Raw genomic sequence first — 66,407 nt, forward strand, 5'->3', positions numbered from 1 at the left:
CTATACTCACCGCTAGAGATCTATAATGCTCGGTGAACGTATTTCCTTTAGCCGCGCTCACTCGCTTTTCTCGCCCCTGGCGAGGGTCCCTAATACAGAAATATCACTGTGGGCCCCAAGCGCCATCAGCTCCTCGATACCCTGGCTCAACCACAAAAATCTGCTGAGTTTATTATCGCTGGGAGCGCAAAGTCGATACAATCAACCTGCCTTTCCAGTATAATTCCTCCTAGCTGCTTCACCAATTCGCACTAACGGTGCGATCGGATCGCACTGCCTACCAATACTAATTATTAGCAAACCTTGCGATCTATTGGTAGCGCTTTGCGAAAACCCAGTTTTCGCATTCGGTATACCTGCCCTGTATACCGTCCTTCAGTTGGGCAATCCGCCTCGTCAGACAGCAACTGAGCACCTCAACAATAAAACAGTGTATCTACGTTACAACATCACACACTATACACCTTTTCTGCGCAGAAAATCAAAAGTTCCCAACAATAGTAACATTGTCTCAGAGGCTTTCACAAGTAATTATACTATGCATGTATAATAACTATCAAAACGATTGTTTAACCACGTGGCAAGTTTACCGGAAGTTCGCGTACGCACAGCAGGAAGTACACATACGCTAAACAATGCAATACAGTTAAAACGCACAATGACAGAAAAAAGAAACAGTTTTCTCTTTTGTCCCTAGGTTCTAGTTAGCGTGCCCTAGATAATGCAAAACGGACATTCGGTTTCGCAACACAGAGTAAAATTCAGGTTTTGAACACCATGCGTTCTTACCCGTTTATGACGCGTCTCCACCCTTTGTTGAGGAACCGAAATCCGTTGGTCTTGCGTATCATCGGCAACGAAACCTCCAAAGCTCACGAGCCCCCAAATTGTTATGTGCGTATTGTCGCTAACCAATAACGATTGTCGAACCTCGATTTGTGTTTCCAAAGCACAAAGATTTATTCGCAATAAGTGGAAAAATATGCTCAAGCGAAGTAATAGTAAATACAGCCGTTACTTATCGCAGGCGCTCTGGATCCAGTGCAGTCATTCAATCCTGAAGTCTGGGGACAAGATGTCTGCACTCTGGATCACAAGGTGCTGCTTATATACACAATCAAATAAAGTAATACAATGAAGATGGTATGGCTTGCATCTATTGGTCCGGGTCTCAGGAATGTCCAAGGGGTCGTCAATCATTGGCTGGTTCATCCTAAGGAATCCAAAGGAGGGGGTCATCTCTGCATGGGGTACGCTCTGCTCTTCCCGCCAGGATTCCTTAGTCTTAAGGAGTTCATAATTCCCTATCATTCATAACTTGCGTATGCACTCTGCGATTCCCTCGCAGAGTGAACCAAACAGTAGGATATGTAACAAGGTTCATTATGATACCACTGATGATGTTATTCCTTTAATCCGTTCCGTGTATTTCACTAATATGCATGTAACTCTGATATAACATATAAATACTACTATATTTCGACATAACTGACTATGTGTTGCAACTACCATTAATGTGTACTATTTTATAAGTATGCGTGTTTGTGCGAATGTATGGTAAAAGATCAATTACTGTTGCTGCCACGTGTAGTGGATGCGTACGCCCTTTCACGCCGTAGCGTGCCCTTGTACGTCGATGCGTACCGTACGTATCTTTTCAAACAAAGACAACCAAGTTTGCTAGACTTTAATTGAAATGACTTTATCCAATTTACTGACTTCGACAATATATGAAGGTGGATAGGTAGATGGTGTTGCAATGACATTAAAAGTTGCTGGGATACAATGGTCGCATCCCCTTTCTATGTCTCCCTGAAACCTCATTGACATCATCCCTGTGACTTGTTCCTGAAAGACATAGAGAGGTTAGGTGCCCGACAGGAGCTATTGCTAAGATATACAGGAGGTGTATGGAAATGATTGTTAAATCATATATGAAGGTGGATAGGTAGATGGTGTTGCAATGACATTAAAAGTTCCTGTTGATACAACTATTTACAAGATGTTATATCAATTTTACATCTCACATGTCCTATATAAAAGGAGATCTAATGCTTGTTTCTGCCCGGTTTTGAACCGAGGACCTTTCGCGTGTTAGGCGAATGTGATAACCACTACACTACAGAAACACCAGCTGTGAGCTTTGGTGACCTCTGCCACTGTAATAGAGAGGGATCCTTACTGACATTTAATGAACTGTATCTGGACTCAAATTGATAAAAGGATTTGATTATTTACACTGACTGTCTGAGGGTGTTATCCTACACACATCGAGGTATCCAGGGTCCCCATTTCCTAGTACTTCATTAGGGGTCCATCTTGGATGGTTGGTCACTTAGTAAAATCAGAATCCAGAGATAGTCCTTTCCCACCTTGTGTCTCATTATACCACATAGGTGTAGTATGATTGAATTCTGGTATAATTTCCTAAATTATGGGGTGCCGTTCATTCTGTGTGACATTCAGACATTTTTGTATGTGTCTCACAGTGATTAAAGTGGTTTCCTCACGCTGGGGAGAAGGACAGGGAATATTGTTGTGTTTCATTTTCATAATTTTTTGATCTTTTCATTTGTTTTTTGTTTCATTTAAGTTTTACTCTTTTATTATTCTGTTGTAGACCTAGTATAGTTACAAGATCAAATTTACTATTGATGTATTGGTGTTAAGGAAGATCTGATCTCAACCCGATCACCCATAGTTGAAACTACAGTCAACTAGCTATCTCCCATCACTATATGCGGAAGTGCACAGACACTTACACATTTTGAACACAGCACTCCCATTGAGTGACTAGGAGGGAAATAGCCATATGAATCAGTTCTTGCCCACTCATTGGAGCCTTTGGCTGTCAGTGCAACCTCTAAGTCGTCTCATAGCAATATGGCTGGTTTGACAACATAGAAAGACAGTGGTGAGGAAGTGTTGATTATGAGACTGACGTGCTACCTACTGTGCTAACGAGGCCGCTTCACTGTATGCACATAACGTTGAACAATGTTCTTCAATTCTATCTTCACTATTAACTAATTTATAAGAAGATGTTTTCTAATTCATAGTTATGTTTTGCTGCTGCTCTATGGTTAACTAATAAAATTAACCCCTTCCCGCTACAGGATGTAACGGTAATGTCTTGTTCAATTTTAGGCAAGGAGTTACGGCAAGTCACAGATCCCTGTGTCATGACCAAGAACAATGATGAGTGGTTCCTGGCAGATAAATGGCTTCCGCACACCATTTAATAAAGAAGCTGGGATGCAATGGTCGCATCCCCTTTCTATGTCTCCCTGAAACCTCATTGACATCATCCCTGTGACTTGTTCCTGAAAGAAATAGAGAGGTTAGGTGCCCGACAGGAGCTATTGCTAAGATATACTGGAGGCGTATGGAAATGATTGTTAAATCATATATGAAGGTGGATAGGTAGATGGTGTTGTAATGACATTAAAAGTTCCTGTTGATACAACTATTTACAAGATGTTATATCAATTTTACATCTCACATGTCCTATATAAAAGGAGATCCAATGCTTGTTTCTGCCCGGTTTTGAACCAGGGACCTTTCGTGTGTTAAGCAAATGTGATAAACACTACACTACAGAAACACCAGCTGTGAGCTTTGTTGACCTTTGCCACTGTAATAGAGAGGGATCCTTACTGACATTTAATGATCTGTATCTGGACTCAAATTGATAAAAGGATTTGATTATTTACACTGACTGTCTGAGGGTGTTATCCTACACACATCGAGGTTTCCAGGGTCCCCATTTCCTAGTACTTCATTAGGGGTCCATCTTGGATGGTTGGTCACTTAGTAAAATCAGAATCCAGAGATAGTCCTTTCCCACCTTGTGTCTCATTATACCACATAGGTGTAGTATGATTGAATTCTGGTATAATTTCCTAAATTATGGGGTGCCGTTCATTCTATGTGACATTCAGACATTTTTGTATGTGTCTCACAGTGATTAAAGTGGTTTCCTCACGCTGGGGAGAAGGACAGGGAATATTGTCGTATTTCGTTTTCATAATTTTTTGATCTTTTCATTTGTTTTTTGTTTCATTTAAGTTTTACTCTTTTATTATTCCGTTGTAGACCTAGTATAGTTACAAGATCAAATTTACTATTGATGTATTGGTGTTAAGGAAGATCTGATCTCAACCTGAACACCCATAGTTGACACTACAGTCAACTAGCTATCTCCCATCACTATATGCGGAAGTGCACAGACACTTACACATTTTGAACACAGCACTCCCATTGAGTGACTAGGAGGGAAATAGCCATATGAATCAGTTCTTGCCCACTCATTGAAGCCTTTGGCTGTCAGTGCAACCTCTAAGTCGTCTCATAGCAATATGGCTGGTTTTACAACATAGAAAGACAGTGGTGAGGAAGTGTTGATTATGAGACTGACGCGCTACCTACTGTGCTAACGAGGCCGCTTCACTGTATGCACATAACGTTGAACAATGTTCTTCAATTCTATCTTCACTATTAACTAATTTTTAGGAAGATGTTTTGTAATTCATATTTATGTTTTGCTGCTGCTCTATAGTTAACTAATAAAATTAACCCCTTCCCGCTACAGGATGTAACGGTAATGTCTTGTTCAATTTTAGGCAGGGAGTTACGGCAAGTCACAGATCCCTGTGTCATGACCAAGAACAATGATGAGTGGTTCCTGGCAGATAAATGGCTTCCGCACACCATTCAATAAAGAAGCTGGGATGCAATGGTCGCATCCCCTTTCTATGTCTCCCTGAAACCTCATTGACATCATCCCTGTGACTTGTTCCTGAAAGACATAGAGAGGTTAGGTGCCCGACAGGAGCTATTGCTAAGATATACAGGAGGCGTATGGAAATGATTGTTAAATCATATATGAAGGTGGATAGGTAGATGGTGTTGTAATGACATTAAAAGTTCCTGTTGATACAACTATTTACAAGATGTTATATCAATTTTACATCTCACATGTCCTATATAAAAGGAGATCTAATGCTTGTTTCTGCCTGGTTTTAAACCAGGGACCTTTCGCGTGTTAGGCGAATGTGATAACCACTACACTACAGAAACACCAGCTGTGAGCTTTGTTGACCTCTGCCACTGTAATAGAGAGGGATCCTTACTGACATTTAATGATCTGTATCTGGACTCAAATTGATAAAAGGATTTGATTATTTACACTGACTGTCTGAGGGTGTTATCCTACACACATCAAGGTATCCAGGGTCCCCACTTCCTAGTACTTCATTAGGGGTCCATCTTGCATGATTAGTCACTTAGTAAAATCAGAATCCAGAGATAGTCCTTTCCCACCTTGTGTCTCATTATACCACATAGGTGTAGTATGATTGAATTCTGGTATAATTTCCTAAATTATGGGGTGCTGTTCATTCTGTGTGACATTCAGACATTTTTGTATGTCTCTCACAGTGATTAAAGTGGTTTCCTCACGCTGGGGAGAAGGACAGGGAATATTGTCGTATTTCGTTTTCATAATTTTTTGATCTTTTCATTTGTTTTTTGTTTCATTTAAATTTTACTCTTCTATTATTCTGTTGTAGACCTAGTATAGTTACAAGATCAAATTTACTATTGATGTATTGGTGTTAAGGAAGATCTGATCTCAACCTGAACACCCATAGTTGACACTACAGTCAACTAGCTATCTCCCATCACTATATGCGGAAGTGCACAGACACTTACACATTTTGAACACAGCACTCCCATTGAGTGACTAGGAGGGAAATAGCCATATGAATCAGTTCTTGCCCACTCATTGGAGCCTTTGGCTGTCAGTGCAACCTCTACGTCGTCTCATAGCAATATGGCTGGTTTGACAACATAGAAAGACAGTGGTGAGGAAGTGTTGATTATGAGACTGACGCGCTACCTACTGTGCTAACGAGGCCACTTCACTGTATGCACATAACGTTGAACAATGTTCTTCAATTCTATCTTCACTATTAACTTATTTATAAGAAGATGTTTTCTAATTCATAGTTATGTTTTGCTGCTGCTCTATGGTTAACTAATAAAATTAACCCCTTCCCGCTACAGGATGTAAGGGTAATGTCTTGTTCAATTTTAGGCAGGGAGTTACGGCAAGTCACAGATGAATGTGTCATGACCAAGAACAATGATGAGTGGTTCCTGGCAGATAAAAGGCTTCCGCACACCATTCAATAAAGAAGCTGGGATGCAATGGTCGCATCCCCTTTCTATGTCTCCCTGAAACCTCATTGACATCATCCCTGTGACTTGTTCCTGAAAGACATAGAGAGGTTAGGTGCCCGACAGGAGCTATTGCTAAGATATACAGGAGGCGTATGGAAATGATTGTTAAATCATATATGAAGGTGGATAGGTAGATGGTGTTGCAATGACATTAAAAGTTCCCGTTGATACAACTGTTTACAAGATGTTATATCAATTGTACATCTCACATGTCCTATATAAAAGGAGATCTAATTCTTGTTTCTGTCCGGTTTTGAACCAGGAACCTTTCACGTGTTAGGTGAATGTGATAACCACTACACTACAGAAACACCAGCTGTGAGCTTTGGTGACCTCTGCCACTGTAATAGAGAGGGATCCTTACTGACATTTAATGATCTGTATCTGGACTCAAATTGATAAAAGGATTTGATTATTTACACTGACTGTCTGAGGGTGTTATCCTACACACATCGAGGTTTCCAGGATACCCATTTCCTAGTACTTCACTAGGGGTCCATCTTGGATGGTTGGTCACTTAGTAAAATCAGAATCCAGAGATAGTCCTTTCCCAACTTGTGTCTCATTATACCACATAGGTGTAGTATGATTGAATTCTGGTATAATTTCCTAAATTATGGGGTGCCGTTCATTCTGTGTGACATTCAGACATTTTTGTTTGTGTCTCACAGTGATTAAAGTGGTTTCCTCACGCTGGGGAGAAGGACAGGGAATATTGTCGTATTTCGTTTTCATAATTTTTTGATCTTTTCATTTGTTTTTTGTTTCATTTAAGTTTTACTCTGTTATTATTCCGTTGTAGACCTAGTATAGTTACAAGATCAAATTTACTATTGATGTATTGGTGTTAAGGAAGATCTGATCTCAACCTGATCACCCATAGTTGACACTACAGTCAACTAGCTATCTCCCATCACTATATGCGGAAGTGCACAGACACTTACACATTTTGAACACAGCACTCCCATTGAGTGACTAGGAGGGAAATAGCCATATGAATCAGTTCTTGCCCACTCATTGAAGCCTTTGGCTGTCAGTGCAACCTCTAAGTCGTCTCATAGCAATATGGCTGGTTTCACAACATAGAAAGACAGTGGTGAGGAAGTGTTGATTATGAGACTGACGCGCTACCTACTGTGCTAACGAGGCCGCTTCACTGTATGCACATAACGTTGAACAATGTTCTTCAATTCTATCTTCACTATTAACTAATTTTTAAGAAGATGTTTTGTAATTCATAGTTATGTTTTGCTGCTGCTCTATAGTTAACTAATAAAATTAACCCCTTCCCGCTACAGGATGTAACGGTAATGTCTTGTTCAATTTTAGGCAGGGAGTTACGGCAAGTCACAGATCCCTCTGTCATGACCAAGAACAATGATGAGTGGTTCCTGGCAGATAAATGGCTTCCGCTCACCATTCAATAAAGAAGCTGGGATGCAATGGTCGCATCCCCTTTCTATGTCTCCCTGAAACCTCATTGACATCATCCCTGTGACTTGTTCCTGAAAGACATAGAGAGGTTAGGTGCCCGACAGGAGCTATTGCTAAGATATACAGGAGGCGTATGGAAATGATTGTTAAATCATATATGAAGGTGGATAGGTAGATGGTGTTGTAATGACATTAAAAGTTCCTGTTGATACAACTATTTACAAGATGTTATATCAATTTTACATCTCACATGTCCTATATAAAAGGAGATCTAATACTTGTTTCTGCCTGGTTTTAAACCAGGGACCTTTCGCGTGTTAGGCAAACGTGATAACCACTACACTACAGAATCACCAGCTGTGAGCTTTGGTGACCTATGCCACTGTAATAGAGAGGGATCCTTACTGACATTTAATAATCTGTATCTGGACTCAAATTGATAAAAGGATTTGATTATTTACACTGACTGTCTGAGGGTGTTATCCTACACACATCAAGGTATCCAGGGTCCCCATTTCCTAGTACTTCATTAGGGGTCCATCTTGGATGGTTGGTAACTTAGTAAAATCAAAATCCAGAGATAGTCCTTTCCCACCTTGTGTCTCATTATACCACATAGGTGTAGTATGATTGAATTCTGGTATAATTTCCTAAATTATGGGGTGCTGTTCATTCTGTGTGACATTCAGACATTTTTTTATGTGTCTCACAGTGATTAAAGTGGTTTCCTCACGCTGGGGAGAAGGACAGGGAATATTGTCGTATTTCGTTTTCATAATTTTTTGATCTTTTCATTTGTTTTTTGTTTCATTTAAGTTTTACTCTTTTATTATTCTGTTGTAGACCTAGTATAGTTACAAGATCAAATTTACTATTGATGTATTGGTGTTAAGGAAGATCTGATCTCAACCTGAACACCCATAGTTGACAATACAGTCAACTAGCTATCTCCCATCACTATATGCGGAAGTGCACAGACACTTACACATTTTGAACACAGCACTCCCATTGAGTGACTAGGAGGGAAATAGCCATATGAATCAGTTCTTGCCCACTCATTGGAGCCTTTGGCTGTCACTGCAACCTCTAAGTCGTCTCATAGCAATATGGCTGGTTTGACAACATAGAAAGACAGTGGTGAGGAAGTGTTGATTATGAGACTGACGCGCTTCCTTCTGTGCTAACGAGGCTGCTTCACTGTATGCACATAACGTTGAACAATGTTCTTTAATTCTATCTTCACTATTAACTAATTTATAAGAAGATGTTTTGTAATTCATAGTTATGTTTTGCTGCTGCTCTATGGTTAACTAATAAAATTAACCCCTTCCCGCTACAGGATGTAACGGTAATGTCTTGTTCAATTTTAGGCAGGGAGTTACGGCAAGTCACAGATGAATGTGTCATGACCAAGAACAATGATGAGTGGTTCCTGGCAGATAAAAGGCTTCCGCACACCATTCAATAAAGAAGCTGGGATGCAATGGTCGCATCCCCTTTCTATGTCTCCCTGAAACCTCATTGACATCATCCCTGTGACTTGTTCCTGAAAGACATAGAGAGGTTAGGTGCCCGACAGGAGCTATTGCTAAGATATACAGGAGGCCTATGGAAATGATTGTTAAATCATATATGAAGGTGGATAGGTAGATGGTGTTGCAATGACATTAAAAGTTCCTGTTGATACAACTATTTACAAGATGTTATATCAATTTTACATCTCACATGTCCTATATAAAAGGAGATCTAACGCTTGTTTCTGCCCGGTTTCGAACCGGGGACCTTTCGCGTGTTAGGCGAATGTGATAACCACTACACTACAGAAACACCAGCTGTGAGTTTTGTTGACCTCTGCCACTGTAATAGAGAGGGATCCTTACTGACATTTAATGATCTGTATCTGGACTCAAATTGATAAAAGGATTTGATTATTTACACTGACTGTCTGAGGGTGTTATCCTACACACATCGAGGTATCCAGGGTCCCCATTTCCTAGTACTTCATTAGGGGTCCATCTTGGATGGTTGGTCACTTAGTAAAATCAGAATCCAGAGATAGTCCTTTCCCTCCTTATGTCTCATTATACCACATAGGTGTAGTATGATTGAATTCTGGTATAATTTCCTAAATTATGGGGTGCCGTTCATTCTGTGTGACATTCAGACATTTATGTATGTCTCTCACAGTGATTAAAGTGGTTTCCTCACGCTGGGGAGAAGGACAGGGAATATTGTCGTATTTCGTTTTCATAATTTTTTGATCTTTTCATTTGTTTTTTGTTTCATTTAAATTTTACTCTTCTATTATTCTGTTGTAGACCTAGTATAGTTACAAGATCAAATTTACTACTGATGTATTGGTGTTAAGGAAGATCTGATCTCAACCTGAACACCCATAGTTGACATTACAGTCAACTAGCTATCTCCCATCACTATATGCAGAAGTGCACAGACACTTACACATTTTGAACACAGCACTCCCATTGAGTGACTAGGAGGGAAATAGCCATATGAATCAGTTCTTGCCCACTCATTGAAGCCTTTGGCTGTCAGTGCAACCTCTAAGTCGTCTCATAGCAATATGGCTGGTTTCACAACATAGAAAGACAGTGGTGAGGAAGTGTTGATTATGAGACTGACGCGCTACCTACTGTGCTAACGAGGCCGCTTCACTGTATGCACATAACGTTGAACAATGTTCTTCAATTCTATCTTCACTATTAACTAATTTTTAAGAAGATGTTTTCTAATTCATAGTTATGTTTTGCTGCTGCTCTATAGTTAACTAATAAAATTAACCCCTTCCCGCTACAGGATGTAACGGTAATGTCTTGTTCAATTTTAGGCAGGGAGTTACGGCAAGTCACAGATCCCTCTGTCATGACCAAGAACAATGATGAGTGGTTCCTGGCAGATAAATGGCTTCCGCTCACCATTCAATAAAGAAGCTGGGATGCAATGGTCGCATCCCCTTTCTATGTCTCCCTGAAACCTCATTGACATCATCCCTGTGACTTGTTCCTGAAAGACATAGAGAGGTTAGGTGCCCGACAGGAGCTATTGCTAAGATATACAGGAGGCGTATGGAAATGATTGTTAAATCATATATGAAGGTGGATAGGTAGATGGTGTTGTAATGACATTAAAAGTTCCTGTTGATACAACTATTTACAAGATGTTATATCAATTTTACATCTCACATGTCCTATATAAAAGGAGATCTAATGCTTGTTTCTGCCTGGTTTTAAACCAGGGACCTTTCGCGTGTTAGGCAAACGTGATAACCACTACACTACAGAATCACCAGCTGTGAGCTTTGGTGACCTATGCCACTGTAATAGAGAGGGATCCTTACTGACATTTAATAATCTGTATCTGGACTCAAATTGATAAAAGGATTTGATTATTTACACTGACTGTCTGAGGGTGTTATCCTACACACATCAAGGTATCCAGGGTCCCCATTTCCTAGTACTTCATTAGGGGTCCATCTTGGATGGTTGGTAACTTAGTAAAATCAGAATCCAGAGATAGTCCTTTCCCACCTTGTGTCTCATTATACCACATAGGTGTAGTATGATTGAATTCTGGTATAATTTCCTAAATTATGGGGTGCTGTTCATTCTGTGTGACATTCAGACATTTTTTTATGTGTCTCACAGTGATTAAAGTGGTTTCCTCACGCTGGGGAGAAGGACAGGGAATATTGTCGTATTTCGTTTTCATAATTTTTTGATCTTTTCATTTGTTTTTTGTTTCATTTAAGTTTTACTCTTTTATTATTCTGTTGTAGACCTAGTATAGTTACAATATCAAATTTACTATTGATGTATTGGTGTTAAGGAAGATCTGATCTCAACCTGAACACCCATAGTTGACAATACAGTCAACTAGCTATCTCCCATCACTATATGCGGAAGTGCACAGACACTTACACATTTTGAACACAGCACTCCCATTGAGTGACTAGGAGGGAAATAGCCATATGAATCAGTTCTTGCCCACTCATTGGAGCCTTTGGCTGTCACTGCAACCTCTAAGTCGTCTCATAGCAATATGGCTGGTTTGACAACATAGAAAGACAGTGGTGAGGAAGTGTTGATTATGAGACTGACGCGCTACCTTCTGTGCTAACGAGGCCGCTTCACTGTATGCACATAACGTTGAACAATGTTCTTTAATTCTATCTTCACTATTAACTAATTTATAAGAAGATGTTTTGTAATTCATAGTTATGTTTTGCTGCTGCTCTATGGTTAACTAATAAAATTAACCCCTTCCCGCTACAGGATGTAACGGTAATGTCTTGTTCAATTTTAGGCAGGGAGTTACGGCAAGTCACAGATGAATGTGTCATGACCAAGAACAATGATGAGTGGTTCCTGGCAGATAAATGGCTTCCGCACACCATTCAATAAAGAAGCTGGAATGCAATGGTCGCATCCCCTTTCTATGTCTCCCTGAAACCTCATTGACATCATCCCTGTGACTTGTTCCTGAAAGACATAGAGAGGTTAGGTGCCCGACATGAGCTATTGCTAAGATATACAGGAGGCGTATGGAAATGATTGTTAAATCATATATGAAGGTGGATAGGTAGATGGTGTTGTAATGACATTAAAAGTTCCCGTTGATACAACTATTTACAAGATGTTATATCAATTTTACATCTCACATATAAAAGGAGATTTAACGCTTGTTTCTGCCCGGTTTCGAACCGGGGGCCTTTCGCGTGTGAGGCGAATGTGATAACCACTACACTACAGAAACACCAACTGTGAGCTTTGTTGACCTCTGCCACTGTAATAGAGAGGGATCCTTACTGACATTTAATGATCTGTATCTGGACTCAAATTGATAAAAGGATTTGATTATTTACACTGACTGTCTGAGGGTGTTATCCTACACACATCGAGGTATCCAGGGTCCCCATTTCCTAGTACTTCATTAGGGGTCCATCTTGGATGGTTGGTAACTTAGTAAAATCAGAATCCAGAGATAGTCCTTTCCCACCTTGTGTCTCATTATACCACATAGGTGTAGTATGATTAAATTCTGGTATAATTTCCTAAATTATGGGGTGCCGTTCATTCTGTGTGACATTCAGACATTTTTGTATGTGTCTCACAGTGATTAAAGTGGTTTTCTCACGCTGGGGAGAAGGACAGGGAATATTGTCGTATTTCGTTTTCATAATTTTTTGATCTTTTTATTTATTTTTTGTTTCATTTAAGTTTACTCTTTTATTATTCCGTTGTAGACCTAGTATAGTTACAAGATCAAATTTACTATTGATGTATTGGTGTTAAGGAAGATCTGATCTCAACCTGAACACCCATAGTTGACACTACAGTCAACTAGCTATCTCCCATCACTATATGCGGAAGTGCACAGACACTTACACATTTTGAACACAGCACTCCCATTGAGTGACTAGGAGGGAAATAGCCATATGAATCAGTTCTTGCCCACTCATTAAAGCCTTTGGCTGTCAGTTCAACCTCTAAGTCGTCTCATAGCAATATGGCTAGTTTAACAACATAGAAAGACAGTGGTGAGGAAGTGTTGATTATGAGACTGACACGCTACCTACTGTGCTAACGAGGCCGCTTCACTGTATGCACATAGCGTTGAACACGGTTCTTCAATTCTATCTTCACTATTAACTAATTTTTAAGAAGATGTTTTGTAATTCATATTTATGTTTTGCTGCTGCTCTATAGTTAACTAATAAAATTAACCCCTTCCCGCTACAGGATGTAACGGTAATGTCTTGTTCAATTTTAGGCAGGGAGTTACGGCAAGTCACAGATCCCTGTGTCATGACCAAGAACAATGATGAGTGGTTCCTGGCAGATAAATGGCTTCCGCACCCCATTCAATAAAGAAGCTGGGATGCAATGGTCGCATCCCCTTTCTATGTCTCCCTGAAACCTCATTGACATCATCCCTGTGACTTGTTCCTGAAAGACATAGAGAGGTTATGTGCCCGACAGGAGCTATTGCTAAGATATACAGGAGGCGTATGGAAATTATTGTTAAATCATATATGAAGGTGGATAGGTAGATGGTGTTGTAATGACATTAAAAGTTCCTGTTGATACAACTATTTACAAGATGTTATATCAATTTTACATCTCACATGTCCTATATAAAAGGAGATCTAATTCTTGTTTCTGTCCGGTTTTGAACCAGGAACCTTTCACGTGTTAGGTGAATGTGATAACCACTACACTACAGAAACACCAGCTGTGAGCTTTGGTGACCTCTGCCACTGTAATAGAGAGGGATCCTTACTGACATTTAATGATCTGTATCTGGACTCAAATTGATAAAAGGATTTGATTATTTACACTGACTGTCTGAGGGTGTTATCCTACACACATCGAGGTTTCCAGGATACCCATTTCCTAGTACTTCACTAGGGGTCCATCTTGGATGGTTGGTCACTTAGTAAAATCAGAATCCAGAGATAGTCCTTTCCCACCTTGTGTCTCATTATACTACATAGGTGTAGTATGATTGAATTCTGGTAAAATTTCCTAAATTATGGGTTGCCGTTCATTCTGTGTGACATTCAGACATTTTTGTATGTGTCTCACAGTGATTAAAGTGGTTTCCTCACGCTGGGGAGAAGGACAAGGAATATTGTTGTATTTCGTTTTCATAATTTTTTTAATCTTTTCATTTGTTTTTTGTTTCATTTAAGTTTTACTCTTTTATTATTCCGTTGTAGACCTAGTATAGTTACAAGATCAAATTTACTATTGATGTATTGGTGTTAAGGAAGATCTGATCTCAACCTGATCACCCATAGTTGAAACTACAGTCAACTAGCTATCTCCCATCACTATATGCGGAAGTGCACAGACACTTACACATTTTGAACACAGCACTCCCATTGAGTGACTAGGAGGGAAATAGCCATATGAATCAGTTCTTGCCCACTCATTGGAGCCTTTGACTGTCAGTGCAACCTCTAAGTCGTCTTATAGCAATATGGCTGGTTTGACAACATAGAAAGACAGTGGTGAGGAAGTGTTGATTATGAGACTGACGCGCTACCTACTGTGCTAACGAGGCCGCTTCACTGTATGCACATAACGTTGAACAATGTTCTTCAATTCTATCTTCACTATTAACTAATTTTTAAGAAGATGTTTTGTAATTCATAGTTATGTTTTGCTGCTGCTCTATAGTTAACTAATAAAATTAACCCCTTCCCGCTACAGGATGTAACGGTAATGTCTTGTTCAATTTTAGGCAGGGAGTTACGGCAAGTCACAGATCCCTGTGTCATGACCAAGAACAATGATGAGTGGTTCCTGGCAGATAAATGGCTTCCGCACACCATTCAATAAAGAAGCTGGGATGCAATGGTCGCATTCCCTTTCTATGTCTCCCTGAAACCTCATTGACATCATCCCTGTGACTTGTTCCTGAAAGACATAGAGAGGTTAGGTGCCCGACAGGAGCTATTGCTAAGATATACAGGAGGCGTATGGAAATGATTGTTAAATCATATATGAAGGTGGATAGGTAGATGGTGTTGTAATGACATTAAAAGTTCCCGTTGATACAACTATTTACAAGATGTTATATCAATTTTACATCTCACATATAAAAGGAGATTTAACGCTTGTTTCTGCCCGGTTTCGAACCGGGGGCCTTTCGCGTGTGAGGCGAATGTGATAACCACTACACTACAGAAACACCAACTGTGAGCTTTGTTGACCTCTGCCACTGTAATAGAGAGGGATCCTTACTGACATTTAATGATCTGTATCTGGACTCAAATTGATAAAAGGATTTGATTATTTACACTGACTGTCTGAGGGTGTTATCCTACACACATCGAGGTATCCAGGGTCCCCATTTCCTAGTACTTCATTAGGGGTCCATCTTGGATGGTTGGTAACTTAGTAAAATCAGAATCCAGAGATAGTCCTTTCCCACCTTGTGTCTCATTATACCACATAGGTGTAGTATGATTAAATTCTGGTATAATTTCCTAAATTATGGGGTGCCGTTCATTCTGTGTGACATTCAGACATTTTTGTATGTGTCTCACAGTGATTAAAGTGGTTTTCTCACGCTGGGGAGAAGGACAGGGAATATTGTCGTATTTCGTTTTCATAATTTTTTGATCTTTTTATTTATTTTTTGTTTCATTTAAGTTTACTCTTTTATTATTCCGTTGTAGACCTAGTATAGTTACAAGATCAAATTTACTATTGATGTATTGGTGTTAAGGAAGATCTGATCTCAACCTGAACACCCATAGTTGACACTACAGTCAACTAGCTATCTCCCATCACTATATGCGGAAGTGCACAGACACTTACACATTTTGAACACAGCACTCCCATTGAGTGACTAGGAGGGAAATAACCATATGAATCAGTTCTTGCCCACTCATTAAAGCCTTTGGCTGTCAGTTCAACCTCTAAGTCGTCTCATAGCAATATGGCTAGTTTAACAACATAGAAAGACAGTGGTGAGGAAGTGTTGATTATGAGACTGACGCGCTACCTACTGTGCTAACGAGGCCGCTTCACTGTATGCACATAGCGTTGAACACGGTTCTTCAATTCTATCTTCACTATTAACTAATTTTTAAGAAGATGTTTTGTAATTCATATTTATGTTTTGCTGCTGCTCTATAGTTAACTAATAAAATTAACCCCTTCCCGCTACAGGATGTAACGGTAATGTCTTGTTCAATTTTAGGCAGGGAGTTACGGCAAGTCACAGATCCCTGTGTCATGACCAAGAACAATGATGAGTGGTTCCTGGCAGATAAATGGCTTCCGCACCCCATTCAATAAAGAAGCTGGGATGCAATGGTCGCATCCCCTTTCTATGTCTCCCTGAAACCTCATTGACATCATCCCTGTGACTTGTTCCTGAAAGACATAGAGAGGTTATGTGCCCGACAGGAGCTATTGCTAAGATATACAGGAGGCGTATGGAAATTATTGTTAAATCATATATGAAGGTGGATAGGTAGATGGTGTTGTAATGACATTAAAAGTTCTCGTTGATACAACTATTTACAAGATGTTATATCAATTTTACATCTCACATATAAAAGGAGATCTAACGCTTGTTTCTGCCTGGTTTCGAACCAGGGACCTCTCGCGTGTGAGGCGAATGTGATAACCACTACACTACAGAAACACCAGCTGTGAGCTTTGTTGACCTCTGCCACTGTAATAGAGAGGGATCCTTACTGACATTTAATGATCTATATCTGGACTCAAATTGATAAAAGGATTTGATTATTTACACTGACTGTCTGAGGGTGTTATCCTACACACATCGAGGTTTCCAGGGTCCCCATTTCCTAGTACTTCATTAGGGGTCCATCTTGGATGGTTGGTCACTTAGTAAAATCAGAATCCAGAGATAGTCCTTTCCCACCTTGTGTCTCATTATACCACATATGTGTAGTATGATTGAATTCTGGTATAATTTCCTAAATTATGGGGTGCCGTTCATTCTGTGTGACATTCAGACATTTTTGTATGTGTCTCACAGTGATTAAAGTGGTTTCCTCACGCTGGGGAGAAGGACAGGGAATATTGTCGTATTTCGTTTTCAGAATTTTTTGATCTTTTCATTTGTTTTTTGTTTCATTTAAGTTTTACTCTTTTATTATTCCGTTGTAGACCTAGTATAGTTACAAGATCAAATTTACTATTGATGTATTGGTGTTAAGGAAGATCTGATCTCAACCTGAACACCCATAGTTGACACTACAGTCAACTAGCTATCTCCCATCACTATATGCGGAAGTGCACAGACACTTACACATTTTGAACACAGCACTCCCATTGAGTGACTAGCAGGGAAATAGCCATATGAATCAGTTCTTGCCCACTCATTGAAGCCTTTGGCTGTCAGTGCAACCTCTAAGTCGTCTCATAGCAATATGGCTGGTTTGACAACATAGAAAGACAGTGGTGAGGAAGTGTTGATTATGAGACTGACGCGCTACCTACTGTGCTAACGAGGCCGCTTCACTGTATGCACATAACGTTGAACAATGTTCTTCAATTCTATCTTCACTATTAACTAATTTTTAAGAAGATGTTTTGTAATTCATAGTTATGTTTTGCTGCTGCTCTATAGTTAACTAATAAAATTAACCCCTTCCCGCTACAGGATGTAACGGTAATGTCTTGTTCAATTTTAGGCAGGGAGTTACGGCAAGTCACAGATCCCTGTGTCATGACCAAGAACAATGATGAGTGGTTCCTGGCAGATAAATGGCTTCCGCACACCATTCAATAAAGAAGCTGGGATGCAATGGTCGCATCCCCTTTCTATGTCTCCCTGAAACCTCATTGACATCATCCCTGTGACTTGTTCCTGAAAGACATAGAGAGGTTAGGTGCCCGACAGGAGCTATTGCTAAGATATACAGGAGGCGTATGGAAATGATTGTTAAATCATATATGAAGGTGGATAGGTAGATGGTGTTGTAATGACATTAAAAGTTCCCGTTGATACAACTATTTACAAGATGTTATATCAATTTTACATCTCACATATAAAAGGAGATCTAACGCTTGTTTCTGCCCGGTTTCGAACCAGGGACCTTTCGCGTGTGAGGCGAATGTGATAACCACTACACTACAGAAACACCAGCTGTGAGCTTTGTTGACCTCTGCCACTGTAATAGAGAGGGATCCTTACTGACATTTAATGATCTGTATCTGGACTCAAATTGATAAAAGGATTTGATTATTTACACTGACTGTCTGAGGGTGTTATCCTACACACATCGAGGTTTCCAGGGTCCCCATTTCCTAGTACTTCATTAGGGGTCCATCTTGGATGGTTGGTCACTTAGTAAAATCAGAATCCAGAGATAGTCCTTTCCCACCTTGTGTCTCATTATACCACATATGTGTAGTATGATTGAATTCTGGTATAATTTCCTAAATTATGGGGTGCCGTTCATTCTGTGTGACATTCAGACATTTTTGTATGTGTCTCACAGTGATTAAAGTGGTTTCCTCACGCTGGGGAGAAGGACAGGGAATATTGTCGTATTTCGTTTTCAGAATTTTTTGATCTTTTCATTTGTTTTTGTTTCATTTAAGTTTTACTCTTTTATTATTCCGTTGTAGACCTAGTATAGTTACAAGATCAAATTTACTATTGATGTATTGGTGTTAAGGAAGATCTGATCTCAACCTGAACACCCATAGTTGACACTACAGTCAACTAGCTATCTCCCATCACTATATGCGGAAGTGCACAGACACTTACACATTTTGAACACAGCACTCCCATTGAGTGACTAGGAGGGAAATAGCCATATGAATCAGTTCTTGCCCACTCATTGAAGCCTTTGGCTGTCAGTGCAACCTCTAAGTCGTCTCATAGCAATATGGCTGGTTTCACAACATAGAAAGACAGTGGTGAGGAAGTGTTGATTATGAGACTGACGCGCTACCTACTGTGCTAACGAGGCCGCTGCACTGTATGCACATAACGTTGAACAATGTTCTTCAATTCTATCTTCACTATTAACTAATTTTTCAAAGATGTTTTGTAATTCATAGTTATGTTTTGCTGCTGCTCTATAGTTAACTAATAAAATTAACCCCTTCCCGCTACAGGATGTAACGGTAATGTCTTGTTCAATTTTAGGCATGGAGTTACGGCAAGTCACAGATCCCTGTGTCATGACCAAGAACAATAATGAGTGGTTCCTGGCAGATAAATGGCTTCCGCACACCATTCAATAAAGAAGCTGGAATGCAATGGTCGCATCCCCTTTCTATGTCTCCCTGAAACCTCATTGACATCATCCCTGTGACTTGTTCCTGAAAGACATAGAGAGGTTAGGTGCCCGACATGAGCTATAGCTAAGATATACAGGAGGCACATGGAAATGATTGTTAAATCATATATGAAGGTGGATAGGTAGATGGTGTTGTAATGACATTAAAAGTTCCCGTTTATACAACTATTTACAAGATGTTATATCAATTTTACATCTCACATATAAAAGGAGATCTAACGCTTGTTTCTGCCCGGTTTCGAACCGGGGGCCTTTCGCGTGTGAGGCAAATGTGATAACCACTACACTACAGAAACACCAACTGTGAGCTTTGTTGACCTCTGCCACTGTAATAGAGAGGGATCCTTACTGACATTTAATGATCTGTATCTGGACTCAAATTGATAAAAGGATTTGATTATTTACACTGACTGTCTGAGGGTGTTATCCTACACACATCGAGGTATCCAGGGTCCCCATTTCCTAGTACTTCATTAGGGGTCCATCTTGGATGGTTGGTAACTTAGTAAAATCAGAATCCAGAGATAGTCCTTTCCCACCTTGTGTCTCATTATACCACATAGGTGTAGTATGATTAAATTCTGGTATAATTTCCTAAATTATGGGGTGCCGTTCATTCTGTGTGACATTCAGACATTTTTGTATGTGTCTCACAGTGATTAAAGTGGTTTTCTCACGCTGGGGAGAAGGACAGGGAATATTGTCGTATTTCGTTTTCATAATTTTTTGATCTTTTTATTTATTTTTTGTTTCATTTAAGTTTTACTCTTTTATTATTCCGTTGTAGACCTAGTATAGTTACAAGATCAAATTTACTATTGATGTATTGGTGTTAAGGAAGATCTGATCTCAACCTGAACACCCATTGTTGACACTACAGTCAACTAGCTATATCCCATCACTATATGCGGAAGTGCACAGACACTTACACATTTTGAACACAGCACTCCCATTGAGTGACTAGGAGGGAAATAGCCATATGAATCAGTTCTTGCACACTCATTGAAGCCTTTGGCTGTCAGTGCAACCTCTAAGTCGTCTCATAGCAATATGGCTGGTTTGACAACATAGAAAGACAATGGTGAGGAAGTGTTGATTATGAGACTGACGCGCTACCTACTGTGCTAACGAGGCCGCTTCACTGTATGCACATAACGTTGAACAATGTTCTTCAATTCTATCTTCACTATTAACTAATTTTTAAGAAGATGTTTTGTAATTCATAGTTATGTTTTGCTGCTGCTCTATAGTTAACTAATAAAATTAACCCCTTCCCGCTACAGGATGTAACGGTAATGTCTTGTTCAATTTTAGGCAGGGAGTTACGGCAAGTCACAGATCCCTGTGTCATGACCAAGAACAATGATGAGTGGTTCCTGGCAGATAAATGGCTTCTGCACACCATTCAATAAAGAAGCTGGGATGCAATGGTCGCATCCCCTTTCTATGTCTCCCTGAAACCTCATTGACATCATCCCTGTGACTTGTTCCTGAAAGACATAGAGAGGTTAGGTGCCCGACAGGAGCTATTGCTAAGATATACAGGAGGCGTATGGAAATGATTGTTAAATCATATAAGAAGGTGGATAGGTAGATGATGTTGCAATGACATTAAAAGTTCCTGTTGATACAACTATTTACAAGATGTTATATCAATTTTACATCTCACATGTCCTATATAAAAGGAGATCTAATGCTTGCTTCTGCCCGGTTTTGAACTGGGGACCTTTCGTGTGTTAGGCGAATGTGATAACCACTACACTACAGAAACACCAGCTGAGAGCTTTGTTGACCTCTGCCACTGTAATAGAGAGGGATCCTTACTGACATTTAATGATCTGTATCTGGACTCAAATTGATAAAAGATTTTGATTATTTACACTGACTGTCTGAGGGTGTTATCCTACACACATCGAGGTATCCAGGGTCCCCATTTCCTAGTACTTCATTAGGGGTCCATCTTGGATGGTTGGTCACTTAGTAAAATCAGAATCCAGAGATAGTCCTTTCCCACCTTGTGTCTCATTATACCACATAGGTGTAGTATGATTGAATTCTGGTATAATTTCCCAAATTATGGGGTGCCGTTCATTCTGTGTGACATTCAGACATTTTTGTATGTGTCTCACAGTGATTAAAGTGGTTTCCTCGCGCTGGGGAGAAGGACAGGGAATATTGTCGTATTTCGTTTTCATAATTTTTTTATGTTTTCATTTGTTTTTTGTTTCATTTAAGTTTTACTCTTTTATTATTCCGTTGTAGACCTAGTATAGTTACAAGATCAAATTTACTATTGATGTATTGGTGTTAAGGAAGATCTGATCTCAACCTGAACACCCATAGTTGACACTACAGTCAACTAGCTATCTCCCATCACTATATGTGGAAGTGCACAGACACTTACACATTTTGAACACAGCACTCCCATTGAGTGACTAGGAGGGAAATAGCCATAAGAATCAGTTCTTGCCCACTCATTGGAGCCTTTGGCTGTCAGTGCAACCTCTAAGTCGTCTCATAGCAATATGGCTGGTTTCACAACATAGAAAGACAGTGGTGAGGAAGTGTTGATTATGAGACTGACGCTCTACCTACTGTGCTAACGAGGCCGCTTCACTGTATGCACATAACGTTGTACAATGTTCTTCAATTCTTTCTTCACTATTAACTAATTTATAAGAAGATGTTTTGTAATTCATAGTTATGTTTTGCTGCTGCTCTATGGTTAACTAATAAAATTAACCCCTTCCCGCTACAGGATGTAACGGTAATGTCTTGTTCAATTTTAGGCAGGGAGTTATGGCAAGTCACAGATCCCTCTGTCATGACCAAGAACAATGATGAGTGGTTCCTGGCAGATAAATGGCTTCCGCACACCATTCAATAAAGAAGCTGGGATGCAATGGTCGCACCCCCTTTCTATGTCTCCCTGAAACCTCATTGACATCATCCCTGTGACTTGTTCCTGAAAGACATAGAGAGGTTAGGTGCCCGACAGGAGCTATTGCTAAGATATACAGGAGGCGTATGGAAATGATTGTTAAATCATATAAGAAGGTGGATAGGTAGATGATGTTGCAATGACATTAAAAGTTCCTGTTGATACAACTATTTACAAGATGTTATATCAATTTTACATCTCACATGTCCTATATAAAAGGAGATCTAGCGCTTGTTTCTGCCCGGTTTCGAAACTGGGACCTTTCGCGTGTTAGGCGAATGTGATAACCACTACACTACAGAAACACCAGCTGTGAGCTTTGTTGACCTCTGCCACTGTAATAGAGAGGGATCCTTACTGACATTTAATGATCTGTATCTGGACTCAAATTGATAAAAGGATTTGATTATTTACACTGACTGTCTGAGGGTGTTATCCTACAGACATCGAGGTATCCAGGGTCCCCATTTCCTAGTACTTCATTAGGGGTCCATCTTGGATGGTTGGTCACTTAGTAAAATCAGAATCCAGAGATAGTCCTTTCCCACCTTGTGTCTCATTATACCACATAGGTGTAGTATGATTGAATTCTGGTATAATTTCCCAAATTATGGGGTGCCGTTCATTCTGTGTGACATTCAGACATTTTTGTATGTGTCTCACAGTGATTAAAGTGGTTTCCTCACGCTGGGGAGAAGGACAGGGAATATTGTCGTATTTCGTTTTCATAATTTTTTGATCTTTTCATTTGTTTTTTGTTTCATTTAAGATTTACTCTTTTATTATTCCGTTGTAGACCTAGTATAGTTACAAGATCAAATTTACTATTGATGTATTGGTGTTAAGGAAGATCTGATCTCAACCTGAACACCCATAATTGACACTACAGTCAACTAGCTATCTCCCATCACTATATGCGGAAGTGCACAGACACTTACACATTTTGAACACAGCACTCCCATTGAGTGACTAGGAGGGAAATAGCCATATGAATCAGTTCTTGCCCACTCATTGGAGCCTTTGGCTGTCAGTGCAACCTCTAAGTCGTCTCATAGCAATATGGCTGGTTTGACAACATAGAAAGACAGTGGTGAGGAAGTGTTGATTATGAGACTGACGCGCTACCTACTGTGCTAACGAGGCCGCTTCACTGTATGCACATAACATTGAACAATGTTCTTCAATTCTATCTTCACTATAAACTAATTTATAAGAAGATGTTTTGTAATTCATAGTTATGTTTTGCTGCTGCTCTATGGTTAACTAATAAAATTAACCCCTTCCCGCTACAGGATGTAACGGTAATGTCTTGTTCAATTTTAGGCAGGGAGTTACGGCAAGCCACAGATCCCTGTGTCATGACCAAGAACAATGATGAGTGGTTCCTGGCAGATAAATGGCTTCCGCACACCATTCAATAAAGAAGCTGGGATGCAATGGTCACATCCCCTTTCTATGTCTCCCTGAAACCTCATTGACATCATCCCTGTGACTTGTTCCTGAAAGACATAGAGAGGTTAGGTGCCCGACAGGAGCTATTGCTAAGATATACAGGAGGCGTGTAGAAATGATTGTTAAATCATATATGAAGTTGGATAGGTAGATGGTGTTGCAATGACATTAAAATTTCCTGTTGATACAACTATTTACAAGATGTTATATCAATTTTACATCTCACATGTCCTATATAAAAGGAGATCTAATGCTTGTTTCTGCCCGGTTTTAAACTGGGGACCTTTCGCGTTTTAGGCGAATGTGATAACCACTACACTACAGAAACACCAGCTGTGAGCTTTGTTGACCTCTGCCACTGTAATAGAGAGGGATCCTTACTGACATTTAATGATCTGTATCTGGACTCAAATTGATAAAAGGATTTGATTATTTACACTGACTGTCTGAGGGTGTTATCCTACACACATCGAAGTATCCAGGGTCCCCATTTCCTAGTACTTCATTAGGGGTCCATCTTGGATGGTTGGTCACTTAGTAAAATCAGAATCCAGAGATAGTCCTTTCCCACCTTGTGTCTCATTATACCACATAGGTGTAGTATGATTGAATTCTGGTATAATTTCCTAAATTATGGTGTGCCGTTCATTCTGTGTGACATTCAGACATTTTTGTATGTGTCTCACAGTGATTAAAGTGGTTTCCTCACGCTGGGGAGAAGGACAGGGAATATTGTCGTATTTCGTTTTCATAATTTTTTGATCTTTTCATTTGTTTTTTGTTTCATTTAAGATTTACTCTTTTATTATTCCGTTGTAGACCTAGTATAGTTACAAGATCAAATTTACTATTGATGTATTGGTGTTAAGGAAGATCTGATCTCAACCTGAACACCCATAATTGACACTACAGTCAACTAGCTATCTCCCATCACTATATGCGGAAGTGCACAGACACACATTTTGAACACAGCACTCCCATTGAGTGACTAGGAGGGAAATAGCCATATGAATCAGTTCTTGCCCACTCATTGGAGCCTTTGGCTGTCAGTGCAACCTCTAAGTCGTCTCATAGCAATATGGCTGGTTTGACAACATAGAAAGACAGTGGTGAGGAAGTGTTGATTATGAGACTGACGCGCTACCTACTGTGCTAACGAGGCCGCTTCACTGTATGCACATAACATTGAACAATGTTCTTCAATTCTATCTTCACTATTAACTAATTTATAAGAAGATGTTTTGTAATTCATAGTTATGTTTTGCTGCTGCTCTATGGTTAACTAATAAAATTAACCCCTTCCTGCTACAGGATGTAACGGTAATGTCTTGTTCAATTTTAGGCAGGGAGTTACGGCAAGCCACAGATCCCTGTGTCATGACCAAGAACAATGATGAGTGGTTCCTGGCAGATAAATGGCTTCCGCACACCATTCAATAAAGAAGCTGGGATGCAATGGTCACATCCCCTTTCTATGTCTCCCTGAAACCTCATTGACATCATCCCTGTGACTTGTTCCTGAAAGACATAGAGAGGTTAGGTGCCCGACAGGAGCTATTGCTAAGATATACAGGAGGCGTGTAGAAATGATTGTTAAATCATATATGAAGGTGGATAGGTAGATGGTGTTGCAATGACATTAAAATTTCCTGTTGATACAACTATTTACAAGATGTTATATCAATTTTACATCTCACATGTCCTATATAAAAGGAGATCTAATGCTTGTTTCTGCCCGGTTTTAAACTGGGGACCTTTCGCGTTTTAGGCGAATGTGATAACCACTACACTACAGAAACACCAGCTGTGAGCTTTGTTGACCTCTGCCACTGTAATAGAGAGGGATCCTTACTGACATTTAATGATCTGTATCTGGACTCAAATTGATAAAAGGATTTGATTATTTACACTGACTGTCTGAGGGTGTTATCCTACACACATCGAAGTATCCAGGGTCCCCATTTCCTAGTACTTCATTAGGGGTCCATCTTGGATGGTTGGTCACTTAGTAAAATCAGAATCCAGAGATAGTCCTTTCCCACCTTGTGTCTCATTATACTACATAGGTGTAGTATGATTTAATTCTGGTATAAATTTCTAAATTATGGGGTGCCGTTCATTCTATGTGACATTTAGACATTTTTGTATGTGTCTCACAGTGATTAAAGTGGTTTCCTGACGCTGGGGAGAAGGACAGGAAATATTGTCGTATTTCGTTTTCATAATTTTTTGATCTTTTCATTTGTTTTTTGTTTCATTTAAGTTTTACTCTTTTATTATTACGTTGTAGACCTAGTATAGTTACAAGATCAAATTTACTATTGATGTATTGGTGTTAAGGAAGATCTGATCTCAACCTGAACACCCATAGTTGACACTACAGTCAACTAGCTATCTCCCATCACTATATGCGGAAGTGCACAGACACTTACACATTTAGAACACAGCACTCCCATTGAGTGACTAGGAGGGAAATAGCCATATGAATCAGTTCTTGCCCACTCATTGGAGACTTTGGCTGTCAGTGCAACCTCTAAGTCGTCTCATAGCAATATGGCTGGTTTGACAACATAGAAAGACAGTGGTGAGGAAGTGTTGATTATGAGACTGACGCGCTACCTACTGTGCTAACGAGGCCGCTTCACTGTATGCACATAACGTTGAACAATGTTTTTCAATTCTATCTTCACTATTAACTTATTTATAAGAAGATGTTTTGTTATTCATAGTTATGTTTTGCTGCTGCTCTATGGTTAACTAATAAAATTAACCCCTTCCCGCTACAGGATGTAACGGTAATGTCTTGTTCAATTTTAGGCAGGGAGTTACGGCAAGTCACAGATCCCTGTGTCATGACCAAGAACAATGATGAGTGGTTCCTGGTAGATAAATGGCTTCCGCACACCATTCAATAAAGAAGCTGGGATGCAATGGTCGCATCCCCTTTCTATGTCTCCCTGAAACCTCATTGACATCATCCCTGTGACTTGTTCCTGAAAGACATAGAGAGGTTAGGTGCCCGACAGGAGCTATTGCTAAGATATACAGGAGGCGTATGGAAATGATTGTTAAATCATATATGAAGGTGGATAGGTAGATGGTGTTGCAATGACATTAAAAGTTCCTGTTGATACAACTATTTACAAGATGTTATATCAATTTTACATCTCACATGTCCTATATAAAAGGAGATCTAACGGTTGTTTCTGCCTGGTTTTGAACCAGGGACCTTTTGCGTGTTAGGCGAATGTGATAACCACTACACTACAGAAACACCAGCTGTGAGCTTTGGTGACCTTTGCCACTGTAATAGAGAAGGATCCTTACTGACATTTAATGATCTGTATCTGGACTCAAATTGATAAAAGGATTTGATTATTTACACTGACTGTCTGAGGGTGTTATCCTACACACATCAAGGTATCCAGGGTCCCCATTTCCTAGTACTTCATTAGGGGTCCATCCTGGATGGTTGGTCACTTAGTAAAATCAGAATCCAGAGATAGTCCTTTCCCACCTTGTGTCTCATTATACTACATAGGTGTAGTATGATTGAATTCTGGTATAATTTCCTAAATTATGGGGTGCCGTTCATTCTGTGTGACATTCAGACATTTTTGGATGTGTCTCACAGTGATTAAAGTGGTTTCCTCACGCTGGGGAGAAGGACAGGGAATATTGTTGTATTTCGTTTTCATAATTTTTTGATCTTTTCATTTGTTTTTTGTTTCATTTAAGTTTTACTCTTTTATTATTCCGTTGTAGACCTAGTATAGTTACAAGATCAAATTTACTATTGATGTATTGGTGTTAAGGAAGATCTTATCTCAACCTGAACACCCATAGTTGACACTACAGTCAACTAGCTATCTCCCATCACTATATGCGGAAGTGCACCGACACTTACACGTTTTGAACACAGCACTCCCATTGAGTGACTAGGAGGGAAATAGCCATATGAATCAGTTCTTGCCCACTCATTGGAGCCTTTGGCTGTCAGTGCAACCTCTATGTCGTCTCATAGCAATATGGCTGGTTTGACAACATTGAAAGACAGTGGTGAGGAAGTGTTGATTATAAGACTGACGCGCTACCTACTGTGCTAACGAGGCCGCTTCACTGTATGCACATAACGTTGAACAATGTTCTTCAATTCTATCTTTACTATTAACTTATTTATAAGAAGATGTTTTGTAATTCATAGTTATGTTTTGCTGCTGCTCTATGGTTAACTAATAAAATGAACCCCTTCCCGCTACAGGATGTAACGGTAATGTCTTGTTCAATTTTAGGCAGGGAGTTACAGCAAGTCACAGATCCCTGTGTCATGACCAAGAACAATGATGAGTGGTTCCTGGCAGATAAATGGCTTCCGCACACCATTCAATAAAGAAGCTGGGATGCAATGGTCGCATCCCCTTTCTATGTCTCCCTGAAACCTCATTGACATCATCCCTCTGACTTGTTCCTGAAAGACATAGAGAGGTTAGGTGCCCGACAGGAGCTATTGCTAAGATATACAGGAGGCGTATGGAAATGATTGTTAAATCATATATGAAGGTGGATAGGTAGATGGTGTTGTAATGACATTAAAAGTTCCTGTTGATACAACTATTTACAAGATGTTATATCAATTTTACATCTCACATGTCCTATATAAAAGGAGATCTAATGCTTGTTTCTGCCTGGTTTTGAACCAGGGACCTTTTGCGTGTTAGGCAAATGTGATAACCACTACACTACAGAAACACCAGCTGTGAGTTTTGGTGACCTCTGCCACTGTAATAGAGAGGGATCCTTACTGACATTTAATGATCTGTATCTGGACTCAAATTGATAAAAGGATTTGATTATTTACACTGACTGTCTGAGGGTGTTATCCTACACACATCGAAGTATCCAGGGTCCCCATTTCCTAGTACTTCATTAGGGGTCCATCTTGGATGGTTGGTCACTTAGTAAAATCAGAATCCAGAGATAGTCCTTTCCCACCTTGTGTCTCATTATACCACATAGGTGTAGTATGATTGAATTCTGGTATAATTTCCTAAATTATGGGGTGCCGTTCATTCTGTGTGGCATTCAGAAATTTTTGTATGTGTCTCACAGTGATTAAAGTGGTTTCCTCACGCTGGGGAGAAGGACAGGGAATATTGTCGTATTTCGTTTTCATAATTTTTTGATCTTTTCATTTGTTTTTTGTTTCATTTAAGTTTTACTCTTTTATTATTCCGTTGTAGACCTAGTATAGTTACAAGATCAAATTTACTATTGATGTATTGGTGTTAAGGAAGATCTGATCTCAACCTGAACACCCATAGTTGACACTACAGTCAACTAGCTATCTCCCATCACTATATGCGGAAGTGCACAGACACTTACACATTTTGAACACAGCACTCCCATTGAGTGACTAGGAGGGAAATAGCCATATGAATCAGTTCTTGCCCACTCATTGGAGCCTTTGGCTGTCAGTGCAACCTCTAAGTCGTCTCATAGCAATATGGCTGGTTTGACAACATAGAAAGACAGTGGTGAGGAAGTGTTGATTATGAGACTGACGCGCTACCTACTGTGCTAACGAGGCCGCTTCACTGTATGCACATAACGTTGAACAATGTTCTTCAATTCTATCTTCACTATTAACTAATTTATAAGAAGATGTTTTGTAATTCATAGTTATGTTTTGCTGCTGCTCTATGGTTAACTAATAAAATTAACCCCTTCCCGCTACTGGATGTAACGGTAATGTCTTGTTCAATTTTAGGCAGGGAGTTACGGCAAGTCACAGATCCCTGTGTCATGACCAAGAACAATGATGAGTGGTTCCTGGCAGATAAATGGCTTCCGCACACCATTCAATAAAGAAGCTGGGATGCAATGGTCGCATCCCCTTTCTATGTCTCCCTGAAACCTCATTGACATCATCCCTGTGACTTGTTCCTGAAAGACATAGAGAGGTTAGGTGCCCGACAGGAGCTATTGCTAAGATATACAGGAGGCGTATGGAAATAATTGTTAAATCATATATGAAGGTGGATAGGTAGATGGTGTTGTAATGACATTAAAAGTTCCTGTTGATACAACTATTTACAAGATGTTATATCAATTTTACATCTCACATGTCCTATATAAAAGGAGATCTAATGCTTGTTTCTGCCCGGTTTTGAACCAGGCACCTTTCGCGTGTTAGGCGAATGTGATAACCACTACATTACAGAAACACCAGCTGTGAGCTTTGTTGACCTCTGCCACTGTAATAGAGAGGGATCCTTACTGACATTTAATGATCTGTATCTGGACTCAAATTGATAAAAGGATTTGATTATTTACACTGAATGTCTGAGGGTGTTATCCTACACACATCGAGGTATCCAGGGTCCCCATTTCCTAGTACTTCATTAGGGGTCCATCTTGGATGGTTGGTCACTTAGTAAAATCAGAATCCAGAGATAGTCCTTTCCCACCTTGTGTCTCATTATACCACATAGGTGTAGTACGATTGAATTCTGGTATAATTTCCTAAATTATGGGGTGCCGTTCATTCTGTGTGACATTCAGACATTTTTGTATGTGTCTCACAGTGATTAAAGTGGTTTCCTCACGCTGGGGAGAAGGACAGGGAATATTGTCATATTTTGTTTTCATAATTTTTTGATCTTTTCATTTGTTTTTTGTTTCATTTAAGTTTTACTCTTTTATTATTCCGTTGTAGACCTAGTATAGTTACAAGATCAAATTTATTATTGATGTATTGGTGTTAAGGAAGATCTGATTTCAACCTGAACACCCATAGTTGACACTACAGTCAACTAGCTATCTAACATCACTATATGTGGAAGTGCACAGACACTTACACATTTTGAACACAGCACTCCCATTGAGTGACTAGGAGGGAAATAGCCATATGAATCAGTTCTTGCCCACTCATTGGAGCCTTTGGCTGTCAGTGCAACCTCTAAGTCGTCTCATAGCAATATGGCTGGTTTGACAACATAGAAAGACAGTGTTGAGGAAGTGTTGATTATGAGACTGACGCGCTACCTACTGTGCTAACGAGGCCGCTTCACTGTATGCACATAACGTTGAACAATGTTCTTCAATTCTATCTTCACTATTAACTAATTTATAAGAAGATGTTTTGTAATTCATAGTTATGTTTTGCTGCTGCTCTATGGTTAACTAATAAAATTAACCCCTTCCCGCTACAGGATGTAACGGTAATGTCTTGTTCAATTTTAGGCAGGGAGTTACGGCAAGTCACAGATGCCTGTGTCATGACCAAGAACAATGATGAATGGTTCCTGGCAGAAAAATGGCTTCCGCACACCATTCAATAAAGAAGCTGGGATGCAATGGTCGCATCCCCTTTCTATGTCTCCCTGAAACCTCATTGACATCATCCCTGTGACTTGTTCCTGAAAGACATAGAGAGGTTAGGTGCCCGACAGGAGCTATTGCTAAGATATACAGGAGGCGTATGGAAATGATTGTTAAATCATATATGAAGGTGGATAGGTAGATGGTGTTGTAATGACATTAAAAGTTCCTGTTGATACAACTATTTACAAGATGTTATATCAATTTTACATCTCACATGTCCTATATAAAAGGAGATCTAACACTTGTTTCTGCCTGGTTTTGAACCAGGGACCTTTCGCGTGTTACGCGAATGTGATAACCACTACACTACAGAAACACCAGCTGTGAGCTTTTGGTGACCTTTGCCACTGTAATAGAGAGGGATCCTTACTGACATTTAATGATCTGTATCTGGACTCAAATTGATAAAAGGATTTGATTATTTACACTGACTGTCTGAGGGTGTTATCCTACACACATCGAGGTATCCAGGGTCCCCATTTCCTAGTACTTCATTAGGGGTCCATCTTGGATGGTTGGTCACTTAGTAAAATCAGAATCCAGAGATAGTCCTTTCCCACCTTGTGTCTCATTATACCACATAGGTGTAGTATGATTGAATTCTGGTATAATTTCCTAAATTATGGTGTGCCGTTCATTCTGTGTGACATTCAGACATTTTTGTATGTGTCTCACAGTGATTAAAGTGGTTTCCTCACGCTGGGGAGAAGGACAGGGAATATTGTCGTATTTCGTTTTCATAATTTTTTGATCTTTTCATTTGTTTTTTGTTTCATTTAAGTTTTACTCTTTTATTATTCCGTTGTAGACCTAGTATAGTTACAAGATCAAATTTACTATTGATGTATTGGTGTTAAGGAAGATCTGATCTCAACCTGAACACCCATAGTTGACACTACAGTCAACTAGCTTTCTCCCATCACTATATGCGGAAGTGCACAGACACTTACACATTTTGAACACAGCACTCCCATTGAGTGACTAGGAGGGAAATAGCCATATGAATCAGTTCTTGCCCACTCATTGGAGCCTTTGGCTGTCAGTGCAACCTCTAAGTCGTCTCATAGCAATATGGCTAGTTTGACAACATAGAAAGAGAGTGGTGAGGAAGTGTTGATTATGAGACTGACGCGCTACCTACTGTGCTAACGAGGCCGCTTCACTGTATGCACATAACGTTGAACAATGTTCTTCAATTCTATCTTTACTATTAACTTATTTATAAGAAGATGTTTTGTAATTCATAGTTATGTTTTGCTGCTGCTCTATGGTTAACTAATAAAATTAACCCCTTCCCGCTACAGGATGTAACGGTAATGTCTTGTTCAATTTTAGGCAGGGAGTTACGGCAAGTCACCGATCCCTGTGTCATGACCAAGAACAATGATGAGTGGTTCCTGGCAGATAAATGGCTTCCGCACACCATTCAATAAAGAAGCTGGGATGCAATGGTCGCATCCCCTTTCTATGTCTCCCTGAAACCTTATTGAAATCATCCCTGTGACTTGTTCCTGAAAGACATAGAGAGGTTAGGTGCCCGACAGGAGCTATTGCTAAGATATACTGGAGGCGTATGGAAATGATTGTTAAATCATATATGAAGGTGGATAGGTAGATGGTGTTGTAATGACATTAAAAGTTCCTGTTGATACAACTATTTACAAGATGTTATATCAATTTTACATCTCACATGTCCTATATAAAAGGAGATCTAATGCTTGTTTCTGCCCGGTTTTGAACCGGGCACCTTTCGCGTGTTAGGTGAATGTGATAACCACTACATTACAGACACACCAGCTGTGAGCTTTGTTGACCTCTGCCACTGTAATAGAGAGGGATCCTTACTGACATTTAATGATCTGTATCTGGACTCAAATTGATAAAAGGATTTGATTATTTACACTGACTGTCTGAGGGTGTTATCCTACACACATCGAGGTATCCAGGGTCCCCATTTCCTAGTCCTTCATTAGGGGTCCATCTTGGATGGTTGGTCACTTAGTAAAATCAGAATCCAGAGATAGTCCTTACCCACCTTGTGTCTCATTATACCACATAGGTGTAGTATGATTGAATTCTGGTATAATTTCCTAAATTATGGGGTGCCGTTCATTCTGTGTGACATTCAGACATTTTTGTATGTGTCTCACAGTTATTAAAGTGGTTTCCTCACGCTGGGGAGAAGGACAGGGAATATTGTCGTATTTCGTTTTCATAATTTTTTGATCTTTTCATTTGTTTTTTGTTTCATTTAAGTTTTACTCTTTTATTATTCTGTTGTAGACCTAGTATAGTTACAAGATCAAATTTACTATTGATGTATTGGTGTTAAGGAAGATCTGATCTCAACCTGAACACCCATAGTTGACACTACAGTCAACTAGCTATCTCCCATCACTATATGCGGAAGTGCACAGACACTTACACATTTTGAACACAGCACTCCCATTGAGTGACTGGGAGGGAAATAGCCATATGAATCAGTTCTTGCCCACTCATTGGTGCCTTTGGCTGTCAGTGCAACCTCTAAGTCGTCTCATAGCAATATGGCTGGTTTGACAACATAGAAAGACAGTGTTGAGAAAGTGTTGATTATGAGACTGACGCGCTACCTACTGTGCTAACGAGGCCGTTTCACTGTATGCACATAACGTTGAACAATGTTCTTCAATTCTATCTTCACTATTAACTAATTTATAAGAAGATGTTTTGTAATTCATAGTTATGTTTTGCTGCTGCTCTATGGTTAACTAATAAAATTAACCCCTTCCCGCTACAGGATGTAACGGTAATGTCTTGTTCAATTTTAGGCAGGGAGTTACGGCAAGTCACAGATGCCTGTGTCATGACCAAGAACAATGATGAATGGTTCCTGGCAGATAAATGGCTTCCGCACACCATTCAATAAAGAAGCTGGGATGCAATGGTCGCATCCCCTTTCTATGTCTCCCTGAAACCTCATTGACATCATCCCTGTGACTTGTTCCTGAAAGACATAGAGAGGTTAGGTGCCCGACAGGAGCTATTGCTAAGATATACAGGAGGCGTATGGAAATGATTGTTAAATCATATATGAAGGTGGATAGGTAGATGGTGTTGTAATGACATTAAGAGTTCCTGTTGATACAACTATTTACAAGATGTTATATCAATTTTACATCTCACATGTCCTATATAAAAGGAGATCAAATGCTTGTTTCTGCCCGGTTTTGAACCGGGGACCTTTCGCGTGTTAGGCGAATGTGATAACCACTACACTACAGAAACACCAGCTGTGAGCTTTGTTGACCTTTGCCACTGTAATAGAGAGGGATCCTTACTGACATTTAATGATCTGTATCTGGACTCAAATTGATAAAAGGATTTGATTATTTACACTGACTGTCTGAGGGTGTTATCCTACACACATCGAGGTATCCAGGGTCCCCATTTCCTAGTACTTCATTAGGGGTCCATCTTGGATGGTTGGTCACTTAGTAAAATCAGAATCCAGAGATAGTCCTTTCCCACCTTATGTCTCATTATAACACATAGGTGTAGTATGATTGAATTCTGGTATAATTTCCTAAATTATGGGGTGCCGTTCATTCTGTGTGACATTCAGACATTTTTGTATGTGTCTCACAGTGATTAAAGTGGTTTCCTCACGCTGGGGAGAAGGACAGGGAATATTGTCGTATTTCGTTTTCATAATTTTTTGATCTTTTCATTTGTTTTTTGTTTCATTTAAATTTTACTCTTCTATTATTCTGTTGTAGACCTAGTATAGTTACAAGATCAAATTTACTATTGATGTATTGGTGTTAAGGAAGATCTGATCTCAACCTGAACACCCATAGTTGACACTACAGTCAACTAGCTATCTCCCATCACTATATGCGTAAGTGCACAGACACTTACACATTTTGAACACAGCACTCCCATTGAGTGACTAGGAGGGAAATAGCCATATGAATCAGTTCTTGCCCACTCATTGGAGCCTTTGGCTGTCAGTGCAACCTCTACGTCGTCTCATAGCAATATGGCTGGTTTGACAACATAGAAAGACAGTGGTGAGGAAGTGTTGATTATGAGACTGACGCGCTACCTACTGTGCTAACGAGGCCGCTTCACTGTATGCACATAACGTTGAACAATGTTCTTCAATTCTATCTTCACTATTAACTTATTTATAAGAAGATGTTTTCTAATTCATAGTTATGTTTTGCTGCTGCTCTATGGTTAACTAATAAAATTAACCCCTTCCCGCTACAGGATGTAACGGTAATGTCTTGTTCAATTTTAGGCAGGGAGTTACGGCAAGTCACAGATCCCTGTGTCATGACCAAGAACAATGATGAGTGGTTCCTGGCAGATAAATGGCTTCCGCACACCATTCAATAAAGAAGCTGGGATGCAATGGTCGCATCCCCTTTCTATGTCTCCCTGAAACCTCATTGACATCATCCCTGTGACTTGTTCCTGAAAGACATAGAGAGGTTAGGTGCCCTACAGGAGCTATTGCTAAGATATACAGGAGGCGTATGGAAATGATTGTTAAATCATATAAGAAGGTGGATAGGTAGATGATGTTGCAATGACATTAAAAGTTCCTGTTGATACAACTATTTACAAGATGTTATATCAATTTTACATCTCACATGTCCTATATAAAAGGAGATCTAACACTTATTTCTGCCCGGTTTCGAACCGGGGACCTTTCGCGTGTTAGGCGAATGTGATAACCACTACACTACAGAAACACCAGCTGTGAGAATTGTTGACCTCTGCCACTGTAATAGAAAAGTATCCTTACTGACATTTAATGATCTGTATCTGGACTCAAATTGATAAAAGGATTTGATTATTTACACTGACTGTCTGAGGGTGTTATCCTACACACATCGAGGTATCCAGGGTCCCCATTTCCTAGTACTTCATTAGGGGTCCATCTTGGATGGTTGGTAACTTAGTAAAATCAGAATCCAGAGATAGTCCTTACCCACCTTGTGTCTCAATATACCACATAGGTATAGTATGATTGAATTCTGGTATAATTTCCTAAATTATGGGGTGCCGTTCATTCCGTGTGACATTCAGACATTTTTGTATGTGTCTCTAAGTGATTAAAGTGATTTCCTCACGCTGAGGAGAAGGACAGGGAATATTGTCGTATTTCGTTTTCATAATTTTTTGATCTTTTCATTTGTTTTTTGTTTCATTTAAGTTTTACTATTTTATTATTCCGTTGTAGACCTAGTATAGTTACAAGATCAAATTTGCTATTGATGTATTGGTGTTAAGGAAGATCTGATCTCAACCTGAACACCCATAGTTGACACTACAGTCAACTAGCTATCTCCCATCACTATATGCGGAAGTGCACAGACACTTAAACATTTTGAACACAGCACTCCCATTGAGTGACTAGGAGGGAAATAGCCATATGAAACAGTTCTTGCCCAGTCATTGGAGCCTTTTGCTGTCAGTGCAACCTCTAAGTCGTCTCATAGCAATATGGCTGGTTTGACAACATAGAAAGACAGTGGTGAGGAAGTGTTGATTATGAGACTGACGCGCTACCTACAGTGCTAACGAGGCCGCTTCACTGTATGCACATAACGTTGAACAATGTTCTTTAATTCTATCTTCACTATTAACTAATTTATAAGAAGATGTTTTGTAATTCATAGTTATGTTTTGCTGCTGCTCTATGGTTAACTAATAAAATTAACCCCTTCCCGCTACAGGATGTAACGGTAATGTCTTGTTCAATTTTAGGCAGGGAGTTACGGCAAGTCACAGATCCCTGTGTCATGACCAAGAACAATGATGAGTGGTTCCTGGCAGATAAATGGCTTCCGCACACCATTCAATAAAGAAGCTGGGATGCAATGGTCGCATCCCCTTTCTATGTCTCTCTGAAACCTCATTGACATCATCCCTGTGACTTGTTCCTGAAAGACATAGAGAGGTTAGGTGCCCGACAGGAGCTTCTGCTAAGATATACAGGAGGCGTATGGAAATGATTCTTAAATCATATATGAAGGTGGATAGGTAGATGGTGTTGCAATGACATTAAAAGTTCCCGTTGATACAACTATTTACAAGATGTTATATCAATTTTACATCTCACATGTCCTATATCAAAGGAGATCTAGCGCTTGTTTTACCCTGGTTTCGAAACGTGGACCTTTAGGGTGTTAGGTGAATGTGATAACCACTACACTACAGAAACACCAGCTGTGAGCTTGGTTGACCTCTGCCACTGTAATAGAGAGGGATCCTTACTGACATTTAATGATCTGTATCTGGACTCAAATTGATAAAAGGATTTGATTATTTACACTGACTGTCTGAGGGTGTTATCCTACACACATCGAGGTATCCAGGGTCCCCATTTCCTAGTACTTTATTAGGGGTCCATCTTGGATGGTTGGTCACTTAGTAAAATCAGAATCCAGAGATAGTCCTTTCCCACCTTGTGTCTCATTATACCACATAGGTGTAGTATGATTGAATTCTGGTATAATTTCCTAAATTATGGGGTGCCGTTCATTCTGTGTGACATTCAGACATTTCTGTATGTGTCTCACAGTGATTAAAGTGGTTTCCTCACGCTGGGGAGAAGGACAGGGAATATTGTCGTATTTCGTTTTCATAATTTTTTGATCTTTTCATTTGTTTTTTGTTTCATTTAAGTTTTACTCTTTTATTATTCTGTTGTAGACCTAGTATAGTTACAAGATCAAATTTACTATTGATGTATTGGTGTTAAGGAAGATCTGATCTCAACCTGAACACCCATAGTTGACACTACAGTCAACTAGCTATCTCCCATCACTATATGCGGAAGTGCACAGACACTTACACATTTTGAACACAGCACTCCCATTGAGTGACTAGGAGGGAAATAGCCATATGAATCAGTTCTTGCTCACTCATTGAAGCCTTTGGCTGTCAGTGCAACCTCTAAGTCGTCTCATAGCAATATGGCTGGTTTAACAACATAGAAAGACAGTGGTGAGGAAGTGTTGATTATGAGACTGACGCGCTACCTACTGTGCTAACGAGGCCGCTTCACTGTATGCACATAACGTTGAACAATGTTCTTCAATTGTATCTTCACTATTAACTAATTTTTAAGAAGATGTTTTGTAATTCATAGTTATGTTTTGCTGCTGCTCTATGGTTAACTAATAAAATTAACCCCTTCCCGCTACAGGATGTAACGGTAATGTCTTGTTCAATTTTAGGCAGGGAGTTACGGCAAGTCACAGATGCCTGTGTCATGACCAAGAACAATGATGAGTGGTTCCTGGCAGATAAATGGCTTCCGCACACCATTCAATAAAGAAGCTGGGATGCAATGGTCGCATCCCCTTTCTATGTCTCCCTGAAACCTCATTGACATCATCCCTGTGACTTGTTTCTGAAAGACATAGAGAGGTTAGGTGCCCGACAGGAGCTATTGCTAAGATATACAGGAGGCGTATGGAAATGATTGTTAAATCATATATGAAGGTGGATAGGTAGATGGTGTTGCAATGACATTAAAAGTTCCCGTTGTTACAACTATTTACAAGATGTTATATCAATTCTACATCTCACATGTCCTATATAAAAGGAGATCTACTTCTTGTTTCTGTCCGGTTTTGAACCGGGGACTCTTCGCGTGTTAGGCGAATGTGATAACCACTACACTACAGAAACACCAGCTGTGAGATTTGTTGACCTCTGCCACTGTAATAGAGAGGGATCCTTACTGACATTTAATGACCTGTATCTGGACTCAAATTGATAAAAGGATTTGATTATTTACACTGACTGTCTGAGGGTGTTATCCTACACACATCGAGGTATCCAGGGTCCCCATTTCCTAGTACTTCATTAGGGGTCCATCTTGGATGGTTGGTCACTTAGTAAAATCAGAATCCAGAGATAGTCCTTTCCCACCTTATGTCTCATTATACCACATAGGTGTAGTATGATTGAATTCTGGTATAATTTCCTAAATTATGGGGTGCCGTTCATTCTGTGTGACATTCAGACATTTTTGTATGTGTCTCACAGTGATTAAAGTGGTTTCCTCATGCTGGGGAGAAGGACAGGGAATATTGTCGTATTTCGTTTTCATAATTTTTTGATCTTTTCATTTGTTTTTTGTTTCATTTAAATTTTACTATTCTATTATTCTGTTGTAGACCTAGTATAGTTACAAGATCAAATTTACTATTGATGTATTGGTGTTAAGGAAGATCTGATCTCAACCTGAACACCCATAGTTGACACTACAGTCAACTAGCTATCTCCAATCACTATATGCGGAAGTGCACAGACACTTACACATTTTGAACACAGCACTCCCATTGAGTGACTAGGAGGGAAATAGCCATATGAATCAGTTCTTGCCCACTCATTGGAGCCTTTGGCTGTCAGTGCAACCTCTACGTCGTCTCATAGCAATATGGCTGGTTTGACAACATAGAAAGACAGTGGTGAGGAAGTGTTGATTATGAGACTGACGCGCTACCTACTGTGCTAACGAGGCCGCTTCACTGTAAGCACATAACGTTGAACAATGTTCTTCAATTCTATCTTCACTATTAACTTATTTATAAGAAGATGTTTTCTAATTCATAGTTATGTTTTGCTGCTGCTCTATGGTTAACTAATACAATTAACCCCTTCCCGCTACAGGATGTAACGGTAATGTCTTGTTCAATTTTAGGCATGGAGTTACGGCAAGTCACAGATCCCTGTGTCATGACCAAGAACAATGATGAGTGGTTCCTGGCAGATAAATGGCTTCCGCACACCATTCAATAAAGAAGCTGGGATGCAATGGTCGCATCCCCTTTCTATGTCTCCCTGAAACCTCATTGACATCATCCCTGTGACTTGTTCCTGAAAGACATAGAGAGGTTAGGTGCCCGACAGGAGCTATTGCTAAGATATACAGGAGGCGTATGGAAATGATTGTTAAATCATATATGAAGGTGGATAGGTAGATGGTGTTGCAATGACATTAAAAGTTCCTGTTGATACAACTATTTACAAGATGTTTTATCAATTTTACATCTCACATGTCCTATATAAAAGGAGATCTAATGCTTGTTTCTGCCCGGTTTCGAACTGGGGACCTTTCGCGTGTTAGGTGAATGTGATAACCACTACACTACAGAAACACCAGCTGTGAGCTTTGTTGACCTTTGCCACTGTAATAGAGAGGGATCCTTACTGACATTTAATGATCTGTATCTGGACTCAAATTGATAAAAGGATTTGATTATTTACACTGACTGTCTGAGGGTGTTATCCTACACACATCGAGGTATCCAGGGTCCCCATTTCCTAGTACTTCATTAGGGGTCCATCTTGGATGGTTGGTCACTTAGTAAAATCAGAATCCAGAGATAGTCCTTTCCCACCTTGTGTCTCATTATACCACATAGGTGTAGTATGATTGAATTCTGGTATAATTTCCTAAATTATGGGGTGCCGTTCATTCTGTGTGACATTCAGACATTTTTGTATGTGTCTCACAGTGATTAAAGTGGTTTCCTCATGCTGGGGAGAAGGACAGGGAATATTGTCGTATTTCGTTTTCATAATTTTTTGTTTCATTTAAGTTTTACTCTTTTATTATTCCGTTGTAGACCTAGTATAGTTACAAGATCAAATATACTATTGATGTATTTGTGTTAAGGAAGATCTGATCTCAACCTGATCACCCATAGTTGAAACTACAGTCAACTAGCTATCTCCCATCACTATACGCGGAAGTGCACAGACACTTACACATTTTGAACACAGCACTCCCATTGAGTGACTAGGAGGGAAATAGCCATATGAATCAGTTCTTGCCCACTCATTGGAGCCTTTGGCTGTCAGTGCAACCTCTAAGTCGTCTCATAGCAATATGGCTGGTTTGACAACATAGAAAGACAGTGGTGAGGAAGTGTTGATTATGAGACTGACGTGCTACCTACTGTGCTAACGAGGCCGCTTCACTGTATGCACATAACGTTGAACAATGTTCTTCAATTCTATCTTCACTATTAACTAATTTATAAGAAGATGTTTTGTAATTCATAGTTATGTTTTGCTGCTGCTCTATGGTTAAATAATAAAATTAACCCCTTCCCGCTACAGGATGTAACGGTAATGTCTTGTTCAATTTTAGGCAGGGAGTTACGGCAAGTCACAGATGCCTGTGTCATGACCAAGAACAATGATGAGTGGTTCCTGGCAGATAAATGGCTTCCGCACACCATTCAATAAAGAAGCTGGGATGGAATGGTCGCATCCCCTTTCTATGTCTCCCTGAAACCTCATTGACATCATCCCTGTGACTTGTTTCTGAAAGACATAGAGAGGTTAGGTGCCCGACAGGAGCTATTGCTAAGATATACAGGAGGCGTATGGAAATGATTGTTAAATCATATATGAAGGTGGATAGGTAGATGGTGTTGCAATGACATTAAAAGTTCCTGTTGATACAACTATTTACAAGATGTTATATCAATTCTACATCTCACATGTCCTATATAAAAGGAGATCTAATTCTTGTTTCTGTCCGGTTTTGAACCGGGGATCTTTCGCGTGTTAGGCGAATGTGATAACCATTACACTACAGAAACACCAGCTGTGAGCTTTGTTAACCTCTGCCACTGTAATAGAGAGGGATTCTTACTAACATTTAATGATCTGTATCTGGACTCAAATTGATAAAAGGATTTGATTATTTACACTGACTGTCTGAGGGTGTTATCCTACACACATCGAGGTATCCAGGGTCCCCATTTCCTAGTACTTCATTAGGGGTCCATCTTGGATGGTTGGTCACTTAGTAAAATCAGAATCCAGAGAAAGTCCTTTCCCACCTTGTGTCTCATTATACCACATAGGTGTAGTATGATTGAATTCTGGTATAATTTCCTAAATTATGGGGTGCCGTTCATTCTGTGTGACATTCAGACATTTTTGTATGTGTCTCACAGTGATTAAAGTGGTTTCCTCATGCTGGGGAGAAGGACAGGGAATATTGTCGTATTTCGTTTTCATAATTTTTTGATCTTTTCATTTGTTTTTTGTTTCATTTAAGTTTTACTCTTTTATTATTCTGTTGTACACCTAGTATAGTTACAAGATCAAATTTACTATTGATGTATTGGTGTTAAGGAAGATCTGATCTCAACCTGAACACCCATAGTTGACACTACAGTCAACTAGCTATCTCCCATCACTATATGCGGAAGTGCACAGACACTTACACATTTTGAACACAGCACTCCCATTGAGTGACTAGGAGGGAAATAGCCATATGAATCAGTTCTTGCCCACTCATTGGAGCCTTTGGCTGTCAGTGCAACCTCTAAGTCGTCTTATAGCAATATGGCTGGTTTGACAACATAGAAAGACAGTGGTGAGGAAGTGTTGATTATGAGACTGACGCGCTACCTACTGTGCTAACGAGGCCGCTTCACTGTATGCACATAACGTTGAACAATGTTCTTCAATTCTATCTTCACTATTAACTAATTTATAAGAAGATGTTTTGTAATTCATAGTTATGTTTTGCTGCTGCTCTATGGTTAACTAATAAAATTAACCCCTTCCCGCTACAGGATGTAACGGTAATGTCTTGTTCAATTTTAGGCAGGGAGTTACGGCAAGTCACAGATGCCTGTGTCATGACCAAGAACAATGATGAGTGGTTCCTGGCAGATAAATGGCTTCCGCACACCATTCAATAAAGAAGCTGGGATGCAATGGTCGCATCCCCTTTCTATGTCTCCCTGAATCCTCATTGACATCATCCCTGTGACTTGTTCCTGAAAGACATAGAGAGGTTAGGTGCCTGACAGGAACTATTGCTAAGATATACAGGAGGCCTATGGAAATGATTGTTAAATCATATATGAAGGTGGATAGGTAGATGGTGTTGCAATGACATTAAAAGTTCCCGTTGATACAACTATTTACAAGATGTTATATCAATTCTACATCTCACATGTCCTATATAAAAGAATATCTAATTCTTGTTTCTGTCCGGTTTTGAACCGGGGAACTTTCGCGTGTTAGGCGAATGTGATAACCACTACACTACAGAAACACCAGCTGTGAGCTTTGTTGACCTCTGCCATTGTAATAGAGAGGGATCCTTACTGACATTTAATGATCTGTATCTGGACTCAAATTGATAAAAGGATTTGATTATTTACACTGACTGTCTGAGGGTGTTATCCTACACACATTATTCTGTTGTAGACCTAGTATAGTTACAAGATCAAATTTACTATTGATGTATTGGTGTTAAGGAAGATGGTAATGTCTTGTTCAATTTTAGGCATGGAGTTACGGCAAGTCACAGATGCCTGTGTCATGACCAAGAACAATGATGAGTGGTTCCTGGCAGATAAATGGCTTCCGCACACCATTCAATAAAGAAGCTGGGATGCAATGGTCGCATCCCCTTTCTATGTCTCCCTGAAACCTCATTGACATCATCCCTGTGACTTGTTCCTGAAAGACATAGAGAGGTTAGGTGCCCGACAGGAGCTATTGCTAAGATATACAGGAGGCGTATGGAAATGATTGTTAAATCATATATGAAGGTGGATAGGTAGATGGTGTTGCAATGACATTAAAAGTTCCCGTTGATACAACTATTTACAAGATGTTATATCAATTCTACATCTCACATGTCCTATATAAAAGAATATCTAATTCTTGTTTCTGTCCGGTTTTGAACCGGGGACCTTTCGCGTGTTAGGCGAATGTGATAACCACTACACTACAGAAACACCAGCTGTGAGCTTTGTTGACCTCTGCCATTGTAATAGAGAGGGATCCTTACTGACATTTAATGATCTGTATCTGGACTCAAATTGATAAAAGGATTTGATTATTTACACTGACTGTCTGAGGGTGTTATCCTACACACATTGAGGTATCCAGGGTCCCCATTTCCTAGTACTTCATTAGGGGTCCATCTTGGATGGTTGGTCACTTAGTAAAATCAGAATCCAGAGATAGTCCTTTCCCACCTTATGTCTCATTATACTACATAGGTGTAGTATGATTGAATTCTGGTATAATTTCCTAAATTATGGGTTGCCGTTCATTCTGTGTGACATTCAGACATTTTTGTATGTGTCTCACAGTGATTAAAGTGGTTTCCTCATGCTGGGGAGAAGGACAGGGAATATTGTCGTATTTTGTTTTCATAATTTTTTGATCTTTTCATTTGTTTTTTGTTTCATTTAAATTTTACTCTTCTATTATTCTGTTGTAGACCTAGTATAGTTACAAGATCAAATTTACTATTGATGTATTGGTGTTAAGGAAGATCTGATCTCAACCTGAACACCCATAGTTGACAATACAGTCAACTAGCTATCTCCCATCACTATATGCGGAAGTGCACAGACCCTTACACATTTTGAAAACAGCACTCCCATTGAGTGACTAGGAGGGAAATAGCCATATGAATCAGTTCTTGCCCACTCATTGGAGCCTTTGGCTGTCAGTGCAACCTCTAAATCGTCTCATAGCAATATGGCTGGTTTGACAACATAGAAAGACAGTGGTGAGGAAGTGTTGATTATGAGACTGACTCGCTACCTACTGTGCTAACGAGGCCGCTTCACTCTAAGCACATAACGTTGAACAATGTTCTTCAATTCTATCTTCACTATTAACTTATTTATAAGAAGATGTTTTCTAATTCATAGTTATGTTTTGCTGCTGCTCTATGGTTAACTAATAAAATTAACCCCTTCCCGCTACAGGATGTAATGGTAATGTCTTGTTCAATTTTAGGCATGGAGTTACGGCAAGTCACAGATGCCTGTGTCATGACCAAGAACAATGATGAGTGGTTCCTGGCAGATAAATGGCTTCCGCACACCATTTAATAAAGAAGCTGGGATGCAATGGTCGCATCCCCTTTCTATGTCTCCCTGAAACCTCATTGACATCATCCCTGTGACTTGTTTCTGAAAGACATAGAGAGGTTAGGTGCCCGACAGGAGCTATTGCTAAGATATACAGGAGGCGTATGGAAATGATTGTTAAATCTTATATGAAGGTGGATAGGTAGATGGTGTTGCAATGACATTAAAAGTTCCCGTTGATACAACTGTTTACAAGATGTTATATCAATTCTACATCTCACATGTCCTATATAAAAGGAGATCTAATTCTTGTTTCTGTCCGGTTTTGAACCGGGGACCTTTTGCGTGTTAGGGGAATGTGATAACCACTACACTACAGAAACACCAGCTGTGAGCTTTGTTGACCTCTGCCACTGTAATAGAGAGGGATTCTTACTGACATTTAATGATCTGTATCTGGACTCAAATTGATAAAAGGATTTGATTATTTACACTGACTGTCTGAGGGTGTTATCCTACACACATCGAGGTATCCAGGGTCCCCATTTCCTAGTACTTCATTAGGGGTCCATCTTGGATGGATGGTCACTTAGTAAAATCAGAATCCAGAGATAGTCCTTTCCCACCTTATGTCTCATTATACCACATAGGTGTAGTATGATTAAATTCTGGTAAAATTTCCTAAATTATGGGGTGCCGTTCATTCTGTGTGACATTCAGACATTTTTGTATGTGTCTCACAGTGATTAAAGTGGTTTCCTCACGCTGGGGAGAAGGACAGGGAATATTGTTGTATTTTGTTTTCATAATTTTTTGATCTTTTCATTTGTTTTTTGTTTCATTTAAGTTTTACTCTTTTATTATTCCGTTGTAGACCTAGTATAGTTACAAGATCAAATTTACTATTGATGTATTGGTGTTAAGGAAGATCTGATCTCAACCTGAACACCCATAGTTGACACTACAGTCAACTAGCTATCTCCCATCACTATATGCGTAAGTGCACAGACACTTACACATTTTGAACACAGCACTCCCATTGAGTGACTAGGAGGGAAATAGCCATATGAATAAGTTATTGCCCACTCATTGGAGCCTTTGGCTGTCAGTGCAACCTCTACGTCGTCTCATAGCAATATGGCTGGTTTGACAACATAGAAAGACAGTGGTGAGGAAGTGTTGATTATGAGACTGACGTGCTACCTACTGTCATAACGAGGCTGCTTCACTGTATGCACATAACGTTGAACAATGTTCTTCAATTCTATCTTCACTATTAACTAATTTATAAGAAGATGTTTTGTAATTCATAGTTATGTTTTGCTGCTGCTCTATGGTTAACTAATAAAATTAACCCCTTCCCGCTACAGGATGTAACGGTAATGTCTTGTTCAATTTTAGGCAGGGAGTTACGGCAAGTCACAGATGCCTGTGTCATGACCAAGAACAATGATGAGTGGTTCCTGGCAGATAAATGGCTTCCGCACACCATTCAATAAAGAAGCTGGGATGCAATGGTCGCATCCCCTTTCTATGTCTCCCTGAAACCTCATTGACATCATCCCTGTGACTTGTTTCTGAAAGACATAGAGAGGTTAGGTGCCCGACAGGAGCTATTGCTAAGATATACAGGAGGCGTATGGAAATGATTGTTAAATCATATATGAAGGTGGATAGGTAGATGGTGTTGCAATGACATTAAAAGTTCCCGTTGATACAACTATTTACAAGATGTTATATCAATTCTACATCTCACATGTCCTATATAAAAGGAGATCTACTTCTTGTTTCTGTCCGGTTTTGAACCGGGGACCCTTCGCGTGTTAGGCGAATGTGATAACCACTACACTACAGAAACACCAGCTGTGAGCTTTGTTGACCTCTGCCACTGTAATAGAGAGGGATCCTTACTGACATTTAATGATCTGTATCTGGACTCAAATTGATAAAAGGATTTGATTATTTACACTGACTGTCTGATGGTGTTATCCTACACACATCGAGGTATCCAGGGTCCCCATTTCCTAGTACTTCATTAGGGGTCCATCTTGGATGGTTGGTCACTTAGTAAAATCAGAATCCAGAGATAGTCCTTTCCCACCTTATGTCTCATTATACCACATAGGTGTAGTATGATTGAATTCTGGTATAATTTCCTAAATTATGGGGTGCCGTTCATTCTGTGTGACATTCAGACATTTTTGTATGTGTTTCACAGTGATTAAAGTGGTTTCCTCATGCTGGGGAGAAGGACAGGGAATATTGTCGTATTTTGTTTTCATAATTTTTTGATTTTTTCATTTGTTTTTTGTTTCATTTAAGTTTTACTCTTTTATTATTCTGTTGTACACCTAGTATAGTTACAAGATCAAATTTACTATTGATGTATTGGTGTTAAGGAAGATCTGATCTCAACCTGAACACCCATAGTTGACACTACAGTCAACTAGCTATCTCCCATCACTATATGCGGAAGTGCTTAGACACTTACACATTTTGAACACAGCACTCCCATTGAGTGACTAGGAGGGAAATAGCCATATGAATCAGTTCTTGCCCACTCATTGGAGCCTTTGGTTGTCAGTGCAACCTCTACGTCGTCTCATAGCAATATGGCTGGTTTGACAACATAGAAAGACGGTGGTGAGGAAGTGTTGATTATGAGACTGACGCGCTACCTACTGTGCTAACGAGGCCGCTTCACTGTATGCACATAACTTTGAACAATGTTCTTCAATTCTATCTTCACTATTAACTAATTTATAAGAAGATGTTTTGTTATTCATAGTTATGTTTTGCTGCTGCTCTATGGTTAACTAATAAAATTAACCCCTTCCCGCTGCAGGATATAACGGTAATGTCTTGTTCAATTTTAGGCAGGGAGTTACGGCAAGTCACAGATGCCTGTGTCATGACCAAGAACAATGATGAGTGGTTCCTGGCAGATAAATGGCTTCCGCACACCATTCAATAAAGAAGCTGGGATGCAATGGTCGCATCCCCTTTCTATGTCTCCCTGAAACCTCATTGACATCATCCCTGTGACTTGTTCCTGAAAGACATAGAGAGGTTAGGTGCCCGACAGGAGCTATTGCTAAGATATACAAGAGGCGTATGGAAATGATTGTTAAATCATATATGAAGGTGGATAGGTAGATGGTGTTGCAATGACATTAAAAGTTCCCGTTGATACAACTATTTACAAGATGTTATATCAATTCTACATCTCACATGTCCTATATAAAAGAAGATCTAATTCTTGTTTCTGTCCGGTTTTGAAACAGGGACCTTTCGCCTGTTAGGCGAATGTGATAACCACTACACTACAGAAACACCAGCTGTGAGCATTGTTGACCTCTGCCATTGTAATAGAGAGGGATCCTTACTGACATTTAATGATCTGTATCTGGACTCAAATTGATAAAAGGATTTGATTATTTACACTGACTGTCTGAGGGTGTTATCCTACACACATTGAGGTATCCAGGGTCCCCATTTCCTAGTACTTCATTAGGGGTCCATCTTGGATGGTTGGTCACTTAGTAAAATAAGAATCCAGAGATAGTCCTTTCCCACCTTGTGTCTCATTATACTACATAGGTGTAGTATGATTGAATTCTGGTAAAATTTCCTAAATTATGGGTTGCCGTTCATTCTGTGTGACATTCAGACATTTTTGTATGTGTCTCACAGTCATTAAAGTGGTTTCCTCACGCTGGGGAGAAGGACAGGGAATATTGTCGTATTTCGTTTTCATAATTTTTTTAATCTTTTCATTTGTTTTTTGTTTCATTTAAGTTTTACTCTTTTATTATTCTGTTGTAGACCTAGTATAGTTACAAGATCAAATTTACTATTGATGTATTGGTGTTAAGGAAGATCTGATCTCAACCTGATCACCCATAGTTGAAACTACAGTCAACTAGCTATCTCCCATCACTATATGCGGAAGTGCACAGACACTTACACATTTTGAACACAGCACTCCCATTGAGTGACTAGGAGGGAAATAGCCATATGAATGAGTTCTTGCCCACTCATTGGAGCCTTTGGCTGTCAGTGCAACCTCTAAGTCGTCTTATAGCAATATGGCTGGTTTGACAACATAGAAAGACAGTGGTGAGGAAGTGTTGATTATGAGACTGACGCGCTACCTACTGTGCTAACGAGGCCGCTTCACTGTATGCACATAACGTTGAACAATGTTCTTCAATTCTATCTTCACTATTAACTAATTTATAAGAAAATGTTTTGTAATTCATAGTTATGTTTTGCTGCTGCTCTATGGTTAACTAATAAAATTAACCCCTTCCCGCTACGGGATGTAACGGTAATGTCTTGTTCAATTTTAGGCAGGGAGTTACCTCAAGTCACAGATCCCTGTGTCATGACCAAGAACAATGATGAGTGGTTCCTGGCAGATAAATGGCTTCCGCACACCATTCAATAAAGAAGCTGGGATGCAATGGTCGCATCCCCTTTCTATGTCTCCCTGAAACCTCATTGACATCATCCCTGTGACTTGTTCCTGAAAGACATAGAGAGGTTAGGTGCCCGACAGGAGCTATTGCTAAGATATACAGGAGGCGTATGGAAATGATTGTTAAATCATATATGAAGGTGGATAGGTAGATGGTGTTGCAATGACATTAAAAGTTCCTGTTGATACAACTATTTACAAGATGTTTTATCAATTTTACATCTCACATGTCCTATATAAAAGGAGATCTAATGCTTGTTTCTGCCCGGTTTCGAACTGGGGACCTTTCACGTGTTAGGCGAATGTGATAACCACTACACTACAGAAACACCAGCTGTGAGCTTTGTTGACCTCTGCCACTGTAATAGAGAGGGAACCTTACTGACATTTAATGATCTGTATCTGGACTCAAATTGATAAAAGGATTTGATTATTTACACTGACTGTCTGAGGGTGTTATCCTACACACATCGAGGTATCCAGGGTCCCCATTTCCTAGTACTTCATTAGGGGTCCATCTTGGATGGTTGGTCACTTAGTAAAATCAGAATCCAGAGATAGTCCTTTCCCACCTTATGTCTCATTATACCACATAGGTGTAGTATGATTGAATTCTGGTATAATTTCCTAAATTATGGGGTGACGTGCATTCTGTGTAACATTCAGACATTTTTGTATATGTCTCACAGTGATTAAAAAGGTTTCCTCACGCTGGGGAGAAGGACAGGGAATATTGTCGTATTTCGTTTTCATAATTTTTTGATCTTTTCATTTGTTTTTTGTTTCATTTAAATTTTACTCTTCTATTATTCTGTTGTAGACCTAGTATAGTTACAAGATCAAATTTACTATTGATGTATTGGTGTTAAGGAAGATCTGATCTCAACCTGAACACCCATAGTTGACACTACAGTCAACTAGCTATCTCCCATCACTATATGCGGAAGTGCACAGACACTTACACACTTTGAACACAGCACTCCCATTGAGTGACTAGGAGGGAAATAGCCATATGAATCAGTTCTTGCCCACTCATTGGAGCCTTTGGCTGTCAGTGCAACCTCTACGTCGTCTCATAGCAATATGGCTGGTTTGACAACATAGAAAGACAGTGGTGAGGAAGTGTTGATTATGAGACTGACGCGCTACCTACTGTGCTAACGAGGCCGCTTCACTGTAAGCACATAACGTTGAACAATGTTCTTCAATTCTATCTTCACTATTAACTTATTTATAAGAAGATGTTTTCTAATTCATAGTTATGTTTTGCTGCTGCTCTATGGTTAACTAATAAAATTAACCCCTTCCCGCTACAGGATGTAACGGTAATGTCTTGTTCAATTTTAGGCATGGAGTTACGGCAAGTCACAGATCCCTGTGTCATGACCAAGAACAATGATGAGTGGTTCCTGGCAGATAAATGGCTTCCGCACACCATTCAATAAAGAAGCTGGGATGCAATGGTCGCATCCCCTTTCTATGTCTCCCTGAAACCTCATTGACATCATCCCTGTGACTTGTTCCTGAAAGACATAGAGAGGTTAGGTGCCCGACAGGAGCTATTGCTAAGATATACAGGAGGCGTATGGAAATGATTGTTAAATCATATATGAAGGTGGATAGGTAGATGGTGTTGCAATGACATTAAAAGTTCCTGTTGATACAACTATTTACGAGATGTTTTATCAATTTTACATCTCACATGTCCTATATAAAAGGAGATCTAATGCTTGTTTCTGCCCGGTTTCGAACTGGGGACCTTTCGCGTGTTAGGCGAATGTGATAACCACTACACTACAGAAACACCAGCTGTGAGCTTTGTTGACCTTTGCCACTGTAATAGAGAGGGATCCTTACTGACATTTAATGATCTGTATCTGGACTCAAATTGATAAAAGGATTTGATTATTTACACTGACTGTCTGAGGGTGTTATCCTACACATATCGAGGTATCCAGGGTCCCCATTTCCTAGTACTTCATTAGGGGTCCATCTTGGATGGTTGGTCACTTAGTAAAATCAGAATCCAGAGATAGTCCTTTCCCACCTTGTGTCTCATTATACCACAGAGGTGTAGTATGATTGAATTCTGGTATAATTTCCTAAATTATGGGGTGCCGTTCATTCTGTGTGACATTCAGACATTTTTGTATGTGTCTCACAGTGATTAAAGTGGTTTCCTCATGCTGGGGAGAAGGACAGGGAATATTGTCGTATTTCGTTTTCATAATTTTTTGATCTTTTCATTTGTTTTTTATTTCATTTAAGTTTTACTCTTTTATTATTCTGTTGTAGACCTAGTATAGTTACAAGATCAAATTTACTATTGATGTATTTGTGTTAAGGAAGATCTGATCTCAACCTGAACACCCATAGTTGACACTACAGTCAACTAGCTATCTCCCATCACTATATGCGGAAGTGCACAGACACTTACACATTTTGAACACAGCACTCCCATTGAGTGACTAGGAGGGAAATAGCCATATGAATCAGTTCTTGCCCACTCATTGGAGCCTTTGGCTGTCAGTGCAACCTCTAAGTCGTCTCATAGCAATATGGCTGGTTTGACAACATAGAAAGAAAGTGTTGATAAGAGAGGGGTGAGAAAAAGACTGTTTGCCCCATGTGCGGATCAAACTCACGACCTTCAGATTATGTGACTGACGTTGTACGTACTGCGTTAATGAGGCCACTACTCTGGACCCACATAATGTTGATCAATGTTCTTCAATTCTATCTTCACTAGTAACTAATTTATAAGAAGATGTTTTGTAATTCATAGTTATAATTTGCTGCTGCTCTATGGTTAACTAATAAAATTAACCCCTTCCTGCTACAGGATGTAACTGTAATGTCTTGTTCAATTTTTAGGCAGGGAGTTACGGCAATTCAAAGATCCCTGTGTCATGACCAAGAACAATGATGAGTGGTTCCTGGCAGATAAATCGCTTCCGCACACCATTCAATAAAGAAGCTGGGATGCAATGGTCGCATCCCCATTCTATGTCTCCCTGAAACCTCATTGACATCATCCCTGTGACTTGTTCCTGAAAGACATAGAGAGGTTAGGTGCCCGACAGGAGCTATTGCTAAGATATACAGGAGGCTTATGGAAATGATTGTTGAATCATATATGAAGGTGGATTGGTAGATGGTGTTGCATTGACATTAAAAGTTACTGTTGATATAACTATTTACAAGATGTTATATCAATTTTACATCTCACATGTCCTATATAAAAGGAGATCTAATGCTTGTTTCTGCCGGTTTCAAACTGGGGACCTTTCATGTGTTAGGCGAATGTGATAACTACTACATTACAGAAACACCAGCTGTAATCTTTGTTGACCTCTGCCACAGTAATAGAGACGTGTCCTTACTGACATTTAATGATCTTTATCTGGACTCAAATTGATAAAAGGATTTGATTATTTACACTGACTGTCTGAGGGTGTTATCCTACACACATCGAGGTATCCAGGGTCCCCATTTCCTAGTACTTCATTAGGGGTCCATCTTAGATGGTTGGTCAGTTAGTAAAATCAGAATCCAGAGATAGTCCTTTCCCACTTTGTGTCTCATTATACCACATAGGTGTTGTATGATTGAATTCTGGTATAATTTCCTAAATTATGGGGTGCCGTTCATTCTGTGTGACATTCAGACATTTTTGTATGTGTCTCACAGTGATTAAAGTGGTTTCCTCATGCTGGGGAGAAGGACAGGGAATATTGTCGCATTTCGTTTTCATAATTTTTTAAACTTTTCATTTGTTTTTTGTTTCATTTAAGTTTTACTCTTTTATTATTCCGTAGTAGACCTAGTATAGTTACAAGATCAAATTTACTATTGATGTATTGGTGTTAAGGAAGATCTGATCTCAACCTCAACACCCATAGTTGACACTACAATCAACTAGCTATCTCCCATCACTAAATGCGGAAGTGCCCAGATACTTACACATTTTGAACACAGCACTCCCATTGAGTGATTAGGAGGGAAATAGCCATATGAATAAGTTCTTGCCCACTCATTTGAGCCTTTGGCTGTCAGTGCAACCTCTTAGTCGTCTCATAGCAATATGGCTGGTTTGAAAACATAGAAAGAAAGTGGTGAGGATGTGTTTATAAGAGAAGGGTGAGAAAAAGGCTGGTTGTCCCATGTGAGGATCGAACTCACGACCTTTAGATTATGAGACTGACGTGCTACCTACTGTGTTAATGAGGCCACTACACTGTATCCACATAACGTTGAACAATGTTCTTCAATTCTATCTTCACTAGTAACTAATTTATAAGAAGATGTTTTGTAATTCATAGTTATGTTTTTCCGCTGCTCTATGGTTAACTAATAAAATTAACCCCTTCCCGCTACAGGATGTAACTGTAATATCTTGTTCAATTTTAGGCAGGGAGTTACGGCAAGTCACAGATCCCTGTGTCATGACCAAGAACAATGATGAGTGGTTCCTGGCAGATAAATCGCTTCCGCACACCATTCAGTATAGAAGCTGGGATGCAATGGCCGCATCCCCTTTCTATGTCTCCCTGAAACCTCATTGACATCATCCCTGTGACTTGTTCCTGAAAGACATAGGGCTAGATTTACTATCAGGCGTGTTTGTAAACCCGCCGAATTTCGGCGGGTTTGGCGGCGGTTTAGCCATCGCCGGATTTACTAAGGCTAAACCCGCCGTCCAAACGGCCAAAAATGATGTTTCCAAACCCGCCTCTGTATAAATCGCCATGACGGTTTCAACAATGTTCAACATACAAACAGCCGGATTTACTATTAGGGGGTTTATAAACCGCCATTCAATAGACCAAAATGAAAGCGCTGCTTGTGAGCGGCGAGATTGCTTAGTGTGCTGTTTCTGATATTTGGGCAATCAGAACAGAAGGAAAAGGGCCATTTCATGTACAAAGTTTTTTACTTTGGGATTGTATATGTTAAAAGGCCAGTGTCTTGTAATTGCAGTGTTATTTTGGTTTCTTTTTCTCTTGTGTCTTCCCACCATGCAATTTATTTACTGATTTAGTAGAGGTGTGTTATAGCGTACCTTTGTACTTTGGTAAACTAGGTTCAGGTTACTAGAATAATCGGGTTGTGTGGCTATGTATGCACCTGAAAAGGGGTCTGATATTTTCCTGGCTGGCTGTTTGATACATAATCTAGCAATACATGAACTTACCCCACCGATTATTGCAGTAGACAGTGAAGAAGAAGGGGTCCGTGTCACATGGTGATGTGCAGAGAACAGAGGGCGGAAGGGAGATTAGAGACCGTCTAATTGCAAACTACTTTACGTGTAAGTACATAGTATGAAAAACATTTTTTGCTCAAAAATGTGTTTTATGTGAGTGCAATTTTAGTATTTTATTGTAAAATTTTTGTAAATTGGAACCTTTAAAAACAGGATAGTGTGTACTCCTCATGTGGTTAATATGAACATCCCTGGAATGTGACAGTCAGAGGTCAATGTTTAAGTGAAATTAGTGCATAGTTGTTAAAAAATCAGTATACTCTTGTTTAATGTGCAGAAAAGAAAGACTGACACAATAGAAATTTAACTGCATTTATTGCAGAACACAATAAATAATAACGTATAATGGTTATAGGAACTTGACAAAACATTAATCAATAACAAACATTGTGCTAGCGATGCCTTTTTGCAGGCATATCGCTCTGCTTGGTGCCACTCTCTCCCCTCCCTCGCCCACCCTTGGTGCGAGCACCTCTCCTTGGAGGAGTACTCTGTAGAGATGTGGTAGGCGTACTAGCGGCACTGGTGGTGGCTGAAGACATAGGTGCCGGTAAACGGGCTACAATTTCAGAATGTAGTTGCCCTGCCAGCCGGGTCACATTGGCATTCCCCTCACGTACTGTGGAATGTAAGACCTCCACAGCCCCAGTCATTTGGGCCAGCTGCACATTGGTCTGTTCTAAAGCTGTTGCCAGACAGTTGATTCCAGCAGGGAGTAGACTATTGGAGCGGTGTATCCGTCTCAACTGGGCCGCAATTTGTGACATGTGGCGAGTTTGCCTGTCCATGAACAATGTCTGTTGCTGCTGGAATGCGCCAATAGACAGCGCCATTTCTCTGGCTGGGTCCATACTTTCAGGTGCAGGTTGGTGGTGTGATGGTTCAGCAGGGCCAGGTGAAACTTCCTGAAGGCCAGACACAGGGGCATCCACTGTTACCAGGGTGATGGTCGTTTGATCCTCTGGCTCAGGGGACATTTCCAGGGACTCCGCCTGAGGTGGCTGGTATGAAGAGGGCCCTGTGTATGAAAAATGACGGTAAGTATATAGTATATAATATGTTTGTATATTGCATTCTGAACACTGGATAGGAAAGAATATTCTTTAGCAACTACAGATTCTTTCACAATGTTTGCATTCCTGATTTCTAGTCCTATGCTACCTGCTTACGGATGCACTTATTATCCTTTTAATACCCATTATCATTTGGACTGTGTAGTACATGCCGGGTTATTTTGACTAAACTGCATGCTATAAAAAGTGGAGATGTTGCCTATAGCAACCAATCAGATTTTAGCTGTCATTTTGTTGAATGCAATAAATAAAGTAAAGGTATATTCTGATGGGTTACTATAGGCAACATATCAGTTTAGTAAAATGTAGGCCTAACTTCTCATTGCAAACAATTAAAAAAATAAAAAATAAATTGACAGCAACATTTGCACAGAAAATAAATTAACTCCATTATTTCTCTCCTAAACATATATCACGCACCTGCTTGCTCGTCTGTGCCCGAATCTCTCGCTGAAGGTGGAGGTGTAGGTCTGGCACTGGGACTGAACTGCGGTCCTGGCGAATCTGGATGTATTAGAAAAAGCATACAATGTATTTCCAGAAAAAAACAATTTCCAAATATACTGTTTATTGCACAAATGTGTTTGGATTTTATTTATTTTTTTGCTATGAGAAAAAAAAAACCTTTACAAACTAGTAGATTCAAAAATACAATTTGAAAAACAACAAAAAAAATAAATAAAAAGAAAAAACGTTTGCAAAGAGAAAAGCAGTTTTTAAAAAGAGAAAAGCAGTTTTAAAAAGAGAAAAGCAGTTTTAAAAAGAGAAAAGCATTTAAAATACTGTTAGGGTAAAAAAAACAAATAACTCACCAACTACTTGGCCAAAAGAGGGCGAGTCGGTGTCCTGCATATTTATGCCCTCTACAATTTCAGCCGGCATTATCTGGCGCAGCTCCTCCTCGTACGTGGTGTACTCCATACGAAGTGGGGGGCCACCACCCGTGCACCTTGTCGACCTCCTTTCCTGGGCCATCTTCTCTTTAAGCCTCCTCTTATTATCAGAGAAGCGCTTGCGGCAGTGTGCCACTGTCCGCTTCAGTGGGCCCACCGCGTTCACGGCCTCACAGACTCTCCCCCACAGTTGGTGACGCCGCCTTAGAGGAGTCCGGGCTGCCAGGTTCCCTAGGATGACCTCGTAGCAGGGAATGATGTTGTGCACCAACACACAATTCTCATCATGTGAGAAGCGCACATTCCTCCCTGTCTTGGTCTTCCTGCCCTGTCCTGTCTCCTCAACCTCTCCCTCTCCCTCCTCTGACCCCTCAACCACCATCTCCCTCTCCTCAGCCTGTTCTCCCCTCCTATCTCTAGACATTTTTACCCAGAAGACAGAAAAACACAAAACACTGAAAGACTCTCCACACAGTCACACACAAGTAACACAGACAAAGGACAAGTCAAATACAAAAAATACAAGACAGAAAATAAATGTGAAAATAAATGTACAAAACAGGAAAAAACCACAGGACTACTCACACTTCAATCAGATATCGCTCCACCAATCCACCAAACTCCAACTCTCACCAACTCTCAGCAAACCACTATCCTCCAAACTCCTCTCACCCTATCAGAGAAAAAAGTGTCAGGCCAGTGGTTTATATAGGGCTTGTGATGTCAAATCTCCTGAGTTTGAAAATAGCCAATAGTAACAGGCCAGGAGACAGGTGTAATTTTCAAAAAAAACGCCTTTACACAAAAGCGCCGTCATTTAAAGCAAAAGCGCCATGCTCTATTCAAAGCCGCCGGCGGCTTTGAGCATTACATCCCGCCGTTACATCGCCGGTGGCTTCAAATTGAAGCTGAAATGCGCCCATTAGTAAATCCGGCTGTTTGCAATGCAAACACGCCGGAAAACTGCCGCGATGCACGCCTGATAGTAAATCTAGCCCATAGAGAGGTTAGGTGCCCGACAGGAGCTATTGCTAAGAAATACAGGAGGCGTATGGAAATTATTGTTGAATCATATATGAAGGTGGATAGGTAGATGGTGTTGTAATGACATTAAAAGTTCCTGTTGATACAACTATTTACAAGATGTTATATCAATTTTACATCTCACATGTCCTATATAAAAGGAGATCTAATGCTTGTTTCTGCCCGGTTTTGAACTGGGGGTCTTTCACGTGTTAGACAAATGTGATAACCACTACACTACAGAAACACCAGCTGTGAGCTTTGTTGACCTCTGCCACTGTAATAGAGATGGATCCTTACCGACATTTAATGATCTTTATCTGGACTCAAATTGATAAAAGGATTTGATTATTTACACTGACTGTCTGAGGGTGTTATCCTACACACATCGAGGTATCCAGGGTCCCCATTTCCTAGTACTTCATTAGGGGTCCATCTTGGATGGTTGGTCACTTAGTAAAATCAGAATCCAGAGATAGTCCTTTCCCACCTTGTGTCTCATTATACCACATAGGTGTAGTATGATTGAATTCTGGTATAATTTCCTAAATTATGGTGTGTCGTTCATTCTGTGTGACATTCAGACATTTTTGTATGTGTCTCACAGTGATTAAAGTGATTTCCTCACGCTGGGGAGAAGGACAGGGAATATTGTCGTATTTCGTTTTCATAATTTTTTGATCTTTTCATTTGTTTTTTGTTTCATTTAAGTTTTACTCAATTGTTATTCCGTTGTAGACCTAGTATAGTTACAAGATCAAATTTACTATTGATGTATTGGTGTTAAGGAAGATCTGAACTCAACCTGAACACCCATAGTTGACACTACAGTCAACTAGCTTTCTCCCATCACTATATGCGGAAGTGCCCAGACACTTACACATTTTGAACACAGCACTCCCATTGAGTGATTAGGAGGGAAATTGCCATATGAATCAGTTCTTGCCCACTCATTGGAGCCTTTGGCTGTCAGTGCAACCTCTAAGTCGTCTCAAGGCAATATGATGGTTTGACAACATAGAAAGAAAGTGGTGAGGAAGTGTTGATTATGAGACTGACGCGCTACCTACTGCGCTAACGAGGCCTCTACACTGTATGCACATAACGTTGAACAATGTTCTTCAATTCTCTCTTCACTAGTAACTAATTTATAAGAAGATGTTTTGTAATTCATAGTTATGTTTTGCTGCTGCTCTATGGTTAACTAATAAAATTAACCCCTTCCCGCTACAGGATGTAACGGTAATGTCTTGTTCAATTTTAGGCAGGGAGTTACGGCAAGTCACAGATCCCTGTGTCATGACCAAGAACAATGATGAGTGGTTTCTGGCAGATAAATCGCTTCCGCACACCATTCAATAAAGAAGCTGGGATGCAAGGGTCGCATCCCCTTTCTATGTCTCCCTGAAACCTCATTGACATCATCCCTGTGACTTGTTCCTGAAAGACATAGAGAGGTTAGGTGCCCGACAGGAGCTATTGCTAAGATATACAGGAGGCGTATGGAAATTATTGTTGAATCATATATGAAGGTGGATTGGTAGATGGTGTTGCAATGACATTAAAAGTTCCTGTTGATACAACTATTTACAAGATGTTATATCAATTTTACATCTCACATGTCCTATATAAAAGGAGATCTAATGCTTGCTTGCTTCTGCCCGGTTTCGAAACGGGGACCTTTCATGTGTTAGGTGAACATGATAACCACTACACTACAGAAACACAAGCTGTGAGCTTTGTTGACCTCTGCCACTGTAATAGAGACGGATCCTTACTGACATTTAATGATCTTTATCTGGACTCAAATTGATAAAAGGATTTGATTATTTACACTGACTGTCTGAGGCTGTTATCCTACACACATCGAGGTATCCAGGGTCCCCATTTCCTAGTACTTCATTAGGGGTCCATCTTGGATGGTTGGTCACTTAGTAAAATCAGAATCCAGAATTAGTCCTTTCCCACCTTGTGTCTCATTATACCACATAGGTGTTGTATGATTGAATTCTTGTATAATTTCCCAAATTATGGGGTGCCGTTCATTCTGTGTGACATTCAGACATTTTTGTATGTGTCTCACAGTGATTAAAGTGGTTTCCTCACGCTGCGGAGAAGGACAGGGAATATTGTCGTATTTCGTTTTCATAATTGTTTGATGTTTTCATTTGTTTTTTGTTTCATTTAAGTTTTACTCTTTTATTATTCCGTTGTAGACCTAGTATAGTTACAAGATCAAATTTACTATTGATGTATTGGTATTAAGGAAGATCTGATCTCAACCTGAACACCCATAGTTGACACTACAGTCAACTAGCTATCTCCCATCACTATATGCGGAAGTGCACAGACACTTACACATTTTGAACACAGCACTCCCATTGAGTGACTAGGATGGAAATAGCCATAAGAATCAGTTCTTGCCCACTCATTGGAGCCTTTGGCTGTCAGTGCAACCTCTACGTCGTCTCATAGCAATATGGCTGGTTTGACAACATAGAAAGACAGTGGTGAGGAAGTGTTGATTATGAGACTGACGCGCTACCTACTGTGCTAACGAGGCCGCTTCACTGTATGCACATAACATTGAACAATGTTCTTCAATTCTATCTTCACTATTAACTAATTTATAAGAAGATGTTTTGTAATTCATAGTTATGTTTTGCTGCTGCTCTATGGTTAACTAATAAAATTAACCCCTTCCCGCTACAGGATGTAACGGTAATGTCTTGTTCAATTTTAGGCAGGGAGTTACGGCAAGTCACAGATCCCTGTGTCATGACCAAGAACAATGATGAGTGGTTTCTGGCAGATAAATCGCTTCCGCACACCATTCAATAAAGAAGCTGGGATGCAAGGGTCGCATCCCCTTTCTATGTCTCCCTGAAACCTCATTGACATCATCCCTGTGACTTGTTCCTGAAAGACATAGAGAGGTTAGGTTCCCGACAGAAGCTATTGCTAAGATATACAGGAGGCGTATGGAAATTATTGTTGAATCATATATGAAGGTGGATTGGTAGATGGTGTTGCAATGACATTAAAAGTTCCTGTTGATACAACTATTTACAAGATGTTATATCAATTTTACATCTCACATGTCCTATATAAAAGGAGATCTAATGCTTGCTTCTGCCCGGTTTCGAAACGGGGACCTTTCATGTGTTAGGTGAACATGATAACCACTACACTACAGAAACACAAGCTGTGAGCTTTGTTGACCTCTGCCACTGTAATAGAGACGGATCCTTACTGACATTTAATGATCTTTATCTGGACTCAAATTGATAAAAGGATTTGATTATTTACACTGACTGTCTGAGGCTGTTATCCTACACACATCGAGGTATCCAGGGTCCCCATTTCCTAGTACTTCATTAGGGGTCCATCTTGGATGGTTGGTCACTTAGTAAAATCAGAATCCAGAGATAGTCCTTTCCCACCTTGTGGCTCATTATACCACATAGGTGTAGTATGATTGAATTCTGGTATAATTTCCTAAATCATGGGGTGCTGTTCATTCTGTGTGACATTCAGACATTTTTGTTTGTGTCTCACAGTGATTAAAGTGGTTTCCTCACGCTGGGGAGAAGGACAGGGAATATTGTCGTATTTTGTTTTCATAATTTTTTGATCTTTTCATTTGTTTTTTGTTTCATTTAAGTTTTACTCTTTTATTATTCCGTTGTAGACCTAGTATAGTTACAAGATCAAATTTACTATTGATGTATTGGTGTTAAGGAAGATCTGATCTCAACCTGAACACCCATAGTTGACACTACAGTCAACTAGCTATCTCCCATCACTATATGCGGAAGTGCACAGACACTTACACATTTTGAACATAGCACTCCCATTGAGTGATTAGGAGGGAAATTGCCATATGAATCAGTTCTTGCCCACTCATTGGAGCCTTTGGCTGTCAGTGCAACCTCTAAGTCGTCTCAAGGCAATATGATGGTTTGACAACATAGAAAGAAAGTGGTGAGGAAGTGTTGATTATGAGACTGACGCGCTACCTACTGCGCTAACGAGGCCTCTACACTGTATGCACATAACGTTGAACAATGTTCTTCAATTCTCTCTTCACTAGTAACTAATTTATAAGAAGATGTTTTGTAATTCATAGTTATGTTTTGCTGCTGCTCTATGGTTAACTAATAAAATTAACCCCTTCCCGCTACAGGATGTAACGGTAATGTCTTGTTCAATTTTAGGCAGGGAGTTACGGCAAGTCACAGATCCCTGTGTCATGACCAAGAACAATGATGAGTGGTTCCTGGCAGATAAATCGCTTCCGCACACCATTCAATAAAGAAGCTGGGATGCAAGGGTCGCATCCCCTTTCTATGTCTCCCTGAAACCACATTGACATCATCCCTGTGACTTGTTCCTGAAAGACATAGAGAGGTTAGGTGCCCGACAGGAGCTATTGCTAAGATATACAGGAGGCGTATGGAAATTATTGTTGAATCATATATGAAGGTGGATTGGTAGATGGTGTTGCAATGACATTAAAAGTTCCTGTTGATACAACTATTTACAAGATGTTATATCAATTTTACATCTCACATGTCCTATATAAAAGGAGATCTAACGCTTGTTTCTGCACGGTTTCGTACTGGGGACCTTTCGCGTGTTAGTCGAATGTGATAACCACTACACTACAGAAACACCAGCTGTGAGCTTTGTTGACCTCTGCCACTGTAATAGAGAGGGATCCTTACTGACATTTAATGATCTGAATCTGGACTCAAATTGATAAAAGAATTTGATTATTTACAATGACTGTCTGAGGGTGTTATCCTACACACATCGAGGTATCCAGGGTCCCCATTTCCTAGTACTTCATTAGGGGTCCATCTTTGATGGTTGGTCACTTAGTAAAATCAGAATCCAGAGATAGTCCTTTCCCACCTTGTGTCTAATTATACCACATAGGTGTAGTATGATTGAATTCTGGTATAATTTCCTAAATTATGGGGTGCTGTTCATTCTGTGTGACATTCAGACATTTTTTTATGTGTCTCACAGTGATTAAAGTGGTTTCCTCACGCTGGGGAGAAGGACAGGGAATATTGTCGTATTTCGTTTTCATAATTTTTTGATCTTTTCATTTGTTTTTTGTTTCATTTGAGTCTTACTCTTTTATTATTCCGTTGTAGACCTAGTATAGTTACAAGATCAAATTTACTATTGATGTATTGGTGTTAAGGAAGATCTGATCTCAACCTGAACACCCATAGTTGACACTACAGTCAACTAGCTATCTCCCATCACTATATGCTGAAGTGCACAGACACTTACACATTTTGAACACAGCACTCCCATTGAGTGACTAGGAGGGAAATAGCCATAGGAATCAGTTCTTGCCCACTCATTGGAGCCTTTGGCTGTCAGTGCAACCTCTAAGTGGTCTCATAGCAATATGGCTGGTTTGACAACATAGAAAGACAGTGGTGAGGAAGTGTTGATTATGAGACTGACGTGCTACCTACTGTGCTAACGAGGCCACTTCACTGTATGCACATAACGTTGAACAATGTTCTTCAATTCTATCTTCACTATTAACTAATTTATAAGTAGATGTTTTGTAATTCATAGTTATGTTTTGCTGCTGCTCTATGGTTAACTAATAAAATTAACCCCTTCCCGCTACAGGATGTAACGGTAATGTCTTGTTCGATTTTAGGCAGGGAGTTACGGCAAGTCACAGATCCCTGTGTCATGACCAAGAACAATGATGAGTGGTTCCTGGCAGATAAATGGCTTCCACACACCATTCAATAAAGAAGCTGGGATGCAATGGTCCCATCCCCTTTCTATGTCTCCCTGAAACCTCATTGACATCATCCCTGTGACTTGTTCCTGAAAGACATAGAGAGGTTAGGTGCCCGACAGGAGCTATTGCTAAGATATACAGGAGGCGTATGGAAATGATTGTTAAATCATATATGAAGGTGGATAGGTAGATGGTGTTGCAATGACATTAAAAGTTCCTGTTGATACAACTATTTACAAGATGTTCTATCAATTTTACATCTCACATGTCCTGTATAAAAGGAGATCTAATGCTTGTTTCTGCCCGTTTCGAACCGGGGACCTTTCCTGTGTTAGATGAATGTGATAACCACTACACTACAGAAACACCAGCTGTGAGCTTTGTTGACCTCTGCCACTGTAATAGAGAGGGATCCCTACTGACATTTAATGATCTGTATCTGGACTCAAATTGATAAAAGGATTTGATTATTTACACTGACTGTCTGAGGGTGTTATCCTACACACATCGAGGTATCCAGGGTCCCCATTTCCTAGTACTTCATTAGGGGTCCATCTTGGATGGTTGGTCACTTAGTAAAATCAGAATCCAGAGATAGTCCTTTCCCACCTTGTGTCTCATTATACCACATAGGTGTAGTATGATTGAATTCTGGTATAATTTCCTAAATTATGGGGTGCTGTTCATTCTGTGTGACATTCAGACATTTTTGTATGTGTCCCACAGTGATTAAAGTGGTTTCCTCACGCTTAGGAGAAGGACAGGGAATATTGTCGTATTTCGTTTTCATAATTTTTTGATCTTTTCATTTGTTTTTTGTTTCATTTAAGTTTTACTCTTTTATTATTCTGTTGTAGACCTAGTATAGTTACAAGATCAAATTTACTATTGATGTATTGGTGTTAAGGAAGATCTGATCTCAACCTGAACACCCATAGTTGACACTACAGTCAACTAGCTATCTCCCATCACTATATGTGGAAGTGCACAGACACTTACACATTTTGAACACAGCACTCCCATTGAGTGACTAGGAGGGAAATAGCCATATGAATCAGTACTTGCCCACTCATTGGAGCCTTTGGCTGTCAGTGCAACCTCTAAGTCGTCTCATAGCAATATGGCTGGTTTGACAACATAGAAAGAAAGTGGTGAGGAAGTGTTGATTATGAGACTGACGCGCTACCTACTGTGCTAACGAGGCCGCTTCACTGTATGCACATAACGTTGAACAATGTTTTTCAATTCTATCTTCACTATTAACTAATTTATAAGAAGATGTTTTGTAATTCATAGTTATGTTTTGCTGCTGCTCTATGGTTAACTAATAAAATTAACCCCTTCCCGCTACAGGATGTAACGGTAATGTCTTGTTCAATTTTAGGCAGGGAGTTACGGCAAGTCACAGATCCCTGTGTCATGACCAAGAACAATGATGAGTGGTTCCTGGCAGATAAATGGCTTCCGCACACCATTCAATAAAGAAGCTGGGATGCAATGGTCGCATCCCCTTTCTATGTCTCCCTGAAACCTCATTGACATCATCCCTGTGACTTGTTCCTGAAAGACATAGAGAGGTTAGGTGCCCGACAGGAGCTATTGCTAAGATATACAGGAGGCGTATGGAAATGATTGTTAAATCATATATGAAGGTGGATAGGTAGATGGTGTTGCAATGACATTAAAAGTTCCTGTTGATACAACTATTTACAAGATGTTATATCAATTTTACATCTCACATGTCCTATATAAAAGGAGATCTAATGCTTGTTTCTGCCCGGTTTCGTACTGGGGACCTTTCGCGTGTTAGGCGAATGTGATAACCACTACACTACAGAAACACCAGCTGTGAGCTTTGTTGACCTCTGCCACTGTAATAGAGAGGGATCCTTACTGACATTTAATGATCTGAATCTGGACTCAAATTGATAAAAGGATTTAATTATTTACACTGACTGTCTGAGGGTGTTATCCTACACACATTGAGGTATCCAGGGTCCCCATTTCCTAGTACTTCATTAGGGGTCCATCTTGGATGGTTGGTCACTTAGTAAAATCAGAATCCAGAGATAGTCCTTTTCCACCTTGTGTCTCATTATACCACATAGGTGTAGTATGATTGAATTCTGGTAAAATTTCCTAAATTATGGGGTGCCGTTCATTCTGTGTGACATTCAGACATTTTTGTATGTGTCTCACAGTGATTAAAGTGGTTTACTCACGCTGGGGAGAAGGACAGGGAATATTGTCGTATTTCGTTTTCATAATTTTTTGATCTTTTCATTTGTTTTTTGTTTCATTTAAGTTTTACTCTTTTATTATTCCGTTGTAGACCTAGTATAGTTACAAGATCAAATTTACTATTGATGTATTGGTGTTAAGGAAGATCTGATCTCAACCTGAACACCCATTGTTGACACTACAGTCAACTAGCTATCTCCCATCACTATATGCGGAAGTGCACAGACACTTACACATTTTGAACACAGCACTCCCATTGAGTGACTAGGAGGGAAATAGCCATATGAATCAGTTCTTGCCCACTCATTGGAGCCTTTGGCTGTCAGTGCAACCTCTAAGTCGTCTCATAGCAATATGGCTGGTTTGACAACATAGAAAGACAGTGGTGAGGAAGTGTTGATTATGAGACTGACGCGCTACCTACTGTGCTAACGAGGCCGCTTCACTGTATGCACATAACGTTGAACAATGTTCTTCAATTCTATCTTCACTATTAAC

The 66,407-nt window shown here is 39.8% G+C and overlaps 22 non-coding genes across 22 annotated transcripts; all 22 read right to left on the reverse strand.

Moving 5' to 3' along the window:
- Positions 1-2,056: 2,056 nt before the first annotated feature.
- On the reverse strand, positions 2,057-2,129 carry TRNAV-AAC (transfer RNA valine (anticodon AAC)). Its single transcript has one exon. It is a non-coding gene; the product is annotated as a tRNA-Val (tRNA).
- A 2,877-nt stretch (positions 2,130-5,006) lies between these two features.
- TRNAV-AAC (transfer RNA valine (anticodon AAC)) lies at positions 5,007-5,079 on the reverse strand. The gene has a single exon. It is a non-coding gene; the product is annotated as a tRNA-Val (tRNA).
- Positions 5,080-9,431: 4,352 nt separating this feature from the next.
- On the reverse strand, positions 9,432-9,504 carry TRNAV-AAC (transfer RNA valine (anticodon AAC)). The gene has a single exon. It is a non-coding gene; the product is annotated as a tRNA-Val (tRNA).
- Positions 9,505-12,374: 2,870 nt separating this feature from the next.
- On the reverse strand, positions 12,375-12,447 carry TRNAV-CAC (transfer RNA valine (anticodon CAC)). The gene has a single exon. It is a non-coding gene; the product is annotated as a tRNA-Val (tRNA).
- A 2,870-nt stretch (positions 12,448-15,317) lies between these two features.
- Positions 15,318-15,390, reverse strand: TRNAV-CAC (transfer RNA valine (anticodon CAC)). The gene has a single exon. It is a non-coding gene; the product is annotated as a tRNA-Val (tRNA).
- Positions 15,391-16,784: 1,394 nt separating this feature from the next.
- TRNAV-CAC (transfer RNA valine (anticodon CAC)) lies at positions 16,785-16,857 on the reverse strand. Its single transcript has one exon. It is a non-coding gene; the product is annotated as a tRNA-Val (tRNA).
- A 1,395-nt stretch (positions 16,858-18,252) lies between these two features.
- On the reverse strand, positions 18,253-18,325 carry TRNAV-CAC (transfer RNA valine (anticodon CAC)). Its single transcript has one exon. It is a non-coding gene; the product is annotated as a tRNA-Val (tRNA).
- A 1,393-nt stretch (positions 18,326-19,718) lies between these two features.
- On the reverse strand, positions 19,719-19,791 carry TRNAV-CAC (transfer RNA valine (anticodon CAC)). Its single transcript has one exon. It is a non-coding gene; the product is annotated as a tRNA-Val (tRNA).
- A 4,352-nt stretch (positions 19,792-24,143) lies between these two features.
- Positions 24,144-24,216, reverse strand: TRNAF-AAA (transfer RNA phenylalanine (anticodon AAA)). Its single transcript has one exon. It is a non-coding gene; the product is annotated as a tRNA-Phe (tRNA).
- A 1,398-nt stretch (positions 24,217-25,614) lies between these two features.
- TRNAF-AAA (transfer RNA phenylalanine (anticodon AAA)) lies at positions 25,615-25,687 on the reverse strand. Its single transcript has one exon. It is a non-coding gene; the product is annotated as a tRNA-Phe (tRNA).
- Positions 25,688-27,089: 1,402 nt separating this feature from the next.
- Positions 27,090-27,162, reverse strand: TRNAV-AAC (transfer RNA valine (anticodon AAC)). Its single transcript has one exon. It is a non-coding gene; the product is annotated as a tRNA-Val (tRNA).
- Positions 27,163-28,564: 1,402 nt separating this feature from the next.
- TRNAV-AAC (transfer RNA valine (anticodon AAC)) lies at positions 28,565-28,637 on the reverse strand. Its single transcript has one exon. It is a non-coding gene; the product is annotated as a tRNA-Val (tRNA).
- A 2,877-nt stretch (positions 28,638-31,514) lies between these two features.
- TRNAV-AAC (transfer RNA valine (anticodon AAC)) lies at positions 31,515-31,587 on the reverse strand. The gene has a single exon. It is a non-coding gene; the product is annotated as a tRNA-Val (tRNA).
- A 2,878-nt stretch (positions 31,588-34,465) lies between these two features.
- TRNAV-AAC (transfer RNA valine (anticodon AAC)) lies at positions 34,466-34,538 on the reverse strand. The gene has a single exon. It is a non-coding gene; the product is annotated as a tRNA-Val (tRNA).
- Positions 34,539-35,940: 1,402 nt separating this feature from the next.
- On the reverse strand, positions 35,941-36,013 carry TRNAV-AAC (transfer RNA valine (anticodon AAC)). Its single transcript has one exon. It is a non-coding gene; the product is annotated as a tRNA-Val (tRNA).
- A 4,352-nt stretch (positions 36,014-40,365) lies between these two features.
- TRNAV-AAC (transfer RNA valine (anticodon AAC)) lies at positions 40,366-40,438 on the reverse strand. The gene has a single exon. It is a non-coding gene; the product is annotated as a tRNA-Val (tRNA).
- Positions 40,439-41,820: 1,382 nt separating this feature from the next.
- On the reverse strand, positions 41,821-41,893 carry TRNAV-AAC (transfer RNA valine (anticodon AAC)). The gene has a single exon. It is a non-coding gene; the product is annotated as a tRNA-Val (tRNA).
- A 1,402-nt stretch (positions 41,894-43,295) lies between these two features.
- TRNAV-AAC (transfer RNA valine (anticodon AAC)) lies at positions 43,296-43,368 on the reverse strand. Its single transcript has one exon. It is a non-coding gene; the product is annotated as a tRNA-Val (tRNA).
- A 618-nt stretch (positions 43,369-43,986) lies between these two features.
- On the reverse strand, positions 43,987-44,059 carry TRNAV-AAC (transfer RNA valine (anticodon AAC)). Its single transcript has one exon. It is a non-coding gene; the product is annotated as a tRNA-Val (tRNA).
- A 2,877-nt stretch (positions 44,060-46,936) lies between these two features.
- TRNAV-AAC (transfer RNA valine (anticodon AAC)) lies at positions 46,937-47,009 on the reverse strand. Its single transcript has one exon. It is a non-coding gene; the product is annotated as a tRNA-Val (tRNA).
- Positions 47,010-49,887: 2,878 nt separating this feature from the next.
- TRNAV-AAC (transfer RNA valine (anticodon AAC)) lies at positions 49,888-49,960 on the reverse strand. The gene has a single exon. It is a non-coding gene; the product is annotated as a tRNA-Val (tRNA).
- Positions 49,961-51,362: 1,402 nt separating this feature from the next.
- Positions 51,363-51,435, reverse strand: TRNAV-AAC (transfer RNA valine (anticodon AAC)). Its single transcript has one exon. It is a non-coding gene; the product is annotated as a tRNA-Val (tRNA).
- Between the last annotated feature and the right edge of the window lie 14,972 nt (positions 51,436-66,407).

The sequence above is a fragment of the Mixophyes fleayi genome, assembly GCF_038048845.1.
Source record: "Mixophyes fleayi isolate aMixFle1 chromosome 4 unlocalized genomic scaffold, aMixFle1.hap1 SUPER_4_unloc_3, whole genome shotgun sequence".
NCBI classification, from domain to species: Eukaryota; Metazoa; Chordata; class Amphibia; order Anura; family Limnodynastidae; genus Mixophyes; species Mixophyes fleayi.